At 36.4% G+C, this 72089-nt stretch overlaps 1 protein-coding gene across 1 annotated transcript; it reads right to left on the bottom strand.

The window, feature by feature from the left end:
* Window positions 1–22165: 22165 nt before the first annotated feature.
* Window positions 22166–43891, bottom strand: LOC105032552 (ubinuclein-1-like). The gene is made up of 13 exons (XM_010907019.4): window positions 43451–43891; window positions 40258–40341; window positions 40014–40106; window positions 38701–38777; window positions 32129–32753; window positions 29945–30044; window positions 29717–29826; window positions 27995–28081; window positions 27499–27624; window positions 27132–27257; window positions 26779–26826; window positions 26198–26299; window positions 22166–22867 (listed from the first exon to the last, which is right to left on the bottom strand). The coding sequence occupies exons 1-13, from the start codon at window positions 43751–43753 to the stop codon at window positions 22376–22378; spliced, it is 2373 nt and encodes a 790-aa protein (XP_010905321.2). The 5' UTR covers window positions 43754–43891; the 3' UTR covers window positions 22166–22375.
* Between the last annotated feature and the right edge of the window lie 28198 nt (window positions 43892–72089).

Genomic DNA, 72089 nt, shown 5'->3' with positions numbered 1-72089 from the left:
CTTTCTCCTTTTCTATACTTTGATCCCCTTTTGTAAATTTCTTTCTCATCCCCTGTTTCCTTTTTCTTAGAAACTTCTTGAATTTCCGGGTGATGAGAGCCATCTCCTTATCCTGATCTTCATCTTCAGAGTCATCTGTTTCATAATCAGGTGAAGTTGTGGATTTGAGGGCAATGGTTCTTTTCTTTTTGATTTCATCCTTTTGATGTTGCATCATGCTAAGTTCATGAGTCATCAAGGATCCAAAAGCTCTTCTAGAGGTAGAGTGTTCAAGTCCTTTGCTTCTTGGATGGCAGTCACCTTGGCTTCCCAAGTTCTTGGCAGTGACCTGAGAATCTTCCTTACAAGTTCACTGTTAGTATAAGATTTGCCAAGACTCTTTAAACCATTGATTATATCAGTAAAACGAGTAAACATAGCAGTTATGGACTCATCATGCTCTATTTTGAACAATTCATATTTATGTACAAGCATGTTTATTTTAGACTCTTTTACTTGATTTGTTCCCTCATGGGTGACTTCTAACCTATTCCATATTTCTTTAGCAGATGCACAAGTAGAAATGCGATTAAATTCACTAGCATCTAGTGCACAATAAAGAACATTCATAGCTTTGGCATTTAATTGTGCCAATTTCTTGTCAACCTCATCCCATTCTTTCTCGGGTTTGGTTGACTCCTCACCATCTATAATCTTGGTGGGTGTGTGAGGACCATTCACTATGATACTCCACATATCATAGTCGAGTGCTTGTATGAAAATCTTCATCTGAGCTTTCCAATAGGTGTAATTAGACCCATTGAAAAGTGGAGGTCGGTTTGTTGATTGCCCCTCAGCTAGAGAAGTTCCAACATGGGTTGCCATAGATCTTTGGCTCTTTGATTGTTAGATCAAAGAAGGGCTAGAGCACTGGCTCTGATACCACTTGTTGCCCAGCTATGCAACCCAAGAGGGGGGGTGAATTGGGTTTCTAAAAATTTTAAGCCCAACAGATAACTTATGAAGAACAAAACAATGGCTTTAAATCAATATTAATTAACTAAAGCAGTATTGCAAGGATATAATAAAGAAATAAGATAAAGCGATAAAGCACACCACAAACACAAGGATTTATAGTGGTTCGGTGCTAACCTTGCACCTACGTCCACTCCCCAAGATCCCACTTGGGAATTTTAATCCACTATCCTTTGTATTCAACCCGAATACAAAACATCGGAAACTCCGACACTAGCTATCCCAAGCTAGAATACAAGACATCGGAAACTCCGACCCTAGCTATCCCAAGCTAGAACACTTATTTCCCGGATACAAGCAAACCCAAAACACTCCGATTTCAGGTTCGGATCAACCTTTCCTTGTTTTGGAAATCCTCCAAAAACAAGAGCAAAAACTCACAAAGAGTAAGAATATTTAGAGCACAGATGAATACAATAACAGCTCCTTAAATGAGCAAATATAACAATAAAAGCTTTACTCAAATGAAGAACCCTTTTTTCAGATTTTCTCAAGATGAATGAACGGTTGAACGCTTGAGAAGAGGTTGATTGTTGATTGAAGATCTCTTGAAAGCTTTGAACGATCTCTAGATCAAGGTTGAAAACAATCGACTTGAAAGATTCTCTCTTTGAATGCTCTTGCTTTTCTTTTTCACAAACTCTCTTGAATATTGTGGATCCTCTCTCTTCTTCTTGAATATTTCGTTGATCTCAGATTTAGGATCCTCTCTTCTCTTTTGATCTCACGTTTGATCTCCCGATTTCCACACTTTTTCTTTGCAATTTGATCTGCTATTTAATCTGCAATTTCCTTTCACCATTTTAAGCATTTTATGGCATTAGTAGCAAGAGAAAACAATTTAGGCAGATAAAGAGCCGTTAGAGGATTTTTAGGAAGCATAAATGGCAATTAAAACGGGCAAAAAAAATAGTCGTTGCTGACATTTCCCGTCGCAGGGGTCGACTCATGAGTCGACTCATGCATCAGGAGTCGACTCATGAGTCGACTTCTGTTGCAACAGACCAGAAGGTCTGATTTCTGGATTTTTAGGCTCAAATCAGCAGAGGTCGACTCATGAGTCGACTCATGCCTTGTGGGTCGACTCATGAGTCGACTCACAGGTCGTGCCAAGTCAAAAATCCAGCGTGCCATGGGAATTTTTTTGCGTGCCATTCAGCTCATAGTGCCATGAGTTGACTCATGAGTCGACTCATGCACTTCAAACCTTCATAACTTCAAAAATATAAGTCCAAACACAATGAAATTTTCACCAATAGATTTCAAATCATTTGTTCTACCAAATGGTACTATTAAATCAGGATTTTAGTGAAATTATGATTTTGCCCTTGAAGAGCATAAGGACTTTTTCAATTGTTTGTATCCCTTCAATCTGCTTTGTAATCATCAAAATCAATCTAGGAGCAACAAAAACTATTTCAATTGTAAAATTATTTTGCTAGGGTTTTATGTAAAGCATATATACATCATATGTCATATTATTTTAGATCTTTAAATCTAATTTTTAGATCTAAGTTTAATAATTAAACTAATATTTATCTGATCTAAATTTTATTTATACATCATATGTATCATAGCAACATTCAGATCTCTACAGATTACATCATATGCAACATACAATTCATATCTTTAAACTAATTTTGTTACCTAAATTTATTTTACTAAAGTTATAATAAATCATAAATTATTTTAGATCTAATCTAAATATATTTATGATTAAAATAATTTTAAAATTTTTTTCGCTGTTCTTCTTTATGAGATTTGATCACAGTGGCACCCCTGCATATCATAAGAGAATCCGTCGAATGGACAAGAGGAGACTTTAATCCCTACTTCTTCTTATAATCGGATGGCCTAATGATCATCTCAATCTGAGTACCGGGCTACTAAGATATGAAATATCTAATTTTTAAGACTAATTACATCTACATGTGCGATAAATAGAAATTTAGGTGTGTGCATGTAAACATGATCATATATAACATTGCATGCATCTAATCTTACTAGATCACTACATCGTACTTTATTTCAGATCTGAACCTACATTTATAATGCATATAAAATAAATATTTCAGATCTAAAATCACATAGAAATCTATTCAAAAATATATATGAATGCATAAAAAATAAAATTTTGATTAAATCTGTTATCATGTTGTGCATAAATCTATTTATTAATAGATCTAAAAATATCTCAAAATAGATTCAATTTAGATCTTGATTAAGTCCAACTTCTAATCTAAAATAATTTTATAAAAATTAATCAAAAATTGATTTAAAATAGATCATAATCAGGTAGTTATTCTAATAGGAAATTCTGCAATAAAAATTATGTTATAACATATTTATAACAAACCATAATCAACTATTGATTTGAATCTTGAAATCTAATCAAAACTAGATTAGAAAAATTCAGATTAATAAGTCTAAATCAGATTTAATTTTTATAAAAAAAATTTGATCACATATCTAGCGTGATCATACCAGAAAAAATCAACTATGCATCCATATCTTGGAACCTGACTCTGATACTAGTTGAAAAAAAAAATTTGATCAAGATCGGATCGCCAGGGTGATTCTGAATAGGTTTCTATTTTAAAATTTTATAACTATTATAAATTATCTTTGATGCATAGTAGAGATGAGATCAAGATGCTTGAGGTTTCTTGAGCTCGATGCCTCACAAGATCTAAAAGTACAGATCCTCTACTTCACGCACTTGTCAGGCACTGCAGGGAAGAGGGATGAATATTTTTGCACCAAGACTTCAGAGGGGCAGCAAGGAATGGAAGATATCTGATCTCCGCATCTTAGAAACTCCTTGGATGGGATCCTCATGCCAAGAATCAGGATGTCAAGAACCCTCCATGCCAAGAAGAAAGGATGCCTCCTTTTGTCACACACACCTCTCTTATTTCATGCTAAAATCAGATGTGATATTCCATGTGAATAAGAGGCCACCCTTTTATAGATGATGCCCACATGATCTGATTAGAGATCCAAAGGAATATGACTTCAATTCAAATCAAATTTGAATTGGTTTCTATCCTTATCCAAGGAGGAATTCGAAAGGAGAAAGGATCGATGCCAATCTTGGCGCCCTCTCATTTTCATGCACGCACACAAGAGGTTAGGCAAAAAGAAAATAGTGCCCCATCCTTTTCGTGGTTGGCCAATATGAGAGAGAGTTTCTAGGTTTTAGGACTCTTTGGATCTAATCCAATCTGATTCAAATTTGACTCAATTCGAATCCGATTCGAACCTGATTTGAATCAAATTCGAAGAGGCTGTTAGTCTCAATTTGATTAGGGTTCAAGTCCAAGTCTACCTTAATTTTTAACCCAATCAAGCCTAATTAAATTATATCTAATCTAAAATAATTAAGACTTAAATGTAATCTCTCAAAAATTTTTTGGAACACAGGTCAGATCAAATTCATCTCCAAAATTAAATCTGTACCTCATATCCAATACTAACTAGACATAGTCAACTATTTAATCCCGTATGACCTCAAACTTAATTTTTAATTAAGTGAATCTATTTATTCAATCAAGTTACATACTTTCAAATTGAACATATAGATGTTTGGTCAATTTTTTTCTACATTGCTTGACTTTGTGCATGACTTCATAGGTTAGAACATTAAGCTGGTAGTATAGAAATAATTTTTTATACTAATCGAAGTTATGATCTAATAATGATTTTCGATATCTGGATAGATCGAATATTTATAAGGCAACATTCAAGAACCTAGGCATATGGTTATCTCATAATTCATCCCTTTGACTCTGAATGTTGAAAATAACCTAGGGTTAAACTATCAACCCTGAATGAATCATCCACATTATTTTTTAACCTTTCAAATTCATCACATAGATTATTCTGATCAAGAGTTTACTAAGTTGAAATACAATGATGTATTAACTTCTAAAATTCAGAGGGGTTAATCTCATCTTGACTCACACACAGACTTTGCAAGTACTTGACTGTACCCAGTAGCTTTCTATTACTACATTAAAAATACAGCTAGTCTTGCACTAAAGCACAGTGAGTTGCTTGCAAGTCACCATGGTAATCTTAGGTCTGAAAGATACTTATGCCCATACCCTTCGTGAGCTGCTCTTGACAATAGAGTGCTCCATAGGTGAGTCACTGTTCAATGACGATATACTCCTACATCTTATCTGTATACCATACTAGTGTCTTCACAATCTTTATCTATGAGGATAATTAATCTATATGGCATACAATGATCTATACTTGATAAATGTCATCGTCCTATTAATGACGTATCATTTGATCGCGAATATGTTTAAGAATTATTTGATAAATCATCCTTTATCAATTATATTATAGTTTTAAGAACCTCATCATAAAATTAATAGTTCTATAAGAAAGATGTCAATATGATGAACATGTCAAAATAACTTTTATTCATTGATTAATAATTTATATACAAGAGTTCAATTATTTACAATAAGCCAATTGACTTTAGGACATAATTCTTAACAAGCATATTTCAAAAAATTCATCAAGATGTTTGTAAGGGTCTTTATTGTTAAGTCTATAGAAAGATGGTAATATTTGGATAATACTGGACTTAATTTCATATTGGACAGCTTCCATAGGAGGCACTTGGATACAAGGAAAATAGGTATAAGAAGAAGGTATAAAGTACTCCTTCAATTGGCATGGTGGGTCAGCTTCATTGGGTGCAGCCATGATCCTAGCATGAATTGCCCTTATAGTTCTCTCGATCTCAGAATCTAAGGGTTATAGTGTTGATCATAGTGATCTACGATCAAGCATACAATCAAGAATTTTAATTCAAAAAAAATCCTATTCTATGTATATCTCTCTTTTTTTTTAAAGAAAATATATATGAGAAAGGTAAGAAGAAGAATTCTAAAGATGAAAAACCTAAAGGATCCTAGATTTAAGAGATAGATGAGTAGATTTTTTTTAAAATTTTTATATAAATATGTTAGCAGACAAGTTGCATAAAAATACTCCTAAGGTTCACCTTATGTCTAGATAGCTCCTAACTTCCAAGCTAGCCTTTGAGCACTTCAAGTTTAGAACTAACTAATCAAGTCGGTCAGGTAAGTATAAGATCGGTGGGAGACTCTTCATGCTTTCACAATAGATCTAATTAAATAACCATCTTTCTTCAGGATTGAGATCCCTAAACCACTTACGTAGACACCGATCGATCAACCAATTAGAACTTGGTCCAACCCTTGGGCTCTCTTGTCCTATTGAGCTCAAGTATCTTTAGAGTCAGCATCTAATTGATTTTAGTTAAGGCTTAGATTTATGCAATATGAAGAAGATGGTTTTTAGATCAAGGAAGGGTGATGAAATCTTCATTTTATCTTGCATTAGGGTATGTGCCCTTAACATGTGTTATAAAGATGCTATGCAAAGAAATAAGATGTCCACACAAAAGCCTTTTGATTAGTCTCTAATATCTTATATATTATGAAAAATTAAACATAATAATTAATTTTTTTTTATTTTTTGTTGAATCAACCATGCCAAGGATCTCCAACAAAGGTGCCAAAATTTGATCGCTATCGTAGATGGTTAAAAATAATTCATAGGTCTAATTACTAGCATAGCTGTGGTAAGATCAGGTATCAATCCACAGAGACCTTTGGACTTAGTTAGATTCAATGTTGGTTGCGAAAGGTTTTGAATTTTAGTTGTTCAAGCAAAGAAAAGACAAGCAGCTTAAATTAAAAAGAATTTTTGTTTTAACAATCTATAGAGGTAGAGATCTCAGGATTTTGAATCCACCTTGGCATATCTAACGGTAATTCATAGGCATGTAATCAAGTGCTCGCAATAAAAGAAGGAGATTAATTGATGATTATATTTTCAACATAACCTATCTCGCTGAGCACGGATCGTATCCTTAGATCATGATCCATCTCTATATAACCATAAGTTATTTGAAGATCGTCAACACCCAATCAACTCTCATAAATCAATAAAAACAAGAACATTAAAGGAAGAAGAGATTAGCAAGATGAAAGATATAACTTTTATTCCACTCATGCCAATGCTTACAATTGATTATAAAATACAACAAAATACCAAAAGAAATATTCAAAGTTTCATCTACTCCCCTGAGATAGAGATACTTCTAGCCGCTCATGGTGGTGGCTTCACTCGCCGTTACTCCTTTGAAATGCTAAAGAAGAAGCTACGAACAGATAGAAGAAAGGTTGGAGATCAAAGAAAGAGAGGGATAAGAGTCTAGGGTGGCAGCTTTTTGGGATGTGGAGAGGGACTAGATGATTCCCTAGGTTGAGGCATTAGGACTTATTTATAGGTGCTAGAAGGCATCAGGTTTATTTGACTAGGCAATATGGGATTAATAGAAGCGAGGATGGATGGCTAGGATTTTGCAAGTGGTTATGTGAGGTCTCCTAATCCTTCACAAATCCTCATGCCTTCCTCTTTCCTATTTTGTTATGGCATCCCAAAACCCTAGCTGCACAAAGCTCTCTGTGTCTTAGACCCACACTCAAAACCTGCTCAAGTCCAAGGTGTCTGCACTTGTGAACCCGTGACCGCATCCACATGCATCCCGCCTGCATGCCCGCTCGCACACTCACCAACTGCAAGAACCATGCGCCCGCTTGCATGCACGCTCGCACACACAAACCCGCTTGGACTTGTGAGCCATGATTGTACGCTGCACAGCCCTATTCTCGTGTACCGTGCATGGACCGTGCGGTTTTTTTTCCTCCGAGCCATGTTGCTCTGTGGGCCATGTTTGTTCTAGCTTTGGGCCATGTGACCCCGTAGCCCACCTTTCATGCCACATACGTTTGCATGAAGTGTGCGATATTTCTTCCATATTTCATCGCGTGCCGTATACATGACAGGCTTGGATTTGAACTCGGGCTTCATCTGCATATGTGGGGAGCTTTTGCTAATTGGTTTGTGATTAAGTTTCATAATTAACAATTCTTAAAAAAGAACAAAAGAAGTATCAAATACTAAATAATTAATATTAAATAATACAAGTTTTAATACCTCTTATATCATATTAGTATATTGATCAGTGACCTTTTGGTCTTGGCAGAAAAATACCAAGTGAAGCATCTCAAGGCCTTCTGTTAGAAACTCATGACATCTAAGATGAACAATGATAATGTCATTGCACATTATATCTTTACTTATTGGCACAATATCGACAAGCAACTGCTTGAGGCTGCTCTATCACTAATCATGGACAATATGGCCACCCTCACTTAATGAGAAGAGTACAAGGAGCTTGTGCAGAAGGACTCATGGCTTGTAGTCGAGATCTACGAAGCCTACCTAACTAGGCAGGTCAACACTGCAGCCTTAAAAGTAAAATCATCAAGGGAGAAAACTCTTTGTATACATGTACCCTCTTTTTCAAGGCAGGGAACAAGGATGATGAAAATACTAAAAAGTTTAGGCATTTTTATGTTAGTTCTTTTATGTGTATTCATGTGCTTTTTACCCCTTGTTTAGTCTAATTTGGTCATACAACTAAACTGAAACCATGAATGTACTACTTTTGATGACTGTTGGGTCTAACTTCTAATAATGGGAACTAGGCCTTTGGTTGTGCCTTTGGAGCAAATTTGCCTCGCTACAAAGGTGAGTAGTAGTTTCCTTTGTGATAACTAAGTACAGACATTATTCCTTATTTATATTATTGACAGGTTTATGTTGGTTCTCATGAGAGCACATAACTGATTCAATCATACCTTTGTTTAGGATAATTTAGATTTGAATTCAGGTCAAAGGAGGAGAATGCACTGGTGCATTCATCAAAGAACACAATATGCATGAATTATTGATATTTTTATGGGACGTCAATGTGCACTTTCACTTTCGATATGCTTCAGCATTCCTATAAATGCATCACTGCACAAAGTAGGCTATTAACAATCTTATTGCCTGCCCAAATGGCTCTACAGGTAGTCTGTAATCAGCTTGATTATGTGATGGTTCATGTCACAGAAGATAGCCTGATCCAAATGGACACCATTAAAATCCTGCAAAATGAGCAATGACTCACAACTTTTCTCACATATCTTTGATTTCTATTAAGAAAGAAATTTATGGAAAAAATAATTGAAGAAGAAATTTGTGGCCAAAAGCTTAATTTCATGAGCTAAGATAGCATGCTTATATACACATCTTATGGGATCAAAATCCCTTCAAAGGAATCAATATCTTTACATCAAAGGAATGATATAATTCATATAATGAATATCCTCACAAATATGTACATAGTTAGCAAAATCAGGAATAGTTTCATTCTTATAGGATTGGTCTTATCTGCTAAATCTGGTTGCATGGTTGGCTAGAAAAATCAAGAAATGATTTTCACCGTATGAGATTATATATCTACCCATATTTGCGTAATATGATATCGAGAGAATCAACATATGATCTTCATTATGGCTGCCCATATCTACTTAATTGGATACTAAGATCTGCATCATATCTATCCATATCTGCTTAATTAGATACTGAGTTAATCAAGATATGATTTCCATCACTCTCCCTCAAGTTGGAGCATGGAGATCAAGAATGCCCAACTTGGATAAGAGATAATGAAACTGATCCATTCCAAATGCCTTGGTAAAGATATCTGCTAGTTATTGTTTGATAGGAATATAGTGAGTAATGAGTTTATTGGATTGGATCCATTCACGGACAAAATGGCAGTCAATCTCAATATACTTGGTTTGTTCATGAAAAACTAGATTGGAAGCAATATGGAGAGCTGCTTGGTTGTCACAATAAAGTTGCATGGAACATGTAAGAGAAATATGCAAATCAAAAAGAAAAGCTCGAAGCCAAAGAAGCTCACTAGTAGCAGTAGATATAGCTCTATATTCAGCTTCAGTGAAAGAATGTGAGACTATATTTTGCTTCTTAGTTTTTCAAGAAAGTGGAGAATGCCCAAGCATGATAAAATAACCAGTGGTGGAGTGATGGGTAGTAGGATAACTCACCCAGTCAGAGTCACAAGAAGAGACTAAGGACAATTCATTGGATGCAGGAAGAAATATAACTTATCCTGATGCCATTTTGAGATAGCAAAGAACCCGCATGGCAGCATCAAGGTGTGGCTGAAGGGGATCATGCATGAATTGGCTGAGAACATGGACCAAATAACATAGATCCGAACGAGTAATTGTCAAATAGATCAGCCTGCCAACTAAGTGCCTATATAGAGAAGGATCAACCATCTTTGGACCGATGGCACTAGATAAAGAATGAAGTTGTCCCATTGAAAATGCACACGGCTTGGCTCCTAGCATGCCCATCTCAAAGTGAATGTCAAATGCATATTTTCTTTGACTAAGCACAATACCATTCGATGATTTGGCAACTTCAATTCCCAAAAAATATTTTAATGGGCCTAGATCTTTGATATGAAATTGTGAGTGCAGATAAATCTTGATAGAAAAGATACGGATGGAATCAGTTTCAACAAGTATGAAATCATCCACATAAATTAAGATGAGGACTATACTCTCACCTTGAGCATGAGTGAATAAGGAGTAATCATCCTTGGACTGCTTAAAATCGAATTGGACAATAGAGGAGGTGAATTTTTCAAACCAATTACGAGATGCTTGTTTGAGTCCATACAAAGACTTGTTCAATTTGCAAACTCATGTATTACCTGGGCATGTAAAACCTTGAGGGATGTGCATGAAAATCTCTTCATGCAAATCACCTTGTAAGAAGGCATTATTGACATCTAGTTGGTGCAGTTCCTATTTACATATAGCTGCTACTGCCAACAAACAGCGCATGGTAACGAATTTGGTCACAGGTGCAAACGTCTCGTGGTAGTCAAGACCTTCAACTTGGGTATAACCCTTAGCAACCAGCTGTGCCTTTTGGCGATCAATTAATCTGTCTGTCTTGTACTTGATGTGATACACCCACTTGAAATCAACGACTTTCTTCCTAGATGGTTAATCAACTAAAGTCCATGTTTGATTTTTTTTCAATGCTATAATCTTTGCTACCATAGCCTCACGCCACTTTGGATTTTTAATGGCCTGTAAAAAATGCTTTAGCTCATTAGTAGAACTAATAGCCACCAAGAAAGCTAAATATCAAAGAGAAAATTTATCATAATAAATAAAATTTGAGAGAGGGTAAAGAGTACCTGAAGGAGCTGTTAGAGTGGCAGACTGTGAGGGATCGAGTGAAGGTGGCAATTGAAAGACATAATCTTTCAGGTGGACTAGTGCTTGTCGAGTTCAGGTAGATCTAATGGGCTATGGTTCTGAAATTTGGTCCTGCTCAACAGGGGGAGGCTCTGTTGGAAGCATTTTAGATGAATTATTTGAATCTGTAGAAGGTTCAGATGTAGGATTGGCAGTAGGTATGCTCGATGGTGGATCACCAAGAATGGGTAATGGATTGATTGAATTGGTTCTTTGGCTATTGGACACTGACTCTATTGTGGAAGAAGAGTAATATGAAAAAATATGTTCATGAAACACTACATCTCATGAGACAAAGATATTATGACTTTCAAGATCATAAATACGATACTCTTTTTGTCCATATGGATAACCAAAAAATATACATCAAATGGCTCTGGAATCAAATTTAATGCGTGACCTTGCATGGTTATGTGCATAACATAAGCAACTAAATACACAAAGGTGATCATAAGAGGGTGGTTGATTAAATAATATCTCATATGGTGTTTTAGGCAGTAAAACTGGAGTTGGCAAATGATTGATTATATATGCAACTGTAAGGATACATACCTCCTAAAATTTTATTATTAAATTTGCTTGAAATCTAATTGCACAAGCCACTTCCAATAAGTACCTATGTTTACGTTCCACTACTCCATTTTGTTGAGGGGTATAAATACAAGATGTTTGATGTTCTATGCCCTGAGCCAAAAAAAATTCTCTAATAGGTATGGATGTAAACTCACCCCCATTGTCACTATGAATAATTTTTATTTTAGAATCAAACTGTGTAGTAACCGTGCGACAAAAAGATACAAGATAAGTAGATGCTTCATATTTGTGTTTAAGTAAGTAAATCCAAATATCACATGAAAAATCATCTACTATGGTAAGAAAATAATGTGAGCCATTAAGAGATGGAGTCGGATATGGTCCCCATATGTCCCAATGAATTAACTCAAAACAATGAGAGTTTTTATTATTGCTAATTAAAAAAAGAGTTCTAGCTTGTTTTGCATGATGACAAACATCACAAACATGATTTTGAGAAAAATTAAAAATTAAAGATGAAATTTTAAATAAATGACTAAAAAAAGCATGTCCCATGTGCATATGCCAAAATAAACCAAAAAATTTTGCCATAGCTTAAAGGACTATGGGGTTTGGTTTACAGCTGCAGTGGTACGTACCATCCCTCTGTCTATCCACTCTAATTAGCTTCTTCGAGGTGAGATCCTAAAATATACAAAAATCAAAAAAAAAATAACAATACAAGATAAATCAGAAGTTAATTTGCTAACTGAGAGCAAATTGCATGTGAAATTTGGTACACAAAGAATATTATGAAAAGTTATATCACCAGGCAGTTTCACTTCACCAACATGTGAAATAGGAAGACTTATGCCATTTGGCAGCTTGATAGATCTATCAAAGGGTATGGTAGTATGTGAATCTAGGATGGTGGAAGATGAGACCATATGATCTGAGGCTCTACTATCTACAATCCGTGTAGTAAAGAAAGAAGGGATTTTACTTGAGAGATGATCATGAGTGGAAGCCGTGGCATATGAAGCTAGGTTAGGAGAAGATTTCACACTATTAAGAAAATTTAACAATTAAGTGTATCGTTGCATATTCAGACATGAAATAGGTGATATGATCTGTTCTGAAGAATCGTTTGATTCACAAACAGCTACAGCTGAAGATCCTGTAGGATGTTGCTTGCATCATTGATTCTGTCCGTCTTCCAACACAGTTTGAGCCATTTTTTTCTTTTGTTCTCCACATTGGTAGGTAGCCAATAAGCTCAAAACAATACTTTTTTATGTGGTCAAATTTGTGGCAGTGATCACACATTACACTAGCATCACGCGTGATGGAAGAAGTAGTCTTCACAGCCATAGCCGCAGCCTCATGATTGGGTTGCCGCATGGCAGCAATAGACTACTGCTTTTCTTCTTGCACAACCATAAAAAAATTTTTGCTTAAAGAGGGTAATGGATCACTATTAAGAATTTGCAATCATACCATATTGAAACTCGAATTTAGTCCCATGAGAAACTAGTGGATCTTCTCTGTTTCTCTTGCTATAGCAAATGCCTTTCCAGCCCCACACATACATAAAGGAATAGTGTCATATGAGTGTAACTCATCCCATAAAGCTTTAAGCTTTGAATAATAGGCACTGACCGAAAGCCCTTTTTGCATAGTAAGAGAGAGATCGTGCTTCAGCTGATGAACTCTTGGTGTGTTACCTTGTGAGAATCTTTCCTCCAAATCCATCCATATGTCATGTGCAGTATCAGCATATGCTATACTATTGTGCAGATCTCTGGTAAAGGCATTGAACAACCATGATATAATTATAGAATTACATTTTGTCCAAGCCACAAAATAAGATGAATTAGCATCATGTTTGAAAATACTTCCATCAACAAACCCTATTTTATTCTTGGCATTGAGGGTATTTTGCATTGCCCTTTTCCAAGGAGGGTAGTTATCTCCATTCAAAATGGTAGAAACAAATATCATTTTTGGATTATCAGATGGGTGGAGATAATATGGAGAATTAACAACAATGGGAGAGGAGATCATTCCCCCTATCGTCAAGAAACTCTGCTCTTGTGATATCATGAAGGCTGTGAAAATACTTGCCTAGGCTAAAAAAATTAAGAATAGGAATGATGTAAAGATGATGCAACACTTGCCAGGAAAAAGAAGATGATCAATATTTTGATACCATATTAAGAAAGAAATTTATGGACAAAATTATTGAAAAAAAAAATTATGGCCAAAAAGCTTAATTTCATTAGCTATGATAGCATGCTTATATACATATCTTATGGGATCAAAACCCCTACATCAAATGAATCAATATCTTTACATCAAAGGAATGATATGATTCATATAATAAAAATCTTCACAAATATATACATAATTAGCGAAATTAGGAATAGTTTCATTCACATGGGATTAGTCTTATCTACTAAATCTGGTTGCATGGTTGGCCAGAAAAATCAAGAAATGATTTCCACCATATGAGATTATATATCTATCCATATTTGCCTAATATGATGTCGAGAGAATCAATATATGATCTTCATTATGGCTGCCCATATCTGCTGAATTGGATATTGAGATCTTCATCATATCTATCTATATCTGTTTAATTGGATACTGAGATAATCAAGATATGATTTCCATCAATTTTCTCCCATTAAAGAAAATCCTACCTTCAAACCAATGGATCGTAGTAATGATAATAGATACTTGTCTAAGTATTTGATTTAAGAGATGAAGGATTTACAATGCATCTTCTGCAAAACCACCGACTTACAGATTGAGTGAAAAAATTACCATGATGATACTATCTTGTTCGGACACCTTCATCCATTACTATATGCGTCTTCTCGCTGACATCAATTTCCACCATTAACTGTCTTTACCAGCTCTACTTGGAAATAGTGATATACAAAGATATCCATACAAATATAAAAATATGTTAAGCCCACTTGGGAATCAAGTTTTTTATGGCTATTAGAAAAACTGACTTTACAAAATCATGTTAAGATACAACAAAATACGAAAAATGGTAAAGCCCAGCTGAAAAAAGAACATGTTATTAAGGAAAAAAATAAACTTTAACTAGTATGAGAGCAATGTTCTTTTTGTGGACAATATGCTCCCAACCCCAAAAATGGAGTGGCTGGGCAAACAACTACTTGAAATTTTTTAAATCAAACATACAATTCTCAAACATGATCACACTGTGCTTTTGTGAAATTTGATGTCCTTGCTGGGCCACCAAGATCAACAGTTCGGTGTTTCCCTCCTATGATGATTTTAAGAATGGCATTATGAATTTGTTCTGCCTTGTCATGAAGCATCAGATGCTGCAACATTGCAATGCCACACTCAGTTGGAGTGCTGTTTGGATTTGTTAGATTCTAACATAATTAATTAAGTAAATGACATAAGTTAGCAATTATGCAATAACATCAGTCTTGATTCATAGGCTTCAGAGGACAAAAGATGGTCCCTAGTTGCTGTGGCATGCCAATGATTTTTGCAATTTAATTACAATGGAAGAATGTTGAAAATACCTGGTGCAAGGATTCATATAACAGCAGTTGCATAATAGAAAGTATGGCAAAGCTTATTACATCCACAAACTGCATGCATGTTTATAACTAAACCCATAAGCAATTATGAACATCAACACTGATGCACAGGCCACAAGGGAAAAAAGATGGTCCACAATGGCATGCTTGTGACATCTGCAATTCCATTACATTGGAAACTTATTGTCTCAATGGATGCTCACTCGGCACACCTTCCCGATCGGCCATATGACAAGCTTTGAGTAGTCAGCTTGTAGCTAGGTGGCAAGCTTTCATTAGTTGGTTTACCTCGAATCAGTTCTGAGGTGTATCCGGATGCACTTGTACTATATAAATTCCTTGTAAGTGCTACATACTATTGAGACTAGTGTTGCTACAGGAAAGAATGTCGTCTGAATTATTTGGATCTTCTAAATTATCATCAAATGCTCCAAGCATAAGTTCTATTTATTCTCGATAGACTCCATTTTGATCTATGAGATACAATGTGTTGCTGCGAGACTCCAATTAGGTGCTGACATGGTTGAAGCTGGGTGCTGTCCGAGATCCAAGATGCTGAAGGAAACATGCAAGAGAAGTCCGCACCACTAGGGATGTTCTGGTGGAGAACCCTTTGATACCTAGTTTAGATGAAGCTCGAAGATTATAGAGGAAAAAAAGAAAGCAGAAAGAGAGAGGCTACTTTTTTTTAGGAGTTCTCCCTCCCAAAAAATATTCCTTACCTGAGGGTCTCCTTCATATCTCTTTTATAAGGAGATGAAGCCATTGCTAGCTAAATCGGTAGATTATTAGGCCTGATTCTTTAGATCGTTGAGCCACATTCCACTAATTCATTGGGGAGGGCAATTCATCCATTAATCTTCGGATCAAGATTGTTAGTCATGGATGTTAGTTGCGAGCTTCACCCATATGGCTAAATGAGTTGGTAGTCTGAAATAGGCACGGGCTCAAAGTCCTAGACCCATGTCTTGCATGATTTTGCTGAGTCACTCTGGACGCACCCCAAGGAGAGGGGTGGTTCCAAATTGATAGGTTACCAACAATAGTTGCGCCCCACCTCCAAGTTTGAAGTGGCTTTTATAGCTTTGAGAAAAGGAAGTAGTCAATCTGGCTATCAGCTATCGATTCGATTCCCTCACAAAAATATCCACTTTGTTATACTCAGCAGAAGGAGTTTTGGAGGGTGTCACTTCGTGATCCATAGGGAAGGGAGCTCAAGGGGTTGAAAGATAATACCTTAAAGAGAAGAGATCTAGAGATCATTTATAGATTCATCAAGGTTCACTATATATTAGATATTAATGAGACTCAAAAGCATGCTCTGCAAATCATCTTATGCGATTTGATCTAAGAACGGTGTGACAAAGAGTCACAAGGTCTGTCACTTTCAATGTGGGCCAATTAGCAAGATCTGATGATTTGGTGTTGAATCCATACCATCGGTGATCTATATAAATAGACCATTCATCCGATCTGATTTTCTACCATCCAATCGTTAATTATGCTCTTACTGTCGGAGTTGATCCTAGTTTCATGTGATGAAGCCATCGTACTTATCTAGTTGGTGATGAAAAGAAGAATGGGTTCTTCAGGCGGAGAGTCCTCATCGAAGAGGTTGAGGGGTACCCATTCAAGGGTTTCTATCCCCGTTCTAATGCAATCCCTAAGAGCGTCAGGTATAGACTTGGTGGAGATCGTGGATAAGCCGATAGCAGTCGGACAGCCACAAACTGCTGCACCGATGGCTTCGAAGTTGGCTTAGGCTCCCTCTTCTCCAACAGGTCAGATCCTGCCTAAGTTTGAGACACCAGGTGGGTTGGTGAGGTCCGAGGCGGACCCTTTCTCGCTTGGGGGTGAAGGGGGATTCGCCACCATCGCAAAATTGATTCAGAGGAAAATCTAATGATCACATTGTGCTTTTGTGACACAATTAATTAAGTAAATGATATAAGTTAGCAATTATGCAGCAAAATTAGTCTTGATTCACAGGTTCAAAGGATAAAAGATGGTCCCTAGTTGCTGTGGCATGCCAATGATTTTCACAATTTAATTATAATGGAAGAATGTTGAAAATATCTAGTGCAAGAATTCATATAATAGCACTTGCATAACAGTAAGTATGGCAAAGCTTATTACATCCACAAACTGCATGCATGTTTGAAACTAGACCCATAAGCAATTGGGAACATCAACACTGATGCACAGGACACAAGGAAAAAAAGATGGTTTCATTGGTCGGTTTACCTTGGATCAGTTCCAAGGTGTATCAGGATGCACTTGTATCAAGATGCACTTGTACTATATAAATTCCTTCATAAGTACATACTGTTGAGACCAGTGCTGCTGCAGCAAAGAATGTCATTCAAATTATGTAGATCTTTTGAATTATCATCAAATACTCCAAGCATAAGTTTTATTTCTTCTCAAACAGACTCTCCATTTCGATCTATGAGGTATAATGTGTTGCTACGAGACTCTGATAGGGTGCTGACACGGCTGGAGCTAGATGCTGTCCGGGATCCAAGACACCGAAAAAAACCTACAAGAGAAGTCCGCACCACCAAAGATGTTCCGATGAGAGATCCTTCGATGTCTAAGTTAGTCAAAGCTCGAGAACAATAAAGGGAAAGAGAAGAGTGGAGAGAGAGAGGCCACTTTTTTTCTAGGAGTTCTCCCTCCTGAAATATGTTCCTTACCTAAAGGTCCCTTTTATACCTCTTTTATACACAGGTGGAGCAGTTGGCTACTAGTCAGAATCAATGGATTATTAGGCTTGATTCTTTAGGCCATTGAGCCACATTCTAGCTGTTCGTTGGAGAGGAAAATTCACCCACTAACCTTCGGATCAAGGTTGTTAGTAGTGGATGTCAATTGTGGGTTTCATCCATGTGGCTAAATAAGTTGGCAGTCTAAAATAGGCATAGGATTGAGGTCTCGAGCCCATGTCCGATGTGATTTGATCGAGTCGCTTTGGGTGCACCCTAAGGAGAGGGGTGGTCCCTGATCGATAGGTTACCCAACAACCGTTGGCCCTGAAAGTTCAAAGTGGCTTATGGCTTCAAGTGAAGGAAGTAGTCAATCTGGCTATCGACTATTGATCTGGTTTCCTCTCAAAAGTATCCACTTCATTATGCTTAGCAGAAGGAGTTTCGAAGGTTGTCGCTTCGTGATCCATAGGGAAGAGAGTTTAAGGGGTCACGAGATAATACCTTGGAGAGGAGATCTAGAGATCATTTCTGGATTCACCAAGGTCCACCACGTGTTAGATATTGATGAGACTCGAAAGCATGCTCTGCAGACCGGCTTATGCGGTTTGATCTAAAAAGGGTGCGACGAAGAGTCGTAAGATCTGTCACTTCTAATGCTGGCCAAGTGGCAAGATCTGATAATTTGATAGTTGAATCTATGCCGTTGGTGGTCTGTATAAATAGACCATTCATCTGACTAGATTTTCTGCCACCAAACCATTAATTATTCTCTTGCTGTCGGAGTTGATCCCTAGTTTCGTAGTGATGAAGCCATCATACTCATCTATCAAGTTCGCAGTGAAAAGGAGAATGGGTTCTTCAATCAGGGAGTCCTCGTCAAAGAGGCCAAGGGGTATCTAGCCAGGGGTTCCTACCCCAGTTCTGATGCAATCCCTGGGAGCTTCAGGTGTAGATCTGGTGAAAATCGGGGATAAGCCAATAGCGGTCAGGCAGCCACAGTCTGCTACACCGATGGCTTCAGAGTTGGCTCGAGCTCCCTCTTCTCCAGTAGGTCAGACCTGCCTCTTTTTGGGATGTCAGGTGGGTTGGTGAGGCTCGGGGTGGACCCTTCCTCGTCCGAGGGCGAAGAGGGGTCCGCCACCATCACGAAATTAGTTCGGAGGAAAATATGATAATCACATCATGCTTTTGTGACACAATTAATTAAGCAAATGACACAAGTTAGCAATTATGCAGCAAAATTAGTCTTGATTCACAGGCTTCAAAGGACAAAAGATGGTCCTTAGTTGCTATGGCATGCCAATGATTTTCGCAATTTAATTACAATGGAAGAATTTTAAACATACCTAGTGCAAGGATTCATATAATAGCACTTGTATAACAGCAAGTATGGCAAAGCTTATTACATCCACAAACTGCATGCATGTTTAAAAGTAGATGCGTAAGCAATTGTGAACATCAACACTGATGCACAGGCCACAAGGGAAAAAAGATGGTCCATAATGGCATGCTTGTGACATTTGCAATTCCATTACATTGAAAAATTATTGTCGTAATGGATGCTCTCTCCGCATGCCTTCTGGATTGGCCATGTGACAAGCTTTGAGTGATTAGCCTGTAACTAGGTGGCAAATTTTCATTGGTCGATTTACCTCGGATTAGTTTCAAGATATATTAGGATGTACTTGTACTATATAAATTTCTTTGTAAGTGCTACATACTATGGAGACTAGTGCTGCTGCAGCAAAGAATGTTGTCTGAATTATCTAGATCTTCTGGATTATCATCAAATACTTCAAGCATAAGTTCTAGTTCTTCTCGACAGACTCTCCATTTTGATCTATGAGATACTATGAACGAAATATTTATGCACCCAAAGTAAATTATTGTCACCATTAATGGAAAGAAGGTGAGATGTTTGTTATCAATTTCTTAGATGTGGTGTTTCGGTTGTAAATTCATTCTATATTTGGTGCTACGTTATGTATCAAAGAACATTGGTTTGTTTTACCATACACATAGTATAATTGCTTGTGCTCAAGGTATGTTAACAATTAGGAATGGCATATGTGATGAATACAAGTATCCTGGAACAAATCAGCAATTACTGGCTTTACAAACCAAATTCATTCTTAAGCTCTTTGATAGATAAAAAGAAAATTCAGATTTATGTGTGATGAGTGAAAATTTGAACGGATCAGAACCATATATACCATGATTTCTACATGAAAATTGCTTTTGCTTTTTTTTTTTGAAAAAAAAAACTGCAATAACCTTGATTTTTATCAAACATCTTGCGCTTGGCATGTGTGCTTGGGCATGGCCAGGGTTTTTCACCACCATCCATTCTGTGGAAGGATTTAATATTGTTTTAATTAAACAACCACTGCAAGTAATATGATTTTTTTGTTGTTATCTGACATCCATCTGGTACTATGTCACGACTTGTGCGATCTAGGGCATAAGAATCTCTGCATTGCCTATTTATATTCTCAGGTTATTCACCCATGTTTCTTTGATGATCCTGTCCTGACAAGGACTGTAAATTTAGCAAGAGGAAATTTAGTCGATGGCTGGTATGCACTTGGCTACTTTTGGTGAATGAAAAATATGATGATCAACCAATTTCTTTTCCCTGTATGCTCAAACGCCTCATTCATATTTTTTTAGGGGTGTATTATGAACAAATTTGTTAAGACTGACCAATTATCTCTATTAATGGATCAAGGAGAAGTTATAGCAAGCATTTATAAAATCTGTATTCAAGAACCCAATGTTGCAAGGTTGGGGGAGATTAGTCATGAAATTCACGAGGACCTGTTGATGATTTAAGTTCTAATGTTACTATAAGAATCAACAGCAAAGTATGTTGATGTTCCTCCACACAGTTGGGGATGGTTAGAAGTTCATAGAACCCAAATGCATGTCATGCAACAGTTGGCACCGAGTCATGGTCACGTAGTTAGAGTTTCATAGAACCCAAATGCATGTCATGAGGGAGTTGGCACCGAGTCATGGTCACGTAGTTTATGGGGTCATCTCCCTTCATCCTTTCGAGTGGCAATGCATGTCCCATCATCCTTTTGAGTGGCAATGCAAGACTAATCCAAAGGGAGCATTTGATGCATAATTGAGATATCAACCGATAGATGGATGATACAACATTTCACTTAATTCCACTTAATCAGTGTCAGCAATCTTATCTACTCTAGTAGGCCATAACTATCTTAAAAGTAAATATTTAGGATTGCAATTGCAGGCAAAAATGCTTTAGTAACTCAGAAGCCTTGCTCAAAACGTTTCTCAGCTGCTGCGTTGCAGCCAGCTGAATGAGATTTGGATAACTGTAGCAGTGCCCAATTGCAGGCGTAGCATAAACGATAACGATGAAACCTGGTAATCTAGCACTAGACAGTCCATGATCAAGATTAGAGGTTGAATCACAAAGAGAGCTAATAATGGATAGAAATAATTAAGATTTCATACTCCAGGAAAAACCAAAATTTCTATGCTCAAGTTTTTAGTGTTAAAACAAGATCTTATTGCATTCAAACTTGCTGGGACGCCAACGAACAATTCTCTCGATTCAGCTTGCCTTTAGATTATGAAGCATATACGAATTTCATGATGCGCTGAAGGCAATCATCAAGACTAGAAAACTTGTGGAAAAATAACCAACATATATAGATGGAAAGAGACATAACATGTTGAGATGTCTAGCCAGAATCAGTACTCTGTATCCATGATGCCCCTGGGCATTCAACATAACGGAGAGCTTTGGATGGAAAATAGAACATCTTTTTCTGGTGAGATTTTGGGGGTTGGATGTTGGTGACGGTGGTTGATCGGAACTACCATTTAAAACGCAGGTAGCAGGTTGCTTACTGGCTCATCCTCTACCCAGTATTAAAGACTAATCAGGACACCATAGCAATAAATGTGAGCAATACCAATTTGCAGTCAACCTGGTCATCTGTGACATGGCTCAGCCCAAGTTTCTTGATTACCACAGAGTGATGGATTCTGGGAATATGGTTTTATGAACCACGGCAGCAGCATTACAATGTAAACGCTTCAATACATAACATACTGGTTGGAAGCAAAATAGAGATGGCCATAGATCTACTCATGTTAATATTGGAAAGGCAATCTGCATTACATTAAATGGTATGCTCAGAAAAGAACCAGCAGGAAGGGGCATATGAAGACCATCTTTCTGTTCGATGATCATGGGTGCGAAACAAAAGAAAACAACTAAACTCATAATTAACATGTAATTCTGTAATGCTATGATGAATCAGAATCAGCTTGCATGGTCAGAATCTGGAAGTCCAGGTAGTGGAATGGTTGGCTTAGGCTGCTGACTAACATTTGTGTCATCCGTAAGCTTTTGGGATTTTTGCCTTTCCTTGGCATGCTGCAAAGGAACCTTAAGCGGATGAACATGGATGTCCCCTAACTCCGATTCTGACTTTCTCTTCATCCTTTTTTTCATATCAACAACAGCTTTGCTGCCATCCTCAGGGATCATGCCCATGCTACCTCCTCTCGCCTTGTCAGGATTTTTCAGTCCATGTTGCTGTCCAGAATCACTTGAAGGTGGAATAGGATCAGTAATTCTGCCTAATAAAGCAGGCGGTTGATTGGATACTAACTTGTCCGGAGAAATGAGAACTGGTCCAGTAGAATCAGTAACTGGTCTCTCTTGTCCAGCCCATACTTGACCAGCTGGATTAGTCTCTACCCTAACTGCTGCAGCCAACTTTTTCCTCTTGATCCTCTCCTCATCACGAACCTGAAGTTACATCAAAGAGAACATTTTAAAGTGACATTTCATGGACACAAATGAGGCAAGCAGCAAAGCCAATCACACTATTTTTACATCATTAAAAAAGGATAAAAATAAGAAGTTTTGATCAAATAACAATCTCTAATCCATATTATGCAACTTTCACTAATTCAGTGCCTTACTGCTAATCTGAAAATCAGAATAACAAAATCAATGCTATTGGCGACAGAAAGAATAGCTATCCAGCTTGGGAAGGAATTACAGTGGATATGTTACAGTTCTTCATATTTACTACTCAACGTGCCTATGATTTGCATGTTTTTACTGGTGTAAAATGGTCTAGGAAGTTACTCTAGAAAACTAATTAGATATCAAGACTTACAAGAAAAAGCATATTGTGAGGACCCCCCACCAGCCTGAGTCCCAAAGAAGAATGGAAAAGACTTTATCCGTGCGGAGGTACTTCAATGGCCATACACTAGAGGCCTAAGGTACATTCTTTACATTTTGTACTTATGAAAATGGGAAACGACCAAATCTAAAGCTGTATACTGTGTTTATTTTTAAAAATACATTCAAAAGCTACCTAAACCGAGTGGAATGGAGGAAAATGATTCATGTAGCCAACCACAACTAACTTGGGATTAAGTTTGAATTGAGTTTACATTCAAAAGTCAAATGGATTGAAGGGTCTCTAGGCTGGGACTGAGTACTGGATCAAGCTTTCATGTGTTTCCCTAACCTGATCTGACCAACCCAAACCATTGTCACCCTACGACCACCATGAAGGAATGACTCCATTTCAGAGTGCATGAAAGGAGGCCACATCCTGCTGCTTCATGATGACAGTCATTGAGGAGAGTGCAATCACAATGGCAGCAAAGAGGCTCTCTTTTCCAACTCTACATCTGAAAGGCCACTTCTCAGACAATGTGGAAGGCTGGCCAACTGCCAATGATATGCACGGTTGGTGTTGCCACCTAACACCATATAAGGAGGGAGAGATGGCAAATGGGGGTTTACTTGGAGGACAAGGAAATGGGAGAGGAAGGAGAAAAGGAAGGTATTGGGTTAGCATTAGGATTAGGGAGAATAAGAAGAACAAAAAGAAGGAAGAGGATTTTTTTTTTTTTTTGTTTGCCATGGGGGTTTAGATATTTCTTTGTGAAAGAAATTACAAATGTATTAAGTTTTAACAAATAAAAATAAATAAGTGCATCATATGTTCAAAATCCCCGACCCACCAGTAGATTAGGATTACCGGACCTGACTTGTGAACACAACAGTCAACAGGCCAGGTTAGGCAAGATGAGTTGGGTTGCATAAGTAACTTGGCATTGTTTCCTTTTTTTTTTTTAACCTTTTCACATAGAATCATGTAGCACATTTATCAATGTTACCATTTTGCATAGGCAACAACACAGAAGCTGAGTACCAATACATTATAAAGTACACCTTGCATGAGCAAGAAACCAAGAATTAAGGCTCTCTAGGACACATAACATTGTATCAATAAAGAATAAAGTTGAACATTTTACCAGATATTTTTCATATTTATGATACCTCAAAAGTTCCATGTCTTAATTATTTACACGCATGGTGATTACCATGTTGTGTCTTAATTAATGGGTAGGCTCAACTACCTTTTTATATACATGAATTTCTAGGTCCTCAGCCATGCTTTGTTTGCTTGCAAACGACATGTAAATAATATGAAAATGACCACAATAAAACATAAGAACTCTTTTGCTTGGATATAAGGAGAAATCTGCAGTGAAGAATGTGACTTGTAATTAGTCCAATCAAGATAGTTATTTAAATGGAGCAAAAGATTTGGACCTTTTTAAGAGACCTGCTTTCCTTATATATTTTATATTTATATATTTTTTTCCATTTAACCTCTCATTTGATCACTAAGCATTAGGAGAGGAACATCTAGAGTTTCTCCTCTTCCCAAGTAACCAAACTTAGAACCTAGCCAATCACTCAAACTTCATCTCATGCAAAGAAAGGTCTTATCCTTCTACAACATGCAATTTACCAATCACTTTTTTTCAACAACATTAGCTTCCTATCAAAAATGTTTCTCAACCTTTACAAAATCATTAATGAATCTCAAGTTCTCCAGCACAGATACAAGACACTGCCAATTACTAGAAGATTTCAACCTAAAATGTAATTTGCAGTAGAAGATTCATGCCGTTTACACTAGAAAAGATAGTGACATAAGATCTTGAAATGATAATACATAAATACTTTAACAAACAAGGTATGCCATCTCAGTACTAGATTTTCCATACCAGTACTGTCCTATTACAATATCGATATGCGGTTCAGCACGGTACAAGATAATGTACGAAGTGTTGCTAATGGTACGAGATACCGTACTAGTATGCTGCCCGGTGGGGCAAAGCAAATAATCGAAATCCGAAGAAACCCACCCAATCCAATGCAATAAACATCAGTTTCGGTAGGTTGAAAGACATAAATCGAGTGAAATCAGATTGGAGTTTGTAAAAAATTTGATTATTTACGATCGGATTCGGTTTCTACACATTTGACCCATATGAAACCGAATCCGACCGATGTATATTTCACAAACTCACTTTCATTTTGGGATGGCGTCATTTAGACTACAATACTGCATTTTAAAAAAACACACCGTCACCCATTTGGATTCATGAACATATTAATGTTGAATTGTTGATGGAAACACATCAATTTGAGACAATTTTGAAGTGAAAGCTTTCAGATAATGTTACTTTCAGATGAGTTAATTTTTTTTTTTCTATTTTGTTTTGTATAGATTCAAAAATAAGTCCAAAATTTATAACCTATAAGGTTTAAACCTTTTTTGTATTAAATTGACAAAAAAAAATAAATAAACTTGAGTGGACCAACACTGGACTTAAAATCAACATTGGATCAACATTGAAGCCCAAACTGACACAACCTATCCGAACCCACTACAAACCGTTCCCTTCGGTTTCAAACAGTTTATACATAGTATTTGATCGGCAGCGGGTTGAATTTTCTTCAACCCGATTGGATTCAGTCGGATGAAATTTTTCTCTCAACCCGATTGAACCTAACCCATGCTCAGCCCTAGTGCCCGGTATAAGATAGTATAGCAAACCATGCCAACAAATAAAATATTAATTCTTTAAAACAAATGTGTGATTGAGACGATAGGGGTCTGAAGCAATTCATTATGCATCAATAGTATTATATGTCAGGAAGAACTCATAGTTGTATGAAATTAATGCAATATAAGAGGCCAGTTTTATGGAACAAGAGAGAGTTATACAAATAAGGAAACAAAAGGGAAATGAAGACCTTATGTGGCCTGTATAACCCCCTCTTTCGCTCCTTCGATCTGTATATAGCATCTTTAATTCCAACATTATCCATATAACCATGGGGCCACAACTCTGCAAGCTGGAATCCAGGAAAAAGCATGTGTTGAAAGTTAAAACATAAGTCATCTCAAAAGACTGGAGCAGGAGATATAAAAAGGGGGAAATGCAATATTTTCACTAGCAGAAACTTAAAAATGCAAGAATGATCAGGCTAGCAGCAAATAGTAATAAACAATTAAGAAGTGACAGTTGGACCAGAAGCCATCTACAATTTCTAGAAACAAGAAAAGCAAAAATGCAATCATAACAAAAATAAACCTAAAAATTTAATGCACGAAGTGAACAAAATTAGTCAGCTCATGGTCAAAATTGTTCATATAAAACTACACCAAAAAAAAAAAATTATAATGTATAAAAGCTAAACAATTTTTCCATCAGAACGGTTATGTCTAAATTTAAGTATTTGAAATTTTGAATGATTAACAACTACAACATGGTTGAATCTCAGACAGAATTGTACAAAAAATGTTTAAAACATAAATATAGGATTAAGCCTACCTCAACATAGAGCTTCCTGCTTTGAGGGCCCTTATCTTCATCCATCCCCTGAAATGGAATATAGTTTAGAAAGTGATGTGGTGGACTGTAAACTGACCAACAAAAGGCAGGGTGTTTTTTTTCTGAATTAAGATAGTACCATGGACCATAGGAGAACCCTTCAAGATACACATTCCAACAACTCCAACCTAAAAAAGGTTTTAGTGTGCGGCATAGTATCTTGTCTCAAAAACACTCTCCTCTTGAATCTGCCTCACTCTTTCCCTCCCTTCTTTTTGAGATAAACCCCGCAGCAAAAAGAAGAAGAAGAAGAAGAAGAAGAAGAAAACAACCAACTGCAGATAGCTCTGTACCTCAACATATAAATCATAGAGATCACAGATCTTGTCTTCTAGTGCAGCATCCATGCTATATTTTCCTTTTAGAGCTCTTCTTTCAACATTACTGATAACTTCCTGGAAATCATCAGCTGAAGCATCCTGTGGCTCAGCCCCATGTTTACGAAGTAAGAATTTAGATATAGATGGGTAATAACTAAAAGTAGTATATGTTGAGTTCAACTTCCTAAACATAAAATTTAAGATATGAATTCAACTTCTGAGATGCATGTCGTTTGTTATATATCATCCAAAAAAGTAATGTTCATATAAAATTATTGAAAATCATGTTTGTTTTCACAACAGCACAAGATGCCTCCATTTTGATAATCTATGTGCTTACCTTAGATTTCATGTTCAAGACACGTGCTCTGATCATTTCATGGACTTCTTTTTTAATTTGTTGGAATCTATCAGCCTTCTGTTGTTTTGCCGAAAGACCTAATTCAACCATCTCCTTCATGTTCCTCTGTAATACAATTTAATATATTAGTACATAGAAAATTTTATATAAAACAAGGCTATAATATCCTACTGCAAAAAAAAAATATACACCAAACAATAAAACCGAAAAAGCTTACTGAAAAATATATGGTATTCTCATTTATTATTTCAAAAAATACAAGTGCACGCAGGAAAACAGATCTGTGTCGACATCCTCCAGAAGGATGTCATTTTTGAATGACCAGGCAAAGAGACAAGTTTCAAAAGTATCTTCTAAGTGAGATAATCACAGCAGGAAATTGGAATCATATTTCACTGGCTACATCTGGCATTAGTTTTTCTAAATATTACATAATTCACTGAATATAGTGGGGATTAGCTTTTCCAAATATTACCTTCAATGTTTTCCGTTGCACCAAGTGACCAAGAATACCCATAAGACGATCAATTAAATCATCTTCTGAAACTTTACCTTGGCTTGCCTACAATAACATTGAAATATAGTTCATTATAAAAGCCAAAGACATCTGGAAAGTAAAATTTATGGGATTTGTCCAAGTAACAGAAAACAATGATAAGAACACAGCAAGAAAAAATTCATATAGCCTACCCTAAACTTCTGGGTGGACCCTATTTTTTAATATTAGAATGTGGAGAGGCCACCAAAGATTTCTGAGAGGAAGTATACCTAAAGGGCTAGGGTGTAAAGCTAACTTCTCAATGATCTAGGGTCTGACAACATAACATATACAATATCGTTTCTAAGATGACAGTAACATAGGCGGTGCATATCATGACCGACCTATGGAGGTATTTATCGTATTGCAGACTGGTGCAATTTGGCATGCGGTCAGACTGCACATATTGCAGAACCTACACAATTGATAAACGGCAATTAGTTAGATTCAGTTTCCATCATACGTCAGCCAGATTTCCCATACTTAATCTAATAACAGACCCTATCTGTTTGCTATTTGATTTAGAAAACAAGTTTGTGACCAGCTTATCAGCAATTGCTGTTTTTCTTAATATGAACTAAAATGAAAAATTTGCTTAGAGCAGTCAAAAGTCATATCTGACTGACAAAAACAGGGTCCAACTTCCTTTCATAAGGAAGCAGATGTACTCAGTATGCACTTAAGTAGAGTTGTCAAATCATATTATAATATCCTAGTTACATATCTTTTGTTAGTTATTTGCATCTACCAACTGCGCTGTGTGCCCAATGCTGACATGTCACAAACTGGTGCAAATTGCAGTGCCAATCATAGACTGCCATGGGCACAATACATGTGCTTCAATCTCCACAACTCCCATAGAACCTCTCAATGCAGATAGTTGTTGTGTATAACAGAAGGAACAGGTGATCATATCAAGATATCATCAGCACAATCCAAGGATGGTGCAGTCACAGTTGTTAAGCCAACTCACTAGTGCTGAACCACATTATCTAGCCCAATCTACCATCATAATCAGTTCATCATTAGTCATGAAGTTGGCTTTTCACCCCACTAGTTGTCGTATATTTGTTGGTAAAGCTGACCCTCCTTTCACTCTGCTAGTGTAAAGCAGCTACAGAAAAAAACACGCAACAAATAGATTATATGACCAGAATTGCATCAATGTCAGTATCAATCATCAAGCCCACCAATCCCCCACCCCCCAAAATTGGCAAAGAAAAAAAAAAAATGAAAGAAAGAAAGAAAAAGAAAAAAAAATGTTTCTGTGGCCAGTATCAACATGTCATCCCCTGCAGCTTAAAATTTTCTGAGATGATTGCTGCTAACATTAGTCAGACTGTTTTGAGACACAACAAAGTCTCCTTAGAAAGCCATATATTTTCCTGAAAATGAAGCCACCAGGCCTTAATGCCTACTGCAAGCCTCAAGCATGCAAGATGAATGGTCATGAAAACCTTCCACATAATCATTAAATATCATTCATGCAGATATGTGATATGATTGGTAAATCATGAAAGGTTTGAATTTGACCTTTAAGATAGATCATGGAGTTAAAAATATAAAAGATCATGACAGCATGGGGAGAAAGTTTTCATTATATATAGCACTACTAAAAGCATTAGCTGGAGACAAGGAATGACTTTAATCAGCAGTTACCGATAATCTTGCAACTTTAGCAAGTTTCTGTTTTACTTCCTGAGGAAGTCTCCTTTTAACTCCTTGAGATGAAGGATCCATTTCCTGAACATCAATACTTGGTGGTCTGGCTGTAGAAAAAATGTTAAAGTTTAAACAATAACAATGAGAGCTCAGTTACTTCCGATGGTATTCCATAAGGAAAATCTCCAACAGAAAGTACTACAATTTAGAATCATCAGGACTTACACTCTGCAACTATCTTTTCCAAGTCCCGAATGGCTCGTTCAAGTGTTGTGCCTTTCGGTCTAACAGTGGAGCCTTCTTTCATCCTTCTGAATGTTGGTTGCTGCAAAACATCAAAAATAAATAACCACCTAAAAGATGGATCATGCTATACAAGGAAGAACCCTTATGTGCTCAGCAAGTGATATATCATCTAATCCACCTGTACCAGGCATTGAACAAGATGTCCTTAGTGAACAACATCTACCATCTATTGTTTTACAGCATACCTCAAAGAAACTAGGGTAAAGAATTTATCTGTTTCCAAACAATAATGTCATTAGTAGTGTTACATGAGAGCTAAGCTGGATTGTTCAATCAACAGGACTTCTTTCAAGGTGCTTGAAACAGCAAACAGGTGTACAACATCTCCATGTGCTGGGTTCCGCCAGATCACTCTCCACTTGGATATTCGGTTAAGTGAAAAGGGCTTCTTTCTAGTTTAAAAGCATAGTTGTTCAATCAACAGTCCATCCCCCACTAAGAGAAAGGAGGAGTTAAATAATTTCAAAGCAACATACCTTTACTACATGACAAAGAATTTATCTTAGAGATTAATAGCTAGAACTTATCAATCAATATGTAAAAGATAATAAAGAATTAGCAATAAATGCAATTTAGTCAATAAATATGTAAAAATCAGAATGAAGGAAACAAAAAAGTAAAGAAGTCCAAAAAAAATCTTTTGGACTTTGGAACATCATATTTAACATGCAAAAGTATAGAATTTATAACATTTAGGGATCAAGCTTAGACTATAATCATAGTATACATAGAGAAAGCATGTAGCCGGCAAAAGCATGTAGCTGGCGAAGTTCAGGATCAGTTATTTTCTTTCATGTAATCTACTATAAGTAGAAGAGATTGCAAAATGTTGTTTACATATGATATGCTAGCAAGACTTTTGGTGGACTTCTACAAGACTTAAGCAACAGTAGTGAAACTGCTCAATATTAAATGGATCAAAATGTCAAGCATTTAAGACAGTTCAGGCATATAAGAAGAATTTTGCATAAATGGAAATATTGGGATCAATGCATAATAAGCTGCAATGACACAGTACAATCTAACAATAATAAGTTTAAGAGCAAGGTTTGCTGTACCAGTCATTACCATACCATACCATGTTGGTATCAATTTTGTACCGTCTCAACACTTGGTATACCCCACCGTCTCATACCATACCGATGCTGTAATAGGATGGTACTGGTATGGGTCCGGTATTGCAAAGGCAAACCTTGTTTAGGAGTTTCACTGGCCTACCCAAAGAAGAGAAAAGGGATGGAGCATCCACTTTTGTAGCACTTACAAAGATCATAAGAAATCACCATAGGAATGGATTTTATATGATGATAAATCTGGCACATCACAAACCATGGACCTCCCCACAACTCCAAACATTCTTCTTTATCATTATTTTATATAACTAAAACAACTTAGAGAGGTAGGTCTTTTTATTTTAATGACACACACACAACCCTGGCAAAAGTTTAATGCTGAACCATTTGTTCTGAGAATGCCAGAGTGAATTTTATAAAGCTGATAAGATTGGGAGATTTAAAATTCAAGCACAGTCAACTATCATTCTAGTTCATAGATCTGTAGCTAAGCAGAGATACTGACACCCATCCTTGAGGGTATCTGATGAAGAAAAACTCCTACCATGCAGTTGCATCATCCAACCAATACAACTTTAAAAATAATAAAATTGTAAAAATTTCTAACATGATTGATAACAGACACACACCAAGAAAAACTCAACTGATTCTGCAGCACTTAGCAGCATTCTAACTGGATTAATGCTCAGGATATCATAAAACTGTCCTCCCAAGTTATAAATGGTTATAGATGGTAAGGCCATTTAGCCACATCAGGGAAAATTGCTGGAGGTGCAAGCTGAAAAAACAGCTCACGAAAACTTGTGGTGAAGAGTTGTAAGCCACTTATATATGCAAAGATAAGAGCAGCAAGTACAGCATCAACAAGTCAATAAAAAGTTTTGAACATGAGATCATACCAAGAATAATTGTTTACAAAGAAATTTTAGGAATAAAGTATTAGTCAAGCAGAGAAAACAGGAACAAAAAAATCATGTTGCAGAAAGCAAATAATGCCGTGAATTCTAAACTAAGTACTCAAAGTGTTTACCTCTGCTTGCATAGGATAGATGCTCCCAGAAGAATTCGTGTCAGGAAATTCAGCAGTTCCGTATTTCTCCTTGCGCCGTATTTTAACTGATAGTTCTTCATTCTCACCATTCAGCAATCTCCTGGATTGAAATTCAACCTGAGAAGAAACACCTTTGTCCTGAGTTGCCTGATACATGGGATCAAAAGAGTTGCTTGTTCCTCTTGATTTATGAGCAAGGTCATTAGGTGGCATCACCCCAGCATTATGTTTATCAAAATCCTTTGATTCCAAGGGCAGTGATGGGACATCCTTGTTTGGTACTTTTACAGATGGAGGATTTTCCAAATGCACGGTGAGATCAGAAGACCTTTTTCTGTAGGATCCCGCAGGGGCATTTAATTTATTTTTTACGGGTTTGCTTTCCTCATAATAATGTTCAAAATATGGAAGAGCCAGAACTTCAGCAGGGCTTGATAATTTCTTCCCCACCAACGGTGCATTCCTTGCAGCAGCCTTGATTCGCATATTACCCATTTTTACAGATTCATTGGGACCATGTTGATGATCCCTTTTCCCATGAACTTTTGTTGAATCTTTTCTTCTCCTTTTCTTTGGTGCCACATTAGATGATGCCATAGGCTCACTGATATAAAAAAAAAAAGAAAGTATAAATATGTCTTCTTCATTATTATTTATCAAACTAATATCACTGAAAGGCATGCATTGTCTGCCATTGTCACTCGAGAAATGGTAAGTGCCAAAATTAGTTCTTGTTAATTTATATGACCCCAAAATTTCACAGAGACTACATTTATAGTTACCAATAATTGTTGGCACAAGATCGAAGTTTTTAATTAAGACATCAACAAATGCCATACAAAAGTCTTTAATCAAACCTCTGAACATCTTTATTCTACAGGAAGTTAATGTTAAAGGAATGCAGCTAAAAGTTGCTGATATTAGCAATAAATCACATGTCCCATTAATGTCCATCTTATTTTGGAGGCAATTTAAAAGCTTACCACATCGATCTTCCTAAAAGCAGTTCTCTTAGCAGGTGTCATGCAAGCTAATATCCAGGATATTTGATAGTAATTGTCTCCTTACCTCAGCAAGTGCATCATACGTGCCATGTAAGGTTTTCATATCAGCCGAGAACTCGGTTTGTATCCATATAGGGCACTCACCAATCCAATTTACATGAAACGTCAGACCTTACTATCCCAGCTGATAGAAACTGAGATATCTTACGACATCAGCCAATACGATATTGACATATCAACCAACCTTTTCCAATGATTTTTACATCTTCAAACAGATTATTTAATTAATAAATCTCAAAATCAATGCTTAAAAATATTTGCTAATATCAGTTATACTATATGAGCCAAGATTCTAATATCCCAATTCTAACATATTGGTCCTAATCAAAAAAAATATCTCGGTCTTCAATTCTTCCCTATCTCCAATCTCAGCTGAAATAAAAATGAGATCTTACTTCACTTGATCTTGATCACCAATCAAGATGACCTATAGCTTAGCTTCTTAAAAACCTAACCAATACAACAGAAAAATGCTATAAGTAAAGACAAATAAGGTAACCAGCTTTGGCGCAATGACAAGATTGCTCAATTGTGACCTAGGTATCATGTCTCTGAAACATGGAAATGACCTCTCCACATACGGGCATAAGGCTGTGTACATCTATCTCCCTAGACCCTACCATGGCGGGAGCCTTGTAGACTCGGACACCCTTTAAAAATAAATGGGGTGATTGGGCAATTGATATAACAAGAATATCTACATCATTCACAAAACACTGCACCTTTTAGTCAATGTTGTTGTTATTGAGGCAACACCTAGGTATCTGGGTGACCACTAGCAGACAAACAGGCCTCATGATGCCTGGAAGACCCTTGCCTGGCCCATCACCTAGACACACGTAGATATCTGGACCATCATCTAGACACACATGGACAAACATGTGCATATTTGCAAGCATATACGTATACCTATATATACATATATACATGTTTTTATACCTACACACACATCTCTAAATAGCTAGCTAGCTAGATGCGCAGATGGATAGACAAACACACTGGTAGATAGATGAATGCATACAAAATTATGTAAGTGTGTAGCACAAATAAATATATGTACATACAACATATGTAAACACGTGTAAAGTGTTATGGCCATGAAACACTTGGAATAGAAGGGAAGCAAGTCCAAGCTTGCCTAAAAACTTTTCCAATAGTAATTAACAGGGTGCAATCATAAGTAACCCAACTGCCTCTTTCAAGAATGCATGCTGCACAAGAACAAATATTCATGTATCACAAGCACAGATAAGTTTGTTCACTGATGCAGGCAGAGAAAGTTTACTAACCTCTAGGAAGAAGCAGAAGGAAACAAAAAGGAAATGCAGCAGGATGACATCTTACATGAAACTAAATATCTAAATGAAAAATTAACTAAGATCTGTTCCATCTGGTAAAGAGAAACAAAGACTCTTCTTTTCCAAACCAAGTCACAAAGACAACCAATAAAAAATTAAACACTGCAATCAAGATTCGCCGACTCGAAATTGGACCCTATACCGGCCGGCCGGTGGTACGAGTTGGTATGCCCCTGTACCAGACCGTATCGGGTCCGAATCAACATAGAAACAAAGGAGAAATGGAAAGGAAGAGAGAGAGAGAGAGAGAGAGAGGGAGGCTGGTGGAGATGTCGGCGGTGGCCTTCGGAGGGCCACAAAGGTCCTCAGAGCGCCGCCGAGGCCTTCGAGGCTCTATGATCCTTGATCCTCTACAAAAGGAGATTAGCGAGAGACAAAGAGAGAAAGTGGGGGGAGGGAGAGAAATGAAGGCGGTAAGGAGGTCGTTGAATGACCGCCGGACAGCCAAAATCGGCCTTGTGGATGCCATGGGTTCAAAACAAGGGTCACCCACCCATGTTTGTTGCATTTTTTTTAATGCGATGCACATTGAAGCTGGCCCTTTGATGGCTTGCCCACCACCTTCCCCTCCATTTCTATCCCCCCTCTTTCTCTCTCTCTCTCTCTCTCATCTCCTCTCGTGGAGGACCACGGAGCCTCGATGGCCTTCGCAGGCCACCATTGGCCTTTCCCTCTCCTTCCTCCCCTCCTTTATCTCTCTCTTCCTCTCTTTCCTTCTCTCTTGCTCTATTTTTGCCGACGTTCCAAAGCAAACGTCCGAACAGTACTGGTTGACCACTGGTATGGTTCGGCATGCCCCGAACCATCCTATTTAAGGTGATTCGGCATTCCATAACTGCAATCCTATAAAGAGCACAATTTTGTTTTCTTTTTCTAAATTTCTAACCAATCAAATGAGATGACCCTACCATGGAGGACATGATTTGTGCAAAAGATAAAAGATTAGGAGGTTCAAGGGTAATATCATGATGCACAAAAGCTAAAGATATGTTGATGCTGATGTTGTAGGATATAGGAGCTAAAGAAATGGCCACACACATCCATAGACAGACCAGAGCAGTAATGATATCAATTAGAAACTAGCAGATTCATCAAGATTTCAGTATAGTAGCCCAAATTTCATGTGATTCTCTGTAGAATCTGATTAAAGGATAGCCATTTATTTTCTTCTAGAAGAGGGATCCTGCAAGTACATTTCTCACTTGAGAAAGTTTTAATTTAACTGTTCTTAGACAACATAGGAATTATATGCATTACAGCTAGGAGCATACTAGTAATCATCTGGGTGAAATAAAGCAGCAAGATTCTGAAAGCAAGCAAGCTGGCAGGAGTCTTAACTGGATCAGGAGTCATTAACAGGCATACTATTTACAAGCAACCTCCCTAAGCTACTTTTGGAGAGCTTTCAGGGCATTTTTCTAGTCATCAACAAACCTCAAAAGCAGTTGTCCTAAGGGTATGTCTGGTCATACTGAACACTGTGGAAAGGAAAAGGTTTTCCAGGAAAAATGGAAAAAAAAAAAAATCTAGCCAAATTTGGAAAATTCATTTCTACACTATCTTGGTTTTCCTACAATCCAAACAGTCAGAAAACTAATTTCTTCCAAATACTAATTTCTTCCAAATCTTTAGTTTTCCAAAGCCCTTTCCAAATCTTACAAGCTGTTTAAAGTATTGTCATACTGGGTTTTGTGAATGTTGTCTATCTTCTTTTTTCCTTATTTCAAAACTGTATTCATCTTCAAACTCCCCATAGCAGAAATGGTTAATTGTGATTTCTTGGGTGGCTAGAAGTTAACAAGGTTGTAAAATATGTGCTACTTCTCTCATACGAGCCTTGGGTTCTTGCAATAGGATGCCCTCTCCTTTTGTCTTCCATTGCCACAAATACCATCTTCGTTTAAGGGAAGCAGCCTCTGAGCTTTTCATCTAATGCTGTGTTTGGAATGAGCCTTAGAGTGGAGTGGGAATTCCATCTTTGGCCCCATCTCCATGTTTGGTATGGCAAATAAACAACACAATCATGTTTTCTATGGAATCACCATTGCATAATTTGAAGAGATGGTCATTCCCATCAGAATGGAACGAGAAATATTTTTTTATAATGAAATAATCAGCACAGCAACAAATAATAGATTTAATATCAATTAATCAATAGCGATCATGATATTAAGTAAAAATAAATAATTCAATGAATTTTGAACAAAAGTTATTTAATCAGAAACAATGAAAAAATCAAGTAGCATGCATTATAATACTATATCACTTTCTGCATAAAAGCCTAGTATGTATTGCACGCTAATAAATGAGTATTGTGCAATGCATGTTAAAGAAAAAAATTGCAAAAATATATTACATAAATACTGAAAGTAAAAAATAAAAATATAGAAAAATGAGATAGGATACCTCATTAAAATGCCAAAGAATATAAAATTTAAAAAAATGATAAAAATGTTATCTGAAAATTACAAAATATGAACAAAAAACAAACAAAGAGCATAACAAAAATAAATAAAATATAATATCAATAAAATTTTCAATATTAATAATATAAAAATTAATTAACATAGAAGCAATAAATAGTATGATAAAATTAACAATCATAATAATCTAAGAAAATATAAAATTAAATGTAAACTAAAAGTATATAAATTAAAAATAAAAGAGTAAATTATAATGACCTCCCTCAAAGTTTGAGGTAATTACAGATTCCCACCCAACATTTTAGAAATATACATCCTACTACTTAACTTTTCCTATATGCATGACAAATTACCCCCTACTAATAACTTTCTATTAAATAAACTAATGATCTTACTAACATCATCACTATCTAACCTATTTGAGTCTTAAAGTATCTTATATTTTTTATTTTGATATTTTTTATTTTCCAAATATTCAATTTTTATATTTGACCAGGGGTTTACATGTATATTTCCGAAAAGTTGGATAGAATCATGTAATTATCCCAAACCTCAAGAGGCGTCAGCGTAATTTACTCAAAATAAAAGTATACATAACAAATAAAAATAAAAAAAAGTAAGAAATATAAAATAACTTGCCATTATAACATCATAATGGTAGTTACTTAAAAACTCAACATATAGATATATAAGAAACAGAAGGCCCAAATATTTATAAGGATCAATATTACAAAACATAGTTTGATTCCTTATTAATGATATATTTATAAAGATAATATAATATTGATTGCATTCTGATATATAACTAGCTAAATTAAATATTATAATTAAATTGTTTCTAATTTTCCATGCATTCCTCATTTTGCATCCAAAAATGGAATAGAAATCACAATTCCAGTTCCCTACATTTCATTCCTAACTTCCTATTCCATTCCGATACCCATTTCTGTTACTTTTCTTTCCTACAAACTAAAAATAGCCTAAAATCTTTCGTAAGTTTACCAACAAAAGAATTCTGGCATCCAAGACTTATGTTATAGTATTGGGTTCCTCTGATAGAGACTATACAAGTCTATTTTAAATCCTACACATAAATAAGAGTAAGAACTTCCTCAATTCTAACACAACTCTCATTTAAATCACCATCTGATATATCTAAAACTTTAAAGCTATTTTACTTCTAGCCATGATTATGAAGCCACATAAAAGACAAGCAATTTGATACATGATTGAGCAATGTTACTCAACATACAGGATACAGATCTCATGCAAAGTGTCCAGGCATCAACCAAAAAAACCTGATATGAGAAACTATAAGAAATTTGACATGGTGGCACAAGTATGTGGAAGGACGTTTCTGCACAACAAAAAATAAATAGGACGAATGGTTTTATAATTTTATAGAATATGATAAACAGTTCACTAGATCTAATGTTAGATTTGAAAGCTTCTATGTATAAGTGCCAAAAGGTAAATATGTAATGATAGTAATATCATGATACTTGACAGAAGTTCAAGTTTCATGTGTTAAAAAAAAAAAATTTAACATATCCAACTAAGAATTGGACTGCAGTTTTAGGCAACAGGAACATATCTATATTAGAATGTCATTCTACCACTATATCCAGATTTTTTTTAAAAAAAATACAATAGCAAGCCATACGTATAATCATAACTGAAAATGAAGAGCTCAAGAGAACACTTACACATGTTCTAACTTCCCCTTATTGACAAAATATCCATCGTATTTGGTTCTCAATTTGTCAACTTGAAAATATTCATCCTGGAAGAATACCATATATAACATAAGATAGAAGGGGCATCAGCCAACAAAAAATAACCCAATCAGATTTACAAGGATAAATGTTGAGATTAGCATAATTATGGTTGGTGTATCTAGTAAAGAAATTACATAACCTATTTAAAATTGCAAGTCTCTTCAATTCATCCAGCTAATCACATATTGAAGAATGCCAAAATAGTTGCTATCATCATCTTATTTCCTTGAAATAATGACATATGCTTTATTTCCAAACCAAGAATACTAGAAAGGAATAAGAACACAAACTAATTTGAAGCAAACAACTGCTGCTACATATTTCAAGTTGCATAAATTTATGTGCTGAGAAACAAACATTATATGATGGCAGTTTCAAGTTGCTGTTAAACAATAGGTTCCATTTTGCAGAGCAGCATGTCCAAATCATGTGGTAAACTTTTTGTGTCCTTCTGCATTATAACTTATAAAACATAACACCCAATCTTGTTCAATTGCACATAATTACACCACCTCCAGATTCAATTCACCTCCTAATTCCAAAATGCATCATAAATGAGTTGACTTGAGACTTGATCAGGGAAAGGAGACTTTCGACAACCTTTCTACAGTAGAAGTGTGGAGAGAATCAGACTGGAGCCCTTGTAAGCAAAATTTTATTTATCTATCTGAAAAATAACTATCTAATAGAAGTTTACTATTCTTTGGTCACGAGGCTAATGCAAGCACATTGAACAAGAAAACCTATTGAATACTAGAGTTTCCAACTTCTGCATGATCTTGAATCCAAATCTCAATGAGAACAATATATATGATTTTGCTGCATGCTCTTGTGAGGAAGTTTACATATGCATTGGAATAAACAATATATATCATGATGTTTCCTTAGAAAAAGGGAAAAAAAAAAATCTTTGTCCAAAGTATCTAAGATAGAAAGATACAAATATCCATCAAATGCTATCATGGCTCTTCCTCAGCATTCTTTAACAATATAAGTTATGGTTAAAAATTGTTTATTGAAATATGTCCATTAACAATGACCAAGCAAAGATAACTGTAAATCACTTAACTGGAAGTCATAGCTATAAAACCATCATGAAATCATAGAATAGTAGTGGATTTGTGATAGCCAATTTTGAAGTCGATGTATAAAGAAACACTATAACAACATGAAGCATCGAAATTACTCCTTGAAATAACAGAAAATAATTCTATGATAACTCAAAAGTTGCATGAACTAACCAACTCAGCATCATCAATGAAAGAATCCTCAGTGTCATATTGATCATCATCAGGAGCCTCATCAAGATCCTCCTCATCACTGCTATGTTTGCCCTGAAACCAGGAACTTCATGAGTTAATAAATTTATCGAACACTCAATCACAAGCGAGCAACATAAAAAATTAGGAATTATCATGTTAAACTAATGAACTTCTAATAACAGATGCATAAGACCAAAAGTTAGCTATATGAAATGCCTCATACCATGTACAGGCGTTCAATCTTCTCAATTACCGCACTAAATCGATTTGGAGGTGGTACAGCATCTTTTAGCTCATTTTCCACAGGCTGAACCCAAAAAACAAGCCAAAGGTCCTTGTTAAATCAATCTACCAAAAATAACTTATCGCTGCAGAACAAAAATCAAATAAATCATGTCCTGCATAAAACCTAAAGCACCAGTAATACAGACAGCAACAATCATGCAGACAGACAAGTTCACAATAGAATGTTCTAATACAAACACAATGCAGCAGCATGATTTACCCACACACTTCCTTAAGGTCAGTAAAAATCTATACTACAATTGTAATTTATAATTAGCTCCCATCCATTTAAATTTGTTTTGTGAGTTAACCTTCACAAATTCTTCCTATCAAAAGTTAAAATCTCATTTAAAACAAAATGTTTCAAATTTCTGATTGCAAAATATGTGTGCACAAGCTACTTTTCTCATAAATGCATGCAAGGATTACTACTATTATGGAAAATCAGACCTGGAACCCTAAAAAATACAAGAACCCATGATCCAGAATTTCAGCACTTTTACCAACCATGTTTCTTATAAATTCATTCACTTGCTTGGTGTTCTTTTACTCTGTACCATTTTGTGGATCATTAGACTGTGGCACATCACACAGTCTATAAGTTATGCCACATCGACTGGCCCCAACATTCCCAATTTATCCCATCCTTTCTTCCAACTTTTCCTTTTGCATGAGCTTAGTCGCACCTCCATCTAGAATTAGCATCAAAAAGTGTGCATGCCTCATAAACTCTTTTCTCAATGTTGTTGAAAGGTGACTGCCTAGATGCCTAGGCACTTAATTTGGCCTGGCTACCTGGGCCAAGCCCACTTTCAAACCCAGTTGGGTTTGTTTTAACATTTTATTTCCCTATTTGAGCCCCATATGGGAAACGTGGGAGGGTGTGCTACTGGCAAACTAGAAGCAGCAATGAGCTGAGAAATCAATTGCTATAAGTGGCGGCAGTGGCCACAGCAGCCAGCATTACTGCCAGATTTATGTTTATATTTCTTCTCAAAGTAATCTCATCTTCTCCTTCCAATCATTTTTGTTCCTCTCTCTCTCTCTTCTATTCCTGTCCCTTCTTCATCTGACTTTTTCAGCTTTTTTCCTCATTTTTATTCCTTTTATTCTTCCTGCCTCCTCGTCCTTCTTAATGGTTAGCTGTTGGTTGTGAACCTATGCCCCATTGGCTGATGATTCCTTCCCTCCTCCCACTTCTTGCTAGATGCCGACTGCCAAGATTTGTTCTATAACCCTGCCAGCTGCTATAATGGCAGCAATGCTGTTGTTGGTCTCCTCCTCCTAGTGGACTTTAACTTTTGGACTTTAAGTGCACAAATTAGGTTTTGTGATGCATATTTGGCGAAAAAAGTGTGGGTGTAACTTTTGGACTTTAAGTGTACAAATTAGGTTTCGTGATGTCATATTTGGGGAAAAAAGAGTGTGTGTGAGTGTGCGTGTGTGTGTGTGTGGAAATGTTTATTTAGCATATGATATAAAATGTATGCATCATAAAAGCTTGGTAGGCTTTCATCCCTAGGTGGTTGCCTAAGCACCTATGCACCCACCGAGTCTATACAGGAGGTCCACCACCTACCCTCGCCTAGGCAGTCTAGTGACCTTTCTTTTTCCAATTCCCACTACAATTACTTTCAGGAGCAGAGTCAGATACGGGAGTGGGGGAACCAATTAATGTTTGATTACGATTAATTTTTCTAGTATATCTATAGCTTAGATTTGTGTGAATTAAAAAGTTTGGCCCTCGTATAATTAAGCAAGTTGTTAGAAGCATACAAGTGCAGATTGAGGGGGGTGGTTCTCTCAAGAGAGCAGCACTCACCTATTTATTTGATAAACCTGAGATTCGCTTAATTAATCACAAGAGTCCAACTATATATAGAAGGATGTGATGCATTGTTTAAATATATGGTAGACAACAATAAGAGCCCTATAATCATCTAACAAAATTTTGGTTAGTGCTCACAAAACACAGAATAGAAACTGATATCTATCCCCAATTTTGACTCTAAAATATCTTACTCAACATCAGATTTCAGATATTATGGTAGAAGATGAGACTAAGCAGCATCAGAACTTCAAGAAAAGATTTCTTTATTTACTGGTCTTTAAAATTTTTAATAATATTGATTGTTTTTTGATTTTTCTTTTCCCAACAACAACTAATTAGTATCAATCTTCCGACCAACATCAAATCAGTGACATTTTTCTTTCATTTTTTTCCAGCATGTTTTAAAATTTTACTGATTCTCTTCTTGGTTCTCAAATAGAAACAAAGAAAAACAACCCAAGTATGTATTCATATTAATCATTTACATCCTATCTATGCTGGCATTTATTTAACTTTTTTCCCTTGTATGTTTTATTGCCACTTCCTACTACATGATATCATAACAAGAAATGTCATAACAACAGTATTTTAACATTTTTCTAATGATAGTACCATAATGTTAAGTAAAATTAATAATATATTGAAAATATTATTCAATCTGTATTTGACATCCCAAGTATTTATGGATCCAAATATTATGTAAATAGAGAACTAGTTTTAATTTTTAATTACTGATATATTTACACAATTCTATAATGCAACTAAAAGACAATCGTATAAAGGTTATCAAGAGAAACTTAGTAGAAAAGAATTTATTAAACATATCTTCTAAAAACATTTTTAAGTTCCCTCCCTCAAGTAACATCCTGGCTCCACTACTGAATACTTGACAGGTTAGAATCAATATCATGTCCTCTTCTAACAAATGCAGAATGCCTAAATATGTTTGCATTCCTCCTATCTACTAAATTTAACCACTCCAACATTTAATATCCCACCTCATTCTTCCAAGAGACACTAGCAATGGCACTACTGAATTCCGAAGCAGGCAATGATGTAAATCGCTCAATAGAGAGGCAACTTAGCACAACCATAAAAAATAAGACAACTGAGGAAGGCACATTGTAAACACCCTAAGCACATGTAAATCTAACTAAGACTAGTCGAATCCAAAACAACAGCACCAAGAAAACAATCAGTAATCATATGAACCCTAGAAACAACAAAAGCCACATAAATCTCGAACAATATCAAAGCAAAAGGGACAAAGGAAACAAAATTCAAGAAAGTGAAACCCTACCGCAGTAGCCGGTCCGGCATGGGTTCCGAAGGCCGGTTCGGCCCCACTCGGAGGGAAAGCATTCCTCCCCTTGCCGGAATCCCTGAGCAGCCTCTTCCAGGAGACGATGGTGGTCTCCCCGGGCCGCAGCTCCACCGCGAACCGCAGCCGCTGGCTGGCCGCCGCCGGGGGCGGCGGTGACGCCTGCTTTGGGGGGTTGGACGAGGAGGCCGGAGGCGGTGGGGGTGGTGGGGCCGGGAGGAGGGGGGAGGAGGAGGAAGCCCTAACGCCGGCGGTCGCGGGGCCGCCCTTGTCCTCTTCCATGGTCTAAGCGAGGGGAACGAGGAGTGGCTTCTTAGGGCATCCGAGATCGGGAGGGTTCTTCTTCTTCTCTCTTTCGCTCGCTCGAGCGCCCGGACGACACAGAGACCCCCCTTGCGCGGGACTCTCCAGATGCCCGGACCTTAACCGTACATCAAACACCCCATGTCACTTTTTTCTTTCTTTTTTCTTTTTTTTTCTTTTCCCTTCTACTTGCTGAAGCCTTGAACTTGTAGGGGATTCATAGGAACTTTATTTAACAATTTTTGCATTACTTCCTATGTGGGACTTTTCAAAGGATTGGTGTTTATCCCCTCGTAGGACAATAAATGATATAATTTATTCCATCCTTGATTTCCTAATTTTTTTACTAAGATATTAAGTAATCTAATGGCCCAACGAGATTTTGCAGCGTGCCACTAATGCAAAATAAAAAACTCTGAAAAGGATAAAATGGAGTTACCTTGAAGCTTTGAGAACTTTTAGATTAATAAAGCTACCACTTACTCCTATAAATTTAAGATAATAGAAATGCAAAACATAAAATGAAGTAGAAAAATAGTTTCCTCCATTGATTATGTCTTCTCCGTAGTTACATTGGGTTTTAAATATTGCTCTCCTATAATTATATCCATTCATCTTCGTTTATAAGTTATAACCATCTAACCACTTTTAAACGGTCCTAATTGGCTCTTTTAGATAATGACATTTAGCACGTTCTTCGTGTTTTTGAGCTTCACCGGTCCATGAGCCCATATCAAAAATAAACGGTATACACAATACTATAAATTAAAGAATCATGCAATTCAACAAAATTTTCATATTAAAAATATTTTTCAAAAACATAATTTTGGAATATAAAGAACTATATCAAAATGCACAAAGTATGAATAATGATCATCATTTAATAATTTGTTGAACAAGTATATAAAAATGATGAATGATAAATTTTATTAACTTGGATATCTCATCCTAAAGTTTAACTACAATCACAAGTTGTATGGCTTTGCCTTTTAAGATAAAATTTTACACTTCAAACAAAATAGTTTATTTATAGAATATCTTGATAACCGTTATCGACAAACCTTTCAAGTTGAGATTGAGTACTCAAATGAAAATCACCATATATTTTCTTTTATAGTTCTTCTAACAGAAGTCATCACTACTTACTGACACATGTCCGAAATACAAACAATGACTTGATACATGGCCATGCAATAAATTTAATTGAGTTGGGAAAAGGAGAAAATTGAATAATCAAGGGCAAAATAGTCAAAAAGACTTTAATAGCAACTATTTGATTTTGTAAAATGGTATTCATGAAATAATTTTATAGTTCTGGAGGAATATTAATATTGGGTTTTCTACATTTTTTTTGGGTGTTCAAATAAATAATCAAATAATGGAGGGTTTATTTATATTAAATGTTTCTATTAGGATTTTGTGACAAAAAAAATCTAATTTTTCAATGTCTTTATTTTGCTTTCTATGAATCGTGCATACATCCTATATAATATATTAACTAGGAGAGATTTTATTTGGCCGATGTGTATGATGGTGACAACACAAAGTGCAAGAAAATAATTTAGGTGTTTTTATATACGAATGTTTTGAAATCTAGACCTAACATCTAAAATATGTACCATATGTAATTACAAATTATCGATCATGGATAATTATAACTTTAGTTTTAAATGGTTTTAGATCTAAACATGAATGTAGATCTAATATTATCAAATAGGTACCACATCAATACTTCTAAGAATGAAGAATATTAATGGAGGTATACTTGAAATTTGATAAGTTAAAAATTAATTCCATGTCTTTCCCTTTTTAATTGGCAATCTAGTAGATATATGGGAATCATGCTTCCACATGCCTTTCATACAAAAAAGAACTAAATTTAGAATGAACAATATTGGAAAAGTTCAAATAATGAGATACGTATATTATTGTACCTTAGTTGATCTATAAATATAATTTGACATGCCCATCTTAAATTGTATGCTTGAGGAATGGCATATTCGAAATCTACTAAATCGAACTCATGTTAATTTTATCTATCTTTTTAAATTCTTTTCTTAAGTAATAATTGTAAAACTATCAATTTCATCAATTAAGAATTTGATTAATGGAGAACAGACAAAAAGAGGAGGCACTCATAACAACCAATTTATAAGAATGAATATTAAACCTTTGGATCATGAAAACTTGGCCTATAAAGACCTTGAAAAGCAAAGCACAATAAAATAGGTAATCAAAATTTAGAAGGAAAATAGAGAAAATTACAAGTCGTCCTACAAGTAGCGATGGTTAGGGCAATAAATAATACAATTTGTCATGCAATTCAACAAATACTTTTTATATTTTTAAAATATTTTTTAAATATATCTTGGAATATGAAGAACCACATCAAAGTGCACAAAGTGTGAACCTTTAATTATCAATAAATGATCATCATTTAATAATTTGTTAAACAAGTCCACATGATTAGTGAAGATTCAAGATTACTAATTTGGTTTCCCATCCTAAAGTTTAACCACATGTCACAAGTTATATTTATCTTTTAAAATGAAAAGTTTATTTATATTGCACACTTCAAATAAAATAGTGCATTTGTAAAATATCTTAATAATTATCACCAACAAAATTTTCAAGTTGAGATCAAGTGCCAAATAGCAGTTATATTTTTTTATTATTCTTCATTTGAAGTGATTACTACCTACTGATAGGTGTCATGGATTGCAAAACATTACTTGAGGCATGGTAATGCAATAAATCTAATCAAGTTAGAAAGTAGAGAAAATTGAATAAATCAAGGGCAAAATATTCAAGAAGACCTTGATAATGACTATTTGGTTTTCATAAAATAAGTCCATAGCTCTGGTCAAATATTAATGTTGGGGTTTCCTACAATTTTTTAGGGTGTTCAAACACATACCAAATAATAGAAGGTTTATTTGTATTATATGTTTCTATTGGGATTTTATGAAAAAAATCTATTTCTCCAATGTATTTCTTTTGCTTTTTATATATCATGTATACATACTATAAGATGTATTTACTAAGATAGACTTTATCTGGCCGATTTTTATGATGGTGACAACGTAAAGTGCAAGGAAACAATTTAGGTATATATCTTTTCATATACCAATGATTCAAAATCTAAACATCAAAAACATGCATCATCTATTTTACAAATTATTGATCATGGATAATTATAACTTTAGTTTTCAATAGTTTTATATCTAGACAAGAATGTAGATATGATATTATCAAATAGAAACCAAAGCATTACTTTGAAGAGTGAAGAACATACACAACAATGATGATGGAGATACACCTCAAATTTGAAAAGTCAGAAATAATACCATGTCTTTCCCTTTTTAGTGGCAATATGGTACAGATAGCGGACGTTATGCTTTATAGAAAAGAATTAAGTTTAGAAAGAATAACACTGGAAAAATTTCAATGCATGAGATAAGTATATAATATACCTTAGACATAATTCGACAAGCTCATCTTAAATTGCATGTTTGTAGAGTCTAATATTTCAAATATACTAAATCAAACTTATGCTATTTTTTTTTCATCTTGTTTAATTTTCTCTTAGGTCATAATGATAAAATTATTAGTTTTATCAATTAAGGGTCTAAATGGAGAGCAAACAAAGGGAGGAAGCACTCCTAACAACTAATGGAAAATATTAAAGTCCTAGATCATGAATACTTGGCCTATAAAGACCTTGAAAATAAAACAAAATAAAATAGGTAATCAAAATTTAGAAAGATAAGGGAGAAAATTATGATATTGGATTGTATCACAAAATTTAATTGAATATATTTTTATATCCAGAAGATTTGGTTTCCTGTCTTGGGGCCCCAAGCTATAATGGTGTTAACAACTTCCAATATTTTCAAAGTCCAAGCTCACATTCTCGTTTAGAGACAAGCAGTGAATTATCCAAACAAAAGTGGTGATATAGATCTTTTTATCAACGAATATTTATGAGTTTTGATCTTTCATATACACTAAAGATTGCAAGTTTATTTGATTTTGAAATGAACTAGTTTTATCTTACCTTTTCCACTATTCCAGCATGCTCTGATAATAAAATGCTTATGTTGTCACATAATCACTTAATTCATTTGAAATTTATATATAAATTCTAACCCAATTCAATATTGCAAGGACTTTTGTGGCATGTGCACAAAGTATTGAGAACTTATTGTATGAAATTTGAGATGAAACCTATGAGGGGTCTAAGAAAATAATTGGCAAGAAAATTACCACTTAACATCAATATCTTCTTTTCTTTTTTAATCAACATTAAAGGCATAGATGTTGTCCCTTTTGTCTTGCAGTCACCATTTTTTCATAAGAAATGAACATTAAACAAAATTTGAAATCCAAGGACCAAATAGGGGTTGGAATGGTGATAACTAACTTGCCAAGTTGTCTCCAATTATATTAGAAATCACAACTGGACATCAGGAGAAGAGGATCTGATTTTGAACCGGCTTTGAAGCATAAAATTATATCCCTTATTGGTCTAGTGTTTGTTACAGACAGCTCTAGTCTCAACGTTAGGACGATCTTATTTCAATCAAGGTGATAAAAAGATTATAGGTAGAGCTGAAATTGGATTGAATCTGGATCAGATACTAGCATATCCATATTTATTTTATTTGACGAATACAAATATAGATACAGATATTATTTGGATGCAAAATTCATATCCATAATTATTTTAAACAGATATAAATACAATTCGGATAATAGAAGTATAGATATAATTATGGATATAAGTTAGATAATCAAAATTATGACTACAGAATTAAAGATATTACTAAACAGATGATAAGTCAAGTTAATAGTATGTTCATATGATTATATAATTTTCTTAAAAATTAATAAGTACTATATAAAATTATATAGGATTATAGGCAGATTCAGATATTCGGATATGGATCAGATATCTATATCCATTTTTCTTTAATAGATATCGATATAGATAGGGATACTAATTAGTTCCTTAAATTTTTATCCATATCTGGATTGATTCGGATACAAAAATGGATTTGGGTATATATTATCCATATTGCTTTCACCCCTAATTATAGGTGTATAACTTTAACATGCATGACAAAAAAAATTGCAACAACCTTGATAGGAGGATGATCTGATTGGAAAGAAGATAGATTTTCTTCAATCTATTCAACTCGAATCTCTCAAAAAAAAATTTGAAAGAAGAAAAAAGAATTGCAAGAGTAAGACTTAAGTCCCATTTTCTTTTATTGATTCTCTATACACCGAAAAACTAAAGTACATAGCCCCCATTTATAATAATGAGGTCTGTCTTTACACAATTTGGATCAGATTCCTCTACTTATCTTCTAGAAGGACGTCCATCCTTGAATAAGTTAGTTTGAACTCCTCTTCCTAACTTACATAGAATTAGATTTCTAAAAAAGTATGATGAATATAAAAAATCATAAAAATATTAAAATTTTATAGAAGATAGATCTCGACTTCTACATCAACTTTATCATCTATTACTTCACTAATTCTTCATGGATTGAAAGATAATCTCTAGTCAAAGTCTTTCTCAAAAAGAAAGTTTTGATCTAATCGATCCATTTTAGGTCCAAATGATTGAAAAAACCAATTTATCCCCTTAGGATTTAAAGTTGTAGATCTAGAAAAGATACCCAATTTCAAAAAAAAGATCATCTTAATCGGACATTGTATGATCAAGTTATGATCTCTTAAAGTTTGACATATGATTCGACTTCATGATGTGATCGATTTTGCTCTTAGATCCTAAACAACTCTTACTTGTAGCAGCTAAAATAGTCTACATTGAGTCTAAAGATCCTCCTATGACATTCTCTATATAAAAAATTTAGCTCCCACTAAATCAGAACTAAAGATGAGAAAACATCTACTTCCTTATATCATGATTGAACCATCTGGCTTTACTCAAAGATGGTTTCTAACTTTGGTCTTCTTTACTCTCGTATCTCAATGAAATATTTAGTCTACTTGTATATTTGGACTTCATGATAAGGGCATTTTTTGCCTTCATTCTTCATAATCGATGATAACTACGATGACTCCTTATCGATCTTGATCTTGATTGATCAATTAATGGAATAAAAGGATAAGAGCTTAGCCTCTCATGAGTAGTATCGACTTCTTATGCCATCATCACGAAGTTGCTGTAGACATTAACAAGTCGCTTTGCCTAGGCAGTAGTTATAAGGTCTACATTTTTTTCTAGTAGAATTATAAGGTCTACGTTTTCTTGTATTTTGGAGACATTGATCAAGAACTCTTTTTCATCTTTTATGAGACGATACTTTCTTTACTGCTTGTTGAAAATTGCATCTCGATCCCAAAGGTATGAGCGCCCAAAAAAAAAAAATCTATCAAACATCCAAAGAATCTATTTCACAAGTTATCTCATTAATATATCTCTCAGTGATGACGAACTTGAAGGTACACTACTTAACGATCTTCAACTCGATATCTTTCTGAATCCAAGTGAGAGGGTAAGGATATAGATTAGGCTCGGTCTGCCATCCCATCTTCTGAACCAAATTTTTGGAGATAAGATTCTTTTGGCTTCTGAGATTTAGAATAGCCTTGATGATGCTCTACTTCACCTAGATCTTCAAGCAGATGAGTTCCTCATACATCTCTAGATCTATCTCAATTGCTGTCTCGAGATTTTTTTATCGTCAAGCTCAATTTGAAGTCTGCTTGCTTATGTTCAGGCAACTCCTTAATCTCCACAATGTTGAGGACTATCTTTTTTTCCTTCTCTGTCTTCTCAGAATCATCATCCTTTGGCTTCCTCTTTTTTAGGATGCAACTTGAGATGAAGTTTCCAACAATGTTCCTTCGTATATCTATAAATATTACAGTGATTGCAATATTCCTTCTTGCTAGCTTCACTGATGTTTTCAACTTTGAAGAGCTTCAGCTCTTTTCAGATACTCTTATGGAGATTTTCAATATACTTCATAAAAACTGCATAATCATTGATGGAGATTTCGAGGAAGATTGTTTGCTTTTGAATAATTCGTAAGATTATTTGATCATACTTTTGCTGTAGATATTGTCACTTGATCCATCGATCCTCCTTGTGGCTGATTGGATAATTTTTTTTTTTTTTTTTGATTAGGCCCTTAAATTTGCTCAATGTTAGATTAGAAAGGTTATTATTTCTCATGTATGAATTTCATAGAAGCTAATCCTGGCTGATACATACCTTTCTCTAGAACATATTTTGTACTTAATAGGTAGTCTTTATAACCAATCATGTAATATGTGTCTATATTTTATCCTAAAAATTAACAAAGATAATTTTGTATATTCTCAAAGTGTTGAGAATTTGAGACATACATCATTAGTGATTAATTTCTAAATACTTCTAATCGAAGGATTGTCACGGAGGATAGTGATAAATCTATTCAAGATCGATGCATAGATCACCTTCCTTTATGATAGATGAGTGTCGAGTCTGCAGTGTAGAATACTGGGATGAGAGTACAGATGGTTGTTAGAGAATAACTTGTATTGAGCGTGACCAACATGAGAAATCACTTGGATGTCTACTCACTCATCAGTGATCTTCTCAATGCTGCAGTGATGTGACTGGTTCTTTGACCTGCGATGTGTTGGCTATTCGCAGCGAGACTATATAGTTTGACTATACGTTCTCTTGGTCCCTAGTCATTCGGATCTTTACTATGTATATTGGTTATTGTAGATTCAGATTCACTATTTAGAGTATGATGCACCTAGATAGAATCTATCAATCTTTATAGAAAAGGAAAAGTCCTATGCGATTCGTAAGACTGAGTTTAGAAAATCTCTGATCAGAGTAAGTGTAAATACTGAAAAAGAGTTTCTACGAGATTTACAGATGAACTCAAGTCCAGCCAATCTAGCATATAACGATGATGAAATTTGACGAGTTCTCCATGACCTCCGTCTAGTCGGAACTCACGATAGAGAATTGTATCATACGATAACTGCACTTAGGGATTCATCTTTTATGTTCTGCTGAGTTACCACTACATGTTGCTAGATGTCACTGGTGGATTGTGAGAACTTACTAAAATTATTTTTGGATCAATGATCTTTGTTGAGGTGAGTTGGAATTGTTTCAACTCATCGAAAAAAATTTTGATGATACTATGATAGAATCACGGTATATCTTACTACTAGATAGAATAGAATTTGAGGGGTCACACACAAAAGAAGTATGACATGATCAGTAGCTTAGATCATATTCGAATTATCAATTGGATTGATAGTTTGAATTTTAGAAACTGCTAATTTATAATTGTTACAATTTTGGCAGCTGCTAATTGTTACGCAGGGACTTAATTATAAACAGTATAATTTTTTTAAAAATTGATTAAATTATGGATTAAATTTAAATTAAATTAAATTAAATTAAATTAAATTAAATTAAATTTAATATTAATTGAGTTCAATTATCTAAATCAGATTTGAATTTCAAGTTCATTGGATCAGGCTTGACAGCCTTTCGAATTTGACTCGTTTCGGACTCGATTTGAATCCGATTGAGATCAAATTTGAACCAGAAGAACCTTGACTCAGAGAGCTTAAGTTTTCTGAGACTCTCTCTCCAAAAATCATGTTAAGAAGGGAAGAAGGGTGTTGTTTTTCTCATGCTTCTCTTCTTGCGCGCGTGAAAGGGGAGGGGCCGCCAATAGTTGGTGCCCCACCTTATCTGGAATTTTTTTCTTCTAAATTTTTTTTTTATTTAAATTTGATTCAAAATAGGATAATAATATATCTAATTGAGGTGTGAAAGAATTTTTTATGTGATAAAAAAATTGAGGAAAGGTGGACGTGTGCTAATTGTGAGTGGAGGTTTTTTTCTTACATCACAACTTTATCTCAATGCCTTTCTACCCTTTGATTTGGTTTTCAATGCCCTAGATTAAAAGAGATTAGAAAAGAGATTAGATCTCTTGGGTGTTAAGAAGGGTTTGCGGTGTGAGGGATTTGTGGTGTGTGATAAAAATAAAAAGGGAGGCGTGAGGTCTTGCGTGAATAAGAAGTACGACTTCTTTAGGATATCACAATCCTTCCTACGCCTCCTCCTCCCTTCTCCCCTTCATCTCCACGTCAAGATCTGATGATGATTGGATCTAAAAGAGAAAAGAGAGAGAAAAAGAGAAGAAGAAGGATTTTTCTTCTCTTTATAGTGATCTAATTCAGTCCCGTCAGATCTGTGCGAAAGAGTTTGCGCAGCGATCTCCTTCTTCGAGATCTAAAAGAAGAGATCTAGATCCAAGAATGAAGAGTGAGATCTGTAAGGTGCTAGCACATCGATGATCTTGATGCTCCAATCAGACATCTCCGTGTGGATACCAGTAGAGGTCGGACGTATGTGCGGCTACGATCAGAACTCGAGACATCCGTATGATCCAAGATATAGAGATCTGATCTACAATTTATTTATTTCTGACCGTTTGTTTTCTTTTTCAAATTTTAGATCATGGTTGAATGTTCATATCAAGATCTTAACTATAATTTTTAAATCAGATCTGATACGTGATTTAATTAAAAATATTTTAATTAATTTACTTCTGCTGCTTAGATGTTTAAAAGAATTTTGAACTACACATACGAAACTGTAGCGATTTTCTAACAGTGGTATCAGAGCTAGATTCTGATACGAATATGAAAACCTCCTTAGATCTAAAATCTAATTTATAGAAATTAGATCTAAAGGTTAGTTTGATGATCTACTCATTTTGAAATAAGGTTGTTCTGGCATAACCCTGTTATACTGAACGATTATCCTAGAATAATGTAGAACATCGACTAAGATTAGATCTGAATTTTGTACATGCTGTAATATGATTATATAATTATTTTGGATATGAAATTATTTTAGATCTAAAATAAATTATAAATTATTCAGATTTAAAATTAGTTTTAGATCTGAATATATTAATTAAGATTTAATTTGGATCTAGTATGATTGCTGAAATTTTTCTTACATACATAGATTCATAGTTATTGTTCATATGTTTGACATGTGAAAGATAATTAAATCTAATTTTAATAGATTACATATGTGATATGTTAGATTAAATTCTTAGTAGCTAAATAATCAAATTGAGATAATTACCATGACCGTCCGATCATAAGTTGATGAAGGGATTAAAGTCCCTCTCTTGCCCATTCGATGGGTTCTCTCTTACGACATGTAGGGATGCTGACTGTGATATTTTTCATGAAGATGAATAGTGAACGAAAAACTATATATGATACATATTTTAGATTTAAATCAAATTATGTATGTATTTTTATATATTTTAGATCGCTAAAATATTATATTTGATATACTATTTTGACACATGATCTAAAACTTAATTTTTACAGATCTTAGATCCAAAACCCTAGTTTTGTTTGCATGAAATCATAAAATTGTGACTGGTATGCCTATGGAGTCGACTCGATTCTCAATTGAGTTGACTCGGATGTTTGGTGAGTTGATTTATTTTGTTGGAGTCAACTCAAGACCCTGGTAGGTTAGCTCATTTGCTGATGAGCTGACTCAATTATGTAGGCTAGGTCTATTGGTTTCTGTTTGTCTCAGTGTTGTGCCGACTCATTGTGATAAGTCGATTCGTGTACCAAGGTGAATCGACTCGATTCTGCAAATAGTGATATTGTATGAGATATAATGTAAATGGTTTAGATTAGAAAATATTTCGAGATCTAAATCTAAATCGATGTACATAATGCACTTAATTGAGAATTAAGATTTAAAATTATAAGATCTGAAATTACAAATTTAAGATCTAAATTTTAATGTATAAAATATGGGCTTCGGGTATGAGTTGAACAAATTAGGTTTAGAGACTAAACTACAACTAGGATCATTGATTAGATCAGGATAGAACCTTTTCGATTTTGAGCAGTTGATCAAATCTAATCAAGAGTTGGTTGGGATTAGGTCAAAAAGGCTCCAAATTGAATTTAGTTGTAGTTGGTCAAATTGATTCACATGTGATGTGAATCGATTAAGTCAAGACCGAATTTGGCTCAGCTGTTCGAGCCCGGATCTATAGATTAACCTAATTGATTCTAATCAACAATTTGATGTTTAAGGTAAGTATTAGATGGTAGATCTTTAATTGGTTCCGTTGTCTGATCTGATCAATTCATTGGTATCTAAGAAAAGCAATGGGAGGATCTCCACTCATCCACACTTATCTGATCATTTTGGAAGATTATATTTTGTATTAGATTACTTGTTGATTCAAGTTCACCCATACCGACTAAATTGGTCAGACATAAAATATGCTGATCCAAACCATATTAGTCATTACATCAGATGTATGTGACTAATTAGAAGAGATTTGAATCCAAATCTTCTCACTAAATATTAAGTCTATTGGTCCTCCATCGTTGTAGAGATGTGGGTGCCTTTTTCGATGTTGATCATTCTCGGTTGGTTATAGTGGTTTAGTTGTATCGAAAAGGTACAACCACTCTATTGGTATTAAATGCCCCAAGGTAAAGATGGGGTAAGGCCCAATAACTATTAGGTGAGGGATCCAATGACGGCTTTGCACTCGCTGGTGAATGGTGGGTCGGACTTAATTAAAAAATATACCAATAACTATTAAGTGAGGCCACAGGACTTAGAGACCAAGTCGCTGCAACATGCTTGGAGAAGCATCTGGATAAAGAATTATCCACATATTGATATATATGTCATCAATAACTGTTAGGTGAGGTGCCATACATCGATGGGATCACAGCACCCACTAGAACCACTTATCGCGTTAGGATTTTTATTTCTCCACCCGAAAAGTGTGAGAGACTCGAAAAATTAGTGAGAGCCTTTGTTTGTTTTTAAAGTTTTTAGAACAAACTATTACAAGTATAATCATCTAATTAAATCTTTACTGTCTATGATCAAATCTTCAGCTTCCAATCCTCTAGCTCGAATTTTAGATATCAACCACTTAACTGAAATCAATTATATATTCTAGCTCAAAAATCTAAGAATAGTTCTTAACTTTTAGAAATTAAGTCATATTTTTTGATCAAGTTAACCCAATGTTATCAGCTTGTCCAATCCATGGTCAACGAGCTATGCTTGACAAATGGTTGGACATTGACAATTAGATTAGGTGCTATAAATTGGACCTATAGTTGATGAAATCCAATATATGCATAAGAATATATAGACTGCCAATGACATGCTGATTCATCTACAAAAGTTGTGAGATGATCAGAGTCGCACAGTGCATAAGAAGCGTGATGGGCAGTTTGTCCATGATCAATAATCAAGGACATTGAAGAGCTTGAGAAGTTCAACATGACCATGCATAAGAAATTGCTAATGAATTTGATCCTGTAATTTTTGATTCGTACAGATAATTTATGAAACTATTATATGAATAAATATTATAGCACCTTAACTAAATTGATCAATATACTGGTAATTAAGGGGCTTTGAAAAATTCAGAGGTACATACTTGGAGAGTCTAAAGAAATATTTACATGCCTTTGGAAGGTATATCAAATTGCTCAAATTGATCTTACGATTTTTTTTCATTAGACTCTAATACATGTTACATACTTTAGAAAAAGGTCTAAGGAAGAAAGAGGACTGAGGGAAGGTGAAGTGACTCTTTTGAGTCAACAATAGTGCAAACGTTGCACTGAGGCCATGAGCACCTAATCTCGATGATTACTGTTTGGATTTAATTCTTGATCATTTGCATAGTGATGCATTTGTGAACTTATTTGAGCAAATAGTGAATGCTATTGGGTCTGAGAGATCCAGAACCAAATAATTTGAAGTATATAGATGGTTCTTTTTGGAGATCATGTATGAGAAAAAATGATTTACTAACTGAAGAAAATGGGTCTTTGGACTTATTAACTGTTTAATCATATCTAGTTTGTGAATCATCTCTTTGTGGATTAATGACCAAACTGTTCTTTGTGGGTCAAAGGGATAAAGACCACTGAGATACTCGCCCTAATATACATACGATGTGCATGGCCCATTTGATGAGCTAGACTAGGAGGTTATCATTACTTCATCACTTTTATTGATGAGCAGTCATAGTATAGGTATATATATGTAAGATACAAATTTGAAAGACTTTGAAAGGTTCAAAAAATTCAGATGTGCAGTAGAAAAATAGATCAAAAAAATCCTAAAGATACTTCGATTAGATCAAGGATGCAATACCAAATAAAAAATTTATCAATTATTTAAAAAGAATGACATAGTTTCATGATGGAATTCTCCTTATACACCTCAGCTCAATGGTGTATATGTGAGGAACAATGGTGCTATAAGAGATATGGTTCGATCCATCATGAATATCACTAATTTAACTATTATTTCTTTAGGAGCAAGATTTAATTTTTGAAATTTAAATTAGGTTCTCTCTAAAGTTAGTTTCACCACACCATATGAGATATGATATGATGGACAAGTTAAAAGATAGATCTGTGAGAGCTCATTTATGGGATATCCCAAAAGAATTTGAGATGTCATTTTCTCTTTCCAGTGGTTCACAATGTGATTGTGAGCAATCATACTATTTTTTTAAAAATAATGGGAGGATGAACTCAAAGAAAAATCTCTAAAAAATTTTGAGAAATCTCTAAAGAACGATGAGTTACAGAACCTATACAACCTATTTAAGATGAGTCAGTATATGTAGTACATCCTCCACCTCGTAGATCTAGTAGGATCTTTCATCTTTTAGAAAGGTACTTGGTATTCTTATAAAAGATTTAGAAAAAGTGTTTCTCGAGGGAGATTGGGAATATAGGAATGATCCCAAAAACCTATAATGATGTGATATGAGGAATCATGTAGTTACATGAAAGTCAGTGGGAGGGTCCCATATTGACATCGATTATGATATTGTTATATATAGAATTTTCTTTTTAAAGACCTAGGTCAAAAATTCTAGAAATAAAAGGTCTATAGAGATAGATCCTAAAAGGATGTTTGGTTTTCACAGACAAGTACATAGAAGAGGTACTGAAAGAGTTCAGCATTGAAACCTCTAAGAGGGATCCGTTATTATCTTAGACATAGATGTATGCCACGCTATGTACTTGACTTGGTATGTCTTGCTGTGAAAGTCACAAGCAGATATTAGTCGAATCCAGACTGGGAGCATTGGATGGCCGTGAAAATATTTCTAAGTACTTGAGAAGTACTAAGAGATAATTCTTCATCTTTGAAAAAGGGTTAGAGCTAAGAGTGGGAGGATATACTGATGCTGATGGAAGAATGTCTATATCAGCATATATTCTTGAGTTATATTGGTTCAATTTGTTGGAAGGGTTCCAGACAATCGACCAATGGATGCTGAATATGTTATAAATGTGCAAGATGCATTCTGATTCTTATGATAGTTACGGAACTAGATGTCATACTATTGGATGCTATGACATTATACTGTAAAGATAATGGTCCATAGCCCTTGCTAAGGAGCCAAGGTTTCACCAAAAGTCCATGCATATAAAACAAGGATATACACGATTACTTTAAGTAGAAATACATGGAGGTACAGAGAGTAAACTTCACATGGAATATGGTAGGCCCGAGTCACTTAGCCAGTTAAACACTGAAGCCTATCTTCAGAAGATGAAGCTCAGGTATATGGCAAATTAGCTTTAGTGTAAGTGGGAGTTTGTTAGATGTGTGTCCTAGAAGTCAATCTTGGCTGATACATACCTTTCTCTAGGGCATATTTTGTACTTGATAGACAATCTTTATAACCAATCATATAATATGTGTCCATGGTTTGTCTTAGAAATTAACAAAGATGATTTTATATATTCTCAAGATGTTGAGAATTTGAGACATACATCATTAGTGGTTAATTTCTAAATACTTCCGATCGAAGAATCATCATGAAGGATAGTGATCAATCTATTCAAGATCGATGCACGGATCACCTCCCTTTAGGACAGGTGAGTGTTGAGTCTGCAGTGTAGAGACACTGAGGTGAGAGTGCAGGTGGTTGTTAGAGAACAACTTACACTGAGCGTGATTAATACGAGAAACCACTTGGATGTCTACTCACTCATCAGTGATCTTCTTGATGCTGTAGTGGTGTGACTGATCCTTTGACTTGCGGTGTGTTGGCTATTCGCAGTAAGGCTACATAGTTTGACTGCACATTTTTTTGATCTCTATCCATTCAGATCCTTGCTGTGTATGTTGGCTATTGTAGGTTCAGATTCGCTATTTGAAGTAGGATGCATCTAGATGGAATCTATCAATCTTGGTAGAAAAGGAGAAGTCCTATACAATTCGTAAGACTAAGTTCAAAAAATCTCTGATCAGAGTAAGTATGAATATTGAAAATTTTTTTTTACAAGATTCACAGATAAACTCAAGTTGAGCCAATCTAGCACATAACTGACGATGAGATTTGATGAGTTCTTTATGACCTCCATTTAGTCGGGACTCACGATAGAGGGATTGTATCACATGATAACTGTACCTAAGAATTCATCTTTTTTGTTCTGCTGGATTGCCACTACATGTTGCTAGACATAAACTAGTGGATCGTGAGAACTCACTAAGATCATTTTTGGATCAACGATCTTTGTTGAGGTGAGTTGGAATCGTTTCAGTCCATCGAAAAGAGTTTCGATGATACTGTGATAGAGATCATGGTATGTCTCACTACCAGACAGAATAGAATCTGAGGGGTCACACATAAAAGGAGCATGATCTAATCAATAGCTTGAATTATATTCGAATTATCAATCAGATTGATAGTTTGAATTTTAAAAATTTCTAATTTATAATCGTTACAGTTTTGACAGCTGCTAATTGTTAGTGCAGGGACTTAATTATAAATATTATAATCTTTTTTTGAGACTGATTAAATTAAAGATTAAGTTTTAATTAATTTAAATTTAATTTAATTTAATTTAATGCTAATTGAGTTCAATTATCCAAATCAGATTTGGATTTCAAGCTTGATTGGATCAAGCTTGACAGCCTTTCGAATTCGGCTCGTTTTGGACTCGATTTGAATTTGATTGAGATTAAATTTAAATTAGAAGAACCATGACTCAAAGAACCCAAGTTCTCTGAGACTCTCTCTCTAGAAATCATGCTAAGAAGGGAAGAGGGGCATTATTTTTCTCATGTTTCTCTTGCATGCGTGAAAGGGGATTTGGCGCCCCATCTTATCTAAAATTCTTTTTCTTTCAAATTTTTTTCTATTTAAATTTGATTCAAAATAGGATAAGAATCTATCTAATTGGAGTATGAAAAAGTTTTTTGTGTGATAAAAAAATTTGAGAAAAAGTGGACGTGCGCTAATTATGAGTGGAGGTTTCTTTCTTACATCACAACTTTATCTCAATGCCTTTCTACCCTTTGATTTGGTTTTCAACACCCTAGATTGAAAGAGATTAGATCTCTTGGGCATTAAGAAGGGTTTGGGGCATGAGGGATTTGTGGTATGTGACGAAAATAAAAAGGGAGGCATGAGGTCTTGTGTGAATAAGAAGTGCGACTTCTTTAGGACATCACAATCCTTCCTACGCCTCCTCCTCCCTTCTCCCCTTCACCTCTATGCCAAGATCTGATGATGATCAGATCTAAGAAGAGAAAAGAAAGAAAAGAAGAGAAGAAGAAGGGTTCTTCTTCTTTTTATGATGATCTGGTTCAGATCTTGTTGGATCTGCGTTGTTGGTGCAGAATTCCACCGACGTCGGAGAAGCTGGAGTTGAGGGGATCGCGTCCGCCGTCGGGACCTGCAAGGAAAGTCTAAACCGGAGTTGGGGGTGCTCCGATAAGACCCTCCGATGCTCAAGTCAGTACTTTGCCTCAACAGAAATGGAGTACTCGAATGGAATTTTAGCAGAGTTTTGAGATAGAGTTTAGAGCTTAGAGAAGAACGTATCTGGGGGTCCCTTTTTATAGACGGAGAGCGTAACTGATTGATAGCGATGTCTGTAACCGCCTGATAGTAGGCTGTTCAAGGCCATGCCTTGGGCGCTGATGCTACAGATGGGAGTCATCTATGGTAGAAGCTCAGACGGAGACTTTCTGATGGTGGAGTTCGGTAGAAGTTTGATTGTCAGAGAAGTCCGTCTGAGATTTGCCTGATGTGGAAGCTCGTCTGAAGGTTGTTCGTCGCAGAGGTCCAGTTTGCAAGGGGTCATCCGACAGTGGAGTTTAGATGGCGTTGTGGAGGTTAGTCCGCTGGAGTCTTGAGGACACTGTGGAAGGTCGAATGTTGGAGGAGTCTGAGATTCAATTCTGCTGTACTCCAACTTTTGTAGGAGTCTAAAAGGAGTCTACTTATTGTAGAAGCTCGGACGAAGACTGATTGTCGTGGAAGCTCAGATGGAGACTTCTTATTGTAGAAGTCCCGCTGCTGGAGAAGCTCGATCATTGATGAAGTCTGGAAGAGGTTCGGAGTAGAGATCCAACTAGTGGAGCCCGTCCGTTGTAGGAGTTCATTTGTGATCCATCCACTATAGAAGTTCGGATGGAGTCCGACTCTTGTAGGAGCTCAGATGAAGTCCGCTTGCAATAGAAGTTCGGGGTAGAAATTTGGTTCTTGTAGGAGCTCGGATGAAATTTGAAAGGTGGTCGACCACCGTAGAAACTTGGATGGAGTCTGGTTACTGTAGAAGTCCTACTGTTGGAGAAGCTCGGACATTGACGAAGTCTGAAAGAAGTTTGGAGTAAAGTTGCTCGTGGCAGGAGGAAGTCTGGAAGAGATTCAGAGGGTAGCCAATCACTGTGAAAAGTCGGCTGATAATGAGACCCAAAGAGCATTTGGAGCAGTCCCGTAGATGAATGGGGGAGCTCATTATTGGAGAAGTTCGGATGGCATTATGGAAGCTCGGACGATCGAGGGAGTTCAGAAAGACGCCACACAAGGTCGGAAGCCAGAAAAGCCTTGGAAGGGTCGGCCTTTTACCAACTTCGGCTGGGGTTATTTTATACCCAACACCAGTCCCCTATTTCCAAGTTCAGATTCTGAATGAAGAAAGTATAGAGAAATTTTTACAGCCGAAGTTGCCTCCCTCAATTTTCGTACTTGATTGTTTCTAGATATTTTGACGTTTGGCACGCTGGTGCTGGAGTCTTTTTAAATCGAGGCAATCCGAAAAAGTTTTTTCGGAATTTTTGCTGGAGCGCTGCTCTAGATACGGTGCAATAATGGTTCTGTCAGTTATCGGTCACTTTCAGCCGCCTGCCATAATGAGTGGGCCATGTGGCGGTTATAGATCGGCCAGAGGGGACCTGCAGTCATTATTGCACCGGATACCATCGCCTATTTAAACCCGCCTCCCTCCTTCAGGGATCTCACTTTGCTTGGGAGTTTCTTCGATCCTTCCTTCTTCCTGAGAGTTCTGTTCTTCCTCAGCGTCCTTCTCGGTCTTAGACGTTCTTCGAGTCGTCCCCATCTCTGCATCTCTGCATCTTTCAGACCAGCCTAGGTTAGCTCCAGAACTCCCCTTTTTTTGCGGCTCTGTTTCTAAACTGTGCCGATCTTCTTTCGTTGCAAATATGGATGCGGACGTGGCTCGGATGTTAGCCAAGAGTCTCAAGACCCACAAAAGGAAAGACGCTGCAACATCTGGGTCGGAGAAGAAGGTGAGGGTAGAGGAGACAGATCCGATCATGCTTCGCCTTGATCGCCCAGAGCCCGTGCTTGTGGTACATCTTCGACCGCAAGTACTTTCTGATCCCGCTGAAGGGGAAAGCAGAAGGGGGACTGGGAGAAGAAGTCAGGTACTTAAAGCAATCCTCGATGATGGCTAGAACCGAGAGTTCGAAGTCTGATGAAGCCGAGCTTTCTTAGAGTTTTTTTGCCTTTTATTCTATGTATTCCTTTCCTTTCTTGTTGCTCTTTTTTTTTTTGGCCTTCAAAGGCTTTGTAATGCGCACTTTACTAATGAAATGAAAAGAAAATTTTTAATTACCTTGTCCATTCTTGCATTAAGTTATCATTTATCGAACTTTTTTTGTCTTTTATCTTGTTCGATGTCGATGTTGTTTGAAGGTTTCTGATCGTTGCCATGTTGATTTGCCCCTTTTGTTCATGATCGAAGATCTTTTCAAGGCCACTCGAGTTTGACGTCTCCTCCCGGTGCTTGAGCTTGGGGGTCCGAACTTCTCGTTATCTTGAGAAAGTCAATTTTCTCCTATCGGTGTTGGGTTCCCTCTTGGAGACTGAGAGTTTTTGACAAGAGTCTCCTTCCTCGTTGAGATGAGGTTCCTTGTGTCTTTGATGTAATTTAATTTTCCCTTATCACTGGTGGGGCTCACCACTTTCCCTTTTTCTCTTTCCTTTTTTTTTTTATGTTCGAGTGAGGGTTTTTCTTCTGCTCTTAACAGGATCGTAGGAGTGTAGAGGAGCCGTTGAGGAAGCTTTCCTCCTCGTCCGATCTTGATCGATCGGGTCTTCATTTGTGTCAGGATGAGGTTCTCCTCCTGTTTTCGACACAATCAATTTCAGCTCATGTTAGGATGAGGTTCTCCTCCTGTTCCTAACAGGACTGAGGGGGCACGCAAGGCCGTTGCAAGGGCCTCTCCTCCCATCCTGTCTCTAAATAACCGGGTCTTCAACTTTGCTCATGTTAGGATGAGGTTCTCCTCTTATTCCTAATATGGCTGTGGGGGCACATAAGGGCCGTTGTAAGGGCCTCTCCCCCCATCCGATCTTTAAATAATCGGGCCTTCGACTTTGCTCATGTTAGGACGAGGTTCTCCTCCTGTTCCTAACATAGCTGTGGGGGCACATAAGGACCGTTGTAAGGGCCTCTCCCCCATCTAGTCTTTAAATAATCGGACCTTCGACTTTGCTCATGTTAGGATGAGGTTCTCCTCCTGTTCCTAACATGGCTGTGGGGGCACATAAGGGCCGTTGTAAGGGCCTCTCCCCCATCCGATCTTTAAATAACCAGGTCTTTGACTTTGCTCATGTTAGGATGAGATTCTCCTCCTGTTCCTAACATGGCTGTGGGGGCACATAAGGGCCATTGTAAGGGCCTCTCCCTCCATCCGATCTTTAAATAATCAGACCTTCGACTTTGCTCATGTTAGGATGAGGTTCTCCTCTTATTCCTAACATGGCTGTGGGGGCACATAAGGACCGTTGTAAGGGCCTCTCCCCCCATCCGGTCTTTAAATAATCGGATCTTCGTTCGTGTCAGGACGAAGTTTTCCTCTTGTTTCCGACATGCTTAATTTTGATTATCTGAAGGAGCTACTCCCTGTCGTTATAAGCTCATACCAAAAGAAAAGATATGCGAATATGGAAGAAACTTTTATTTAAAGCAAAATTATCGGTAGTACATTCGTAGATTTTTCGAATTCTATGGTCGTGGAAGGTCTGTTCCTCCGAGCTCTTTCAAATAGTATGTTCCGGGTCGAACCACCTCCCTGACTTTATACAGGCCTTCCCAGTTAGGGGCAAGTTTCCCTTGATTCTGAGGTTGTGAGACAGCGACTCGTCGAAGTATTAAGTCCCCTGCTCTGAAGGCCTTGCTCTTGACCCGGGAGTTGTAGTATTGGGCCACTTTCTGCTTGTAAGCGGCCATCCGAACTTGAGCTGTCTCCTGCTTTTCTTCTAATAAGTCGAGGTTGGCTTTAAGATCCTGTGAGTTGCGCTGCTCGTCGAATGCCACAACTCGTGCCGATGGGAGTTTGAGTTCGATCGGGATCACGGCTTTTGTTTTGAAGGCTAAAGCAAAGGGGGTCTCCCCTATGGGAAGTCATTGGGTAGTTCGGTATGCCCACAACATATGATAAAGCTTATCTGTCCAAGTTTCCTTTGCTCTTTCAAGTCTCACCTTGATCCCTTGCAGTAGAGTCCTGTTAGTAACTTCGGCTTCATCGTTTGCTTACGGATGGGCTACTGACGTGAAGTTGTGGGAGATGTTTAAGTCCTCACAAAAATTCAGCAAACCTTGTCCCAGTAAATTGTTGCCCATTATCAGTAATGAGAGTTCTGGGTAGGCCAAACCTACAGACAATTGACTTTCAAATGAAGTCCTGCACCTTAGCTTCTGTAATTTTCGCCAAAGGTTCAGCTTCGACCCACTTGGTGAAGTAGTTAATTGCCACCAAGAGGAACTTCCGCTATTCGGATGCTATGAAAAAAGGTCTGAGGATATCCATCCCTTATTGTGCAAACGGCCATGGGGCACTCAAGGGTGTAAGTTCGGAGGCGGGTTGCCTTTGGATATTTGCATATCTCTGACACCGATCACACCTTCTGACATATTCGATGGAGTTGTGGTACATGGTAGGCCAGTAATAGTCTTGTCGGAGTAACTTGTGGGATAAAGATCTGACCCCCAGATAACTTCCGCAGACTCCCTCATGTACCTCCCACAAGGCGAAATCGGCCTTAGAAGGTCGGAGACATTTCAAAAGGGGCAAAGAGTATGACCTCTTGTACAGCTTGCCTTCATAAAGAATATATCGGGAGGCCTGGTTTCTAAGCTTCTGAGCTTCTTTTGCATCAGGAGGAAGAACCCTACCCTTGAGGTATGCAACCAATGGGTCAATCCAGTTGGGTTCATGGTTGATCTCCATCACAAGCCATGGTTCTTCCATACTTGGGCACTTCAGAACCTCGAAGAAAACTTCCTTGGGCAGTTCAGCCGGAGCCAGTGTAGCCATCTTGGAGAGAAGGTCGGCCCTGGTATTTTCTGCTCTCAGAATCTGCTTGATGTCAAAGCTACCGAAGGCAGGGACGATCTCTTTCACCTTTTCGAGGTACTTGGCCATACTGTCCTTCCGAGTTTCATAGTTTCCGCTGACTTGTCCCACCACCAATTGGGAGTCGCTGTAGACTTGGAGCCGATCTACTTCTAACTCTTTGGCGATCCTCAATCCTGCAATCAGAGCTTCATATTCTGCTCCATTATTTGTCGCAGAAAATTTAAAGCGCAGCGCGTACTCCGCAATAATTCCCTCTGGATTAACCAAGATCAGGCCCGCATCTGTGCCTGACATGTTGGAGGAACCGTCCACGTAGAGAGCCCAAAAACCATCAGGGAGATCCGTTCTTTCTTCAGAAAAATTTAACTGGAGCCCTGAATTGTCGGCTTCACTTTGTTCAAGTTCAGCCTCTTCTAGAATAGTGCACTCCACTATGAAGTCTGCTAATATCTGGGCTTTAATCGTCAGTCGAGGTTGATAGTTGATATCAAATTTCGTGAGCTCGACTGTCCATTTCGTTATCCTTTCGGAAGCATCCGCTCGATGCAGAACCGCTTTGATCGGCTGGTCGATGAGCAGTGTTATGGTGTGACCTTGAAAGTAAGGTCGGAGCCTTCGAGCTGCAATCAACAAGGCGTAAGTTAGTTTCTCTAACTTAGTATACCTGGTTTCGACGTCTCTCAATATTCGGTTGATGTAGTAGATCGACCGTTGAATTTTTGCTTCTTCCTTAACCAGGACTGCTGCGAGAGCCACAGGGGAGACCGCCAGGTACAGGAACAACTCCTCTTCGGGTTCGGGCTTTGCCAATAGCAGGGGTGAGCCGAGGTAGCTCTTTAATTTTTCGAATGCTTGCTGACATTCAGTGGTCCAACAAAAGTTCTTCGATTACTTGAGGGTCTGAAAGAAAGGCAGGCATCATTCGACCGACCTAGAGACAAAGCGATTCAGAGTTGCTACTCTCCCAATAAGGTGCTGAACTTCCTTTATTGACTTTAGGGTGGTCATTTCCTGGATGGCACGAATCTTTTTTAGATTTGCCTCTGTTGCCCAGCTATGCAACCCAAGAGGGGGGGGGGGGTGAATTGGGTTTCTAAAAATTTTAAGCCCAACTGATTACTTATGAAGAACAAAACAAAGACTTTAAATCAATATTAATTACCTAAAGCAGTATTGCAAGGATATAATAAAGAATTAAGATAAAGCAATAAAGCACACCACAAACATAAGGATTTATAGTGGTTCGGTGCTAACCTTGCACCTACATCCACTCCCCAAGATCCTACTTGGAAATTTCAATCCACTATCCTTTGTATTCAACCCGAATACAAAATGTCGGAAACTCCGACACTAGCTATCCCAAGCTAGATCACTTATTTCCCGGGTACAAGTAAACCAAAACACTCCGATTTCAGGTTCGGATCAACCTTTCCTTGTTTTGGAAATCCTCCAAAAACAAGAACAAAAACTCACAAAGAGTAAGAAAAATTTGAGCACAGACAATAACAGCTCCTTAAATGAGCGAATATAACAATAAAAGCTTTACTCAAATGAAGAACCTCTTTTTCAGATTTTCTCAAAGTGGATGAACGCTTGAATGCTTAAGAAGAGGTTGATTGTTGATTGAAGATCTCTTGAAAGCTTTGAACGATCTCTAGATCAAGGTTGAAACAATAGGCGTGAAGAATTCTCTCCTTGAAAGATCTTGCTTTTCTCTTTCACACTCTCTCTGGTATATTGTGGATCCTCTCTCTTTTTTTTTTTGGATTTTTCGTTGATCTCAGACTTTTTCTTGCAAATTTTGGATCCTTTCTTCTATTTTTCTCTTCTTCTCGTTTTTGATTTCACGTTTGATCCGCTATTTAATCTGCAATTTCTTTCATCATTTTAAGCATTTTGTAGCATTAGAAGCAAGAGAAAATAATTTAGGTAGATAAAGAGCCGTTAGAGGATTTTTAGGAAGCATAAATGGCAATTAAAATGGGCAAAAAAAATAGCTGTTGCTGACATTTTCTGTCGCAGGGGTCGACTCATGAGTCGACTCATGCTTCAGGGGTCGACTCATGAGTCGACCTCTGTTGCAAAAACCAGAGAATGCGTTTCTGGAAATTTTGGCTCAAATTAGCAGGGGTCGACTCATGAGTCGACTCATGCCTTGTGGGTCGACTCATGAGTCGACTCACAGGTCGTGCCAAGCCAGAAAACTAGCGTGCCAAGGAGAATTTTTGCGTGCCAATCAGCTCACAGTGTCATGAGTTGACTCATGAGTCGACTCATGCACTTCAAACCTTCATAACTTCAAGAATATAAGTCCAAACACAATGAAATTTTCATCAATAGATTTCAAATCATTTGTTCTACCAAATGGTACTATCAATTCAGGATTTTAGTGAAATTATGATTTTGCCCTTGAAGAGCATAAGGACTTTTTATTTTAAAATTATTTGTATCCCTTCAATCTGCTTTGTAATCATCAAAATCAATCTAGGAGCAACAATCTCCCCCTTTTTGATGATGACAAAATATTTAACAAAAATATTTATGTTAATGCATTAATTTCAAAAGAATCCATTATAGGTGTATATGCTTGAAAAGAGTATGATTCTTTTGGCATGTAATATAAATGCAAAAATAGTTTGTCCATTTTCTTAAAGATTTGAAAAGGGTATTAGATCATTTTGAGTTCAAGATATATCAGAGCAAGAGAAGAGAAATAAATTTTGCAATGTATCAGAGCAAGAAAAATAATTTTTTTACAATGTTATCAGAAAAGATTTTACAATGTATCGGAGCAAGAAAATTTTATAATATATCAGAGAAAATTTCACACTGTATTAGAGCAAATGTCAGAGAAAATTTCACACTGTATTAGAGCAAATGTTATAATATATCAGAGAAACTTTCTCACTGTATCAGATCAAATGTTATAATTTATCAGAGAAACCTTCACACTATATCAGAGCAAATTTTATCATGTATCAGAGCAAGTTAAAAGAAATTTTAGGGTGTATCAGAGTAAAACAAATTTCTTAAGATGTATCAAGGTGAATAAAATTTCAAAAGATGTATCAGAGCAAGTTTGAATTTTGAAATATATCAGAGCAAAAAAAATACTTATTTGCATTGTACTTATGATTTTGCTTTTGATGGATGGCTTTAAGTTCTGTCTGATACCAAATTTCGATACCAAATTTCTCAAGATTTTTTTTTAATCTTCCAATCTTTGTTTTTGTTTAATTTCTCTAATATTTGTTTTTATTTAATTTTCAATATTTGTTTTAATCTTCCAATCTTTATTTTTGTTTAATTTCTCCAATATTTGTTTTAATCTTCCAATCTTTGTTTTTGTTTAATTTCTCCCCCTTTTTTTCATAATTTAGGGTTTTGCTTTTTGTCTAATTTAATTTTTGTTTTTGTTTAATTTCTCCCTCTTTTTGACATCATCAAACATAGTTAACTCTTCCTTTTTCTGAAACATTCTTTAATTTCTTCCCCTTTAGAGTTTTTCACAGATGTTTGCTCCCCCTTAATATAGCAATTATCAACAGCAAACAACAACAAGGAGAAGACAATATTTCAACAAGAAGAAAATATATAACCAAAATATGATCATTACAAAGAGGTAGAAATATAGGTAAAAGATGATTCCATTAATATCATAATTGTTTCAATACATAGTTCTTGAAAATAAAATTCAACCAGCTAATTGTCAATACATGGCCTCAAGGTATAGATCCTAGAACAAGATACTAACTCCTAGGACCTAGTAAAGATCAAGATAAGTCAATGATCGGAGTCATCAGATATAGGGTGAGGAGATGATGGATCAGAAGTGCATCCTCTACCCCGTCTGCCTCTGCCACGAGTAGGAGAATGAGATGAACTGGGTGGCTGAGAACGCTGAGATGCTAGGGACTGAACAGAAAGGGTGAGTCTAATAGAATCAAGTACATTCAGTGCTCTGGAAACAGATTGAAGTAGAGCAGTGAACTGGGTGGTAGCATGCTCACTTGATCCTCGGATCTTTTCCTCAGTAGCTCATATCCACCTTCTAGTGCTCCTCTGAGCCTGCCAGCCTCTGCAGTGAGGTCTGTGACCTCAATAGTAGACTCCTGTGGCTGGGGATGGGCCAATGCAAGGACTTGCCCCTGCAAGTCAAGAACTCTGCCAGTAAGTCTCCAGACTGTGTCCTCAAGCTGCTGTATCCTGATGGACTGATCTGATATCATCTGAAATACAGTGGAGATGTGGGAGTAATGGTCTGATCAGAAGAGGTAGCTCCAGGTGCAAAAGAAGTACTACCCACTGGCTAGACAGCAAAGAAGCCACACACTGTGAAATATGCTCGATCTGATCGTCAGCCAGTCTGAACTCTGAATGAGGTGCTCTGCTCTCTGGCTGAAACACTGGTGTGGGCATCCTAGTAAACTCAGAAGGGCCAGCCTCAGTATCAGGAATGAACTGGGTATCTGGTGAAGCTGCCCTGAAGTCATGTACAGGAGAAGATGGACCTTCTTCTTCTACTCTGCCTTCAGTTCTATCTTCAGCTCTTTCCTCAACTCTCTCCTCAGTTCTTTCTTCAGAGCCCTTGATCCAACCACCAACAGTCTTTGTAATTCCCATTCAGTGCAGGCTGTGTTGGTTGAAAGTGTCCACATGTGAGAGCTTGGTAGGTGTCTCCCCTTCACAGCTAACTCCAAACCTCCTAAATACTCTAGTAAGGACCATACCATAAGGCAAGTGTGCCTTGGATCTGTTCAAAGTTTCTCTCATGGCCTCTATCATAAGTGCAGGGAGGTTTAGGGGGGTCTGAGTGATGATATGAAATATGACACATACATCTCTGCCAGACAGTAAGTCATGTCTACCACTCCTAGGAAAAAAGAGTTTTGTTACAATCTGATGCAGGACCCTCATCTCAATGGATAATAGCTTTGCTTCCAGTTTGTTTAAATTTCCTGAAAAAGCTTCTCCTAAGATAATTCTGATCCCTTCTTCTTTAATTGGGAGTTCCATATATGAGTATCCTTCACTAGGCAACTGAAGTATATCTCCCAATATCCTAGAATCCAAGCATATGTCAATCCCTTTGACTGTTGAAGTCACTGACCCGTTTCCATAATGTAGGTTTTGGTAGAATTCTCTAACAAGGTCAACATAGGTGACTTCCTTAAGAGAGCAATAAAGTTCCCATCCTTGATTTTTGATCTTGGTAGCAAAAGTAAAGCCTTCTTTCTCAAAGAACCAAAATCTATGTTTTTCCCGGTTTCTACTTTTCTATCAGAAAGAAGATTTACACTGGGGCTTATGGAGGATTGAGAGAGACCTTGAGCAGGTACTGAAACTGGATCGAGAACACTGGAAGACTGAGCATGCCTTTTCTTTCGGACAATTTCCTCAGGCTCACGGATTGATTTCCTTCTTTAGGGAAGTTTCATCTTTGGAGCCATATCCAATAAAATAGCAGATAAGAAGACTTGAATTGAGAGGAGGAGGGATCACAAGAGAGTAAAGAGGAATTTTAGTGGAGAAAAGAAGTGGATTTTGGAAGTTCGGTGAAGTGCTAGGGCACGTTCAAACCGCGCCAAGCAAAGCGAGAAAGCACAGAAAATCCTTTTGAAGGAGGCGATTTTTGGTGGAGAGGAGGAGGGAGAATTGCCTCGAGATAAATCCTTGGTTTTGGAGCAAAAAAGAGTTGGAAAGAACGGCTTTTGGAAGGAGGACGATGAGAAGATGAGTCGTCTCGCGAACAGGGTTTCCCGTTTAAAAACAATGAACCCGATGGAAGTTGGTGGGATTTACAAGTTTGCCATTGAGTCGACTTATGGGGGTCGACTCATGAAGTTCAGAAATTCAGGAAAAATGCAAATAAATTCCAGAAAAATTTGAAATTTTGGGAGAAGGAATTTTGCTCAATGATAAGTTTTTAGAGTGATAAATCTGAGCTTTTGGGATCAGGATAGATGTTGAAAATTGAGCTCTAAGATTTTTTGACATCTATTCTTTGGAAATTGAGAAATTTCAGACAAATGGATCTAGAATTCCTAATTTCTCCTAATTTCATAGAATCTATCCTCATTAAGGGTCTTTGTAAAGATATCGGCTAATTGATTTTCAGTACAAACATATTCAAGAATTACATTTTTGTTTTGAACATGTTCTCTTATAAAATGATGTCTTATTTCAATATGTTTAGATCTTGAGTGTTGAATTGGATTTTTAGATAGATTTATGGCACTTGTATTATCATATTTTATTGGTGTTTCATTAAGTTTGATTCCAAAATCTTCGAGTTGTTACTTAATCCACAAGATTTGAGCACAACAACTTCCGGCTGCAATGTATTCGGCTTCAGCCGTAGACAGTACCACCGAATTTTGTTTCTTGCTAAACCATGAGATTATGTTTACTCCAAGAAATTGGCAAGTTCCATTTGTGCTTTTTCTATCTAATTTACATCCAGCAAAATCAGCATCTGAATATCCTAACAAATTAATTTGTGAGTCCTTAGAGTACCATAACCCTATAGTTTGTGTACCATTTATGTATCTAAGGATTCTTTTAATAGCATTCAAA

The sequence above is a fragment of the Elaeis guineensis genome, chromosome 8 (assembly GCF_000442705.2).
Source record: "Elaeis guineensis isolate ETL-2024a chromosome 8, EG11, whole genome shotgun sequence".
In the NCBI taxonomy this organism is placed as follows: Eukaryota; Viridiplantae; Streptophyta; class Magnoliopsida; order Arecales; family Arecaceae; genus Elaeis; species Elaeis guineensis.
This window is presented reverse-complemented; position numbering and strand designations above follow the sequence as displayed.

Excerpts from the sequence above, each read along its gene's own strand:
- LOC105032552 (XM_010907019.4), bottom strand. The coding sequence starts at position 43,753 with ATGGAAGAGGACAAGGGCGGCCCCGCGACCGCCGGCGTTAGGGCTTCC. Across the intron at positions 38,778-40,013 it reads TCATTGATGATGCTGAGTTG|GATGAATATTTTCAAGTTGA; the intron begins GTTAGTTCATGC and ends GTATTCTTCCAG. Across the intron at positions 28,082-29,716 it reads CTAAAGTTGCAAGATTATCG|GCAAGCCAAGGTAAAGTTTC; the intron begins GTAACTGCTGAT and ends ATGTTATTGTAG.